The 72,089-nt window shown below is 44.5% G+C and overlaps 1 protein-coding gene, 1 non-coding gene and 2 pseudogenes across 2 annotated transcripts in view; 3 read left to right on the forward strand and 1 right to left on the reverse strand.

The window, feature by feature from the left end:
- Positions 1-20,218: 20,218 nt before the first annotated feature.
- Positions 20,219-20,325, reverse strand: LOC118570133. Its single transcript, XR_004943131.1, has one exon. It is a non-coding gene; the product is annotated as a U6 spliceosomal RNA (small nuclear RNA).
- A 33,462-nt stretch (positions 20,326-53,787) lies between these two features.
- Positions 53,788-54,247, forward strand: LOC118570041 (annotated as a pseudogene).
- Positions 54,248-59,579: 5,332 nt separating this feature from the next.
- Positions 59,580-66,001, forward strand: LOC118569823 (annotated as a pseudogene).
- A 57-nt stretch (positions 66,002-66,058) lies between these two features.
- Positions 66,059-72,089, forward strand: part of Ubr2 (ubiquitin protein ligase E3 component n-recognin 2) — a 73,023-nt gene continuing 66,992 nt past the window's right edge. Inside the window, exon 1 of the mRNA XM_036168073.1 lies at positions 66,059-66,317. Coding sequence (XP_036023966.1) covers positions 66,059-66,317 — 259 coding nt within the window. The remainder of the gene's footprint in view (positions 66,318-72,089) is intronic.

Consider the following 72,089-nt stretch of genomic DNA (forward strand, 5'->3'; position numbering starts at 1 on the left):
TTTTTCTGTAAGCCTTCATTGCTATCTTTTAAAGCCTGTATCAGTCCCAATAATGACTCATCTTTGTTCTTATTATTAAACCAGTGTTTGAACACTGTGCGAATTATTACAATGAATGTCAAAATGGTACAGGCCAGATATGCCTTAGGGAGGTCGTATATTTCCAGGAAAATGTCATTCATCATACAGGCAAAAGGGTTTTTAAATTCTTGTGAGGTAATGTTGTCAGCCATATTATAAGAATTACTCAAAATTTGTTAGTCAGTTTTAAGGTGTAAAATTATCAAGTACTTTTACTTGAAATAAGCTTACCTTTCTGTGGTTTTGGGGGGTGCAGTAGCATTTTTCAGCCAGCAGGAGGCGTTGGTATAGATCCAAAGCAGGGCCTGCTGGTGACCTTGGCTGGTGGCAGCTGAAGGCAGGAGCCAAGATGGCAGGGAGCCGGCACTCAGGGAGGAGGGGGAACGCCTCAGTCACAGCGGTTTTCCTGGTCTGGGGGCTAAGCTAGGGAACTGAGACCGGACTAGCTGATCCCTTTTTCGGGAATGGAACTGTGTAGGCGTCCCCTGGTTAAATGGAACTTTGCAGGAGGGTTTAGGTACCCGTCAGACGGGGTGGAGGCTGAGGGAGGGAGCCACCTAGGCCTTTGGAATTTGCCCCACATGAGCGCCAGATATTGGTGTAATTATTAAGGCCACTCCACATAGTTAAAAGGGAGGTTTATTTTGTGGGGTAACTTACAAATGAAGGGATAGGTTGCAGGGTCTGGGAAAGGTATGGCGCAGTCCGGCAGTGTTCTCTGGAGAACTCTGCTCGGTCTACCTCCTGTGTCCAGCGAGCGTCCCAGAACCAAGAGAGACCTCTCCTCTTGATCCTGGGTCTTCTGCTTCCTCCCTCAGCCCTGCCTTGTGGGCGTGACCATTACCAAAGCCTCAGTGGGGGTTGCAACTTCCAGGCCAAGCTGGGATGGCTACCCACTACATCAGGGGGCAGAGCTAGCTACTGGCTGACCAAAATTAGCCATAGAGGTTTTGGAGGACCCGGGACATAGAGAGAGACATGGGAAATAGTAGGGAGGGGCTTAGACATCTTCCTGGGCCTTTGGAAAGGAAGGAGATAGAGAGGAGGTCACTGGATGCTTCTCCCATGCTTCTCTGATCCATCAGGTTTTACCCTGATATCTGACTCCCTAGTTTTATTAATACTAGAACAATTAAGGCAAATGCACTATCTGGTTTCTAACTTGGGGCATGAGATCATGTGGCAGCCGCTCACCTCCAGCTTTGCAGCAGCCAAATCGCCCTCTGTAGCTGGCTCTGTCATTAAGGTGGCCCCAAGCCCTTGCTTCCCATCATGCAGGGTTTCTCCTGCATGTCCCCCTGGGTCAGCCTTTCAGGGGACTCCCTTCTTCTCCCCGAGGGTTGTGGGTTTTCCTTGGATTCCCTCCCAGATCACTGCAGCACCAGCCTGGCTGCCTCAACACTGGCTTGCAGCCAATCGGCCTTCTATGACTGCCACTGCCACACACCCTCCCAGTTACACAGGAGCAGCTGCAGGTACCCTCAGCCTGGCCCATGCCATGCAGCTTCAGCCCACTGTGACCCCAGCACCTGCCACACTAGCCTAGCTGCCTGGGCAACCGCCATGCCCCCCATTCCGCAGCCGAGGACTGTTAGTATTTAAGTGGCGCTAGGAACACGTCCCGAACATGACAAGACCACAGAAGAGTTTTATTAAAGAGGATAGAGGTGACAGGCCTGCGAGAAACAAAATTAAGCAGAGTACTGAAACATCACAGCCACCTTTAACATGTCTCCAACCAGACAGACCAGATAGATCTACCTCAGATAAATGTCAACTCCAAAAACAATATAATAATGAGTCTTTTCTCTAAGCTTTTTATGTCACCAGTGTCTTGTCAGATAGAAGGTTCCCAGCCACACCATGGAGGACGGACAGCTGCAGGATCTCATCCTAGGACCAGCCACACCTTGGAGGATGAACACAGCTACAGGATTTCATCCCAGAACTTCAGGAGACAGCTTCCCCATCTCCCCCAAAAACCAATCAACATCCACCATTCAGCCTAAAGCAGTCTTTGAGAGAAACGGCGTCCCATACCCATCTATCCACATTTTTTTTTCTTTTTTAAAACGTATGAGTCAGGAATGATAGAGATTACATGTCCACACAGTTGGGCTTGCCCAGCGGACCGCCTAACTATTTCCGGTGTAGAATAGCCATCTCCAGGTCAGACATCTCGTGGGACCGGGACTCTGTGGCCTTACATGGTTGCGTAAAGCGCGCGCGCAGCCATGTAATCTACGCGCATGTGTGGAGTACCCACAGGAGTTCCTGTACGCATGTGCGGCCCAACCTTTAAAAAGCCAGTGACATCTTGCATGAGTCTCTCAGTCTCTCTCTGTCTCCCCCTCTCCTTATCTCCTCACCCACGTGTGTGTTTCTCGCAGGCCTGTCACCTCTATCCTCTTTAATAAAACTCTTCTGTGGTCTTGTCGTGTTCGGGACGTGTTCCTAGCACCTCTTAAATACTAACAAGGACTGTCCTCAGCACTGCCCTCAGCACTGCATCACTGCCCTCAGCACTGCCCTCAGCACTATCTTCAGCACTGTCCTCTGCACTGCCCTCAGCACTGCATCACTGCCCTCAGCACTGCCCTCAGCACTGCCCTCAGCACTGTCCTCAGCACTATCTTCAGCACTGTCCTCAGCACTGCCCTCAGCACTGCATCACTGCCCTCAGCACTGTCCTCAGCACTATCTTCAGCACTGTCCTCTGCACTGCCCTCAGCACTGTCCTCAGCACTGCCCTCAGCACTGCCCCCAGCACTGCCCTCAGCACTGCCCTCAGCACTGCCCTCAGCACTGCATCACTGCCCTCAGCACTGTCTTCAGAACTGCCCTCAGCACTGCCCTCAGCACTGTCTTCAGCACTGCCCTCAGCACTGTCTTCAGCACTGCCCTCAGCACTGTCCTCAGCACTGTCCTCAGCACTATCTTCAGCACTATCTTCAGCACTGATCTCAGCACTGTCCTCTGCACTGTCGTCTACACTGTCCTCAGCACTGCCCTCAGCACTGTCCTCAGCACTGCCCTCAGCACTGTCCTCAGCACTGTCCTCTGCACTGTCCTCAACACTGTCCTCAGCACTGTCTTCAGCACTGCCCTCAGCACTGTCTTCAGCACTGCCCTCTGCACTGCCCTCAGCACTGTCCTCAGCACTGCCCTCAGCACTGTCCTCTACACTGTCCTCAGCACTGCCCTCAGCACTATCTTCAGCACTGTCCTCAGCACTGTCCTCAGCACTGCCCTCAGCACTGTCTTCAGCACTGCCCTCAGCTCTGCCCTCAGCACTGCTCCCAGCACTGTCCTCAGCACTGTCCTCAGCACTATCCTCAGCACTGCCCCCAGCACTGTCCTCTACACTGTCCTCAGCACTGCCCTCAGCACTATCTTCAGCACTGTCCTCAGCACTGTCCTCAGCACTGTCCTCAGCACTGTCCTCAGCACTGCCCTCAGCACTGTCCTCAGCACTATCTTCAGCACTGCCCTCAGCACTGTCCTCTGCACTGTCCTCAGCACTGCCCCAGCCCTTCCGTCAGCACTGCCATCAGCACTGCCATCACAGCCGGATATCCTGGCACAGCTTCTCACTTTCACTACTGTCATCAGCAGATCTGGTGAGACACCTGGGAATTCTTAGGAGAGGAATTAGTTTTTGTTTGTTCATTTGTTTTTTGTTCTTTTATTTTCTCCCACATTCAGAATGGGAAACAAATGCCAGGTGGTGGCGGCGCACACATTTAATCCCAGCACTCAGGAGGCAGAGGCAGGTGGATCTCTGTGAGTTCGAGGCCAGCCTGGGCTACAGAGCGAGATCCAGGACAGGCACAAAGCTACAGAGAAACCCTGTCTTGATAAAAAAAAAAGGGGGGGGGGATTATGATGCAAGGAAATAGGTCTCTGTATGATTCCACAGTAGATGGTTTGAAAACAGAAAAATTAAATGAAGGGATAATCAACTTAGCTGGGATTGACATAATGTCATTTATAATTATTATCAGTTTGGTAATTCATGTTTTATCCCTAAAAAAGTGATTTGATATCCTTACCAAATATAAAAAATTGATAAAATATAATCCTTAGAAAAATCTACTAATGACACTAAGAAAAATATTCACACACAGAAAGAGGAGTTTAGAGCAGAACCTACTGCACCATTGCATTATTAAACTGAAGAGGAGAAGCCTAAGGTTGTTAGAAAACAAACCTTAATTTATCCAGTTACCATTCAAGAATGACCTCCAGATGATAGGTTCCCCAAGGCTATACAGAAGTTACCTGGGATTCTGTAGAAGTGTTAGATTTGAAGAGATTTAAGGAAGCAGTCATTTCATATCGTATGCATTCAGCTTTTGTGAAGCAGATGTTGAATTCATGGGCAACTCAGAACAGAATTATTCCATATTCTAGAAACATTTATCTACAACAGTATTGGAAGCTGACCCTCAGTCACAATGGAAAACATGGTGGAGAGAGAAAGCTAAGGTCATAGAACAACAAAGTAGTGCAGGAGGTATTGAAATTTCCCAAGACTAGCTCCTTGGTGAAGGCCAGTATGCTGATTTGCAAAGACAGTTTAGATTTGATGGTCACATCTTGGTTCTGTCATACAGCAGCTTTGAATTCTTGGGACAGGGTTGAAGAATCGGAAAAGAGGACTGAGTCATTTACTAAAGTTATCCAAGGCCCAAAAGAATCCTTCACTGATTTTTTTTGTATAAAGATTGACTTCAGCTGTAAAGAGCATAATATCAGACCCAGTAGCTAGACAAATATCAACTGAATCTTTGTTTTTTGAAAATGCTAATTCAGAATGCAAAAGGCAATTAGGCCTTTATAGGCAAGATCAGCACCCATAGATGAATGGATTAGAAATACAACTGATATTGCATCTCACACTTATGATGATACTTGGATTAGAAAAATGATTCCTAAAAAATTTAAGAAAAATAAAAAAGTCCAATTTGTGACTTTTCTTTTTTTTATTATTAAGAAGGGTTTTGTTTTGTTTTGGGTTTTTTTTGGTTTTTGTTTTTCAAGACAGGGTTTTCTGTTATAATAGCCCTGGCTGTCCTGGAATTGACTCTGTAGATCAGGCTGGCCCTGAACTCACAGAAATCTGCCTGCCTCTGCCTTCTGAGTTCTGAGACTGAAGGTGTGTGCCTCTATGCCCAGCTAAATGTCAGATGTTTTAATTGTGGTAAACAAAATCATCTGAAAAGGGATTGTAAGTGAAGTGTTTTTGTTTTTGTTTTTTAGAGGTAATCCAAATAGAAGGCCCCAGCCTTTTGGACTATTCAGAAGGTGTGGCAAAGTCCTACATTGGACTAATGAATGCAGATCAACATGGGACAGGCAAGGTAACCCTTTACCATTGACAAATTCTTAAGGGGACCTCTCACAGGCCCCAATGTCAAATCTGGTTCAATCACTCCCTGTCAGCATTGGGCAAACTCCTCCATAGAGCAATTTAAAGACTTAATGATTGTTGTTAATAACCATACTGCTATGGGTGATAGAACAGCTTTAGTAGATAAACCAATTTTTCCAGGAGAGACCATAAAACAAATATTTTCAAAAATTCTATAAATGATCAAAAACCAAAGCTAAAAATATGAATACATGGTATTGTAATTGAAGGTTTACTAGACATAAGCACAGATGTAACAATTTCACCAAAATCTTGGCATCCAGATTGGCCTCTTCAGTAGGTAAATATTCACCTTCTAGGGATTAGAACTTTATCTAGGTAAAACCAAGTATGAGGTGGGTTGAACATTTAGAGCCAGCAGGACAGGGAGCAAAAACAAAGCTATATGTAGTTAACATAGCAATGGATTTATCAGGAGGTAATCTGTTAAAGCAATAGAAAATACAGATAAACACTCCTCCAAACTCAGCAACAAACCATAAATAAAGAATGCTTTTGAGAGAAATATTAAAAGGTGTTATGAAGAACAGTCATTGGGGCTAGAGAGATGGCTCAGCAGTTAAGAGCATCTGGCTGCTCTTTCAGAGGTCCTGAGTTCAATTCCTGGTAACCACATGGTGGATCACAACCATCTGTAATGAGATCTGGCACCCTCTTCTGGCCTGCAGGGATACATGCAGACAGAACACTGTATACGTAATAAATTAAATCTTTAAAAATAATAATAATAAAAAAAGAATAGTCACTGACTGTTCAGGTTGTACATAAGCAAGACACAACAGCTCATGATCTTTCAAAGGTACCAACAGCCCTACCTTTAACTGACAAACCTGTCGGGGGAACAATGGCCTTTGACATCAGAAAAATTACAGGTCTTAGAACACTTGGTACAGAAGCAGCTAAATGCTCAATATATTGAAGAATCACCAGTCCTTGGATTCTCCTATATTTGTCATTAAAAAGAAATCTGGAAAATGGAGAATGGTAACAGATCTAAGAGCTATTAATAAGGTGATGCAACCAATGGGCTCTTTATAGACTGGAATTCTCTTGCTTTTCCTATTACCTAAAGGATGGTCTACTATAGTGATTGATTTAAGACTGTTTCTTCAGTATATGTTTACAAGAACAGGACAGAGAAAAATTTGACTTCACAGTGCCTACTTATAATAATTCCCAGCCTGTAAAAAGGTATCAGTGGAAAATCCTTCCACAGGAAATGTTTAAAAGTCCTACTTTGTGTTAGTATTTCGTACAATAACCATTGGAAATAATTTGTAAACAGTTTCCTCAATCTATAACATACCATTGTATGGATGATATCTTACCAGCTAATTTAGACTCAAATACCTTAGAAAAAACATTTCATGAGGTAAAGAGAATTTTGCCTTGTTAGGGATTATAAATTGCTCCTGAAAAAATACAAAGAGACGATTCTATTAATTTATTCTAGGATATAAAATAGGTTTACAGAAAAATTCAACCACAGAAAGTACAAATCAAGAGAGATCAATTACTAACACTTAATGATTTTCAAAAATTGCTGTGAGATATTAACTGGCTAAGGCCCACAATCAAATTAACAACTCAAGAACTAAGTAATTTATTTCAAGCCTAACAAGGTGATAAGGACTTAATAATCCAAGAAAACTATCAGTTTAGGCTGAGAGAGAATTGGCTTTGGTAGAAAAGAAATTACAGGATGCATGTGTGAATTAGTTGGATCCAAAGCTTGATATTATTCTGGTTATTTTACCTTCTATACATTATCCTACAGAAATTCTTATGCAGAGAGAAGATAATATCTTAGAATGGATAATTTAACCACACAAACAGTAAAAATTTAAAGACCTATGTAGAAAAAGTTTCTGTTGTAGAATATTATTTTAAGGTGTGTTACTTTTGTTTATGTTGCATTTGTTTAAGTCTGTGAAGCTGTGTTACTGTGACTGTCTAAAACACATGGTAGTCTAATAAAGAACTTAATGGTCAATATCAAGGCAGAACAAAGGATAGGCAGGGCTGTCAGGCAGAGAGAATATATAGAAGGAGAAATCTGAGAGAGGAAAGAAGAAATAGCCAGAGGATGAGGACTCCAGGGGCCAGCCACCCAGCTACACAGCAGGCCACAGAGTAAGAGTAAGATTTACAGAAGAAAGAGAATGGGAAAAGCCCAGAGGCAAAGGGTAGACAGGATAATTAAAGTTATGGAAAGCTGGCAAGAAACAAGCCAAGCTAAGGCCGGGCAATCATAAGTAAGAATAAGCCTCCATGTGTGATTTATTTGGGAGCTTGGTGACAGAACCCCAAAAGAGCAAAAACAACCAACAACAGGTTTCTGAATTAATTCTGAAAGGAAAATTGAGACTTTATCAACTAATAGTAATAGACTCAACAGAAATTGTGGTACCTTTTACAAATGCTGAAATTGCCTCATTGTGGGCAGAAAATGAACATTGGAAAAGAGCTTGCAGTCATTTCTTGGGAGAGAGCAGCAAGAAATATCCAAAAAGTAAGAGATTTTAGTTTATAAAAAGAACTTATTGGATCCTTCTTCCCATTGTATGAAGAACACCAATATCTGGAACCCTTCCATTATTTTTAAATTTAACTTCTTTATTGATTCTATGGGAATTTCACATCATGCACCCTAATTCTGCTCACCTTCCAATCCCTTTATATCCTCCCCTCACCCTGCAGTGTCCCCACACACAAGGAGAAAAACAAAACAACAACAACAGAAAAATATCTTTGCTTCTCCTTCTTTCCTGCCTCTCTGACATCTCTTCATTCATCCTAGTGGCACTGGGGGCCTCTGTGTGTCATATAGTTTACCCCTTGTCCCATCAACTTTACTGGCAAATGTTCATTGCAATGAGTCACTGGTCTGGTTCAAGGCCTCTGGTTCCTGGCTCACTATCCTCACCAGATCCTCACTAGAGCTCTTCGGGTATATGCTGCAGCTTCCCCGGTCTTGGAGATGCTTCAGGTGTTGTTCCACAGAACCAGTCCCTTCAGGCACTCCATCAGGTCCTAGATGGGATAGATGCTAGGATGGACCAACCAAAGTCCCAGCTGTGGGCCTGGGTGGTACATGAGCTGATCAGTACTGACCACTAGGGCCACCGGGGCCACCTGCCTCAGGTGAGGGGATGGAGTCAGCTCCCCTATGTCCATGCTCTCAGGGTCAGTTAACACTCACCTGTGGTGAGGGGTGGGGGCATCTCTCCCAAAGGATATATGAATGATAGGGTAAAGGGTAGTTTTAAAATGTTTTAATAACATAAGGCTTTTCATAACAGTGAGACATGTCTGCTCCTGGCAGCACCAATTTACTTCAAAAGAGGATGATGGGCATCGAAGAACCTCTATATGGAGTTTGCTTTCATTTGTGGCAAAAGTTAGCCACTGGGCAAGAAAATGTCCTTGCCTCGATTGCTGACAGTGTGCTGTCCAAATTGGACAAGCAGGGCACAAAAGGAGGTAATTGCCAAACTTTGACAAGACAAGACAGGACAGTCCTAAAAAATTCCTGCTTCACAAAAAGTCTGTCAGATATTCTAGGCCCATAGGCCAAAGATGGATGCCCCAGTGTTGCAGAGAAACTTTGGGTGACTGTGCAGGCTGCCAGCTGTTTCTGTCATTTCTATAGTTTGGAAGTTGCTTGCTCTGCTCTTCCTGTTTACTCAGGTAATATTATACCCTTCTTGCATCTCTGATGGGGTTAAAGATTAGATAGTCATATTCACAGTTTTCCATAGTTATGGTAAAAAGTAACTCAGGTACAAAATTTTGGACTCACCAAGATACAGTAGATAATGGAGTATTTTCTTTGAATTTGCCAAATACTAATGGACTGGTTATTGTGAATGTATTTCTTACTTGATAGTTGTTCTTATTGTATATAGTTTTACTATGTTAGAGTTAAAACCTTTCCTTTTTATTTAGACAAAGGGGGGCGTGTTGTGGGAGAATTGTTTGTATTGCCACTCCACTATGCCAGTAAAGTTTACCTTGAATCAGAGGGTAGAGCTAGCTACTAGCTGACCAAAATTAGCCATTGAGGTTTTGGAGGGCCCATGACATACATAGAAACATGGGAAGTAGTAGGAAGGGGCTTAGACATATGTGCAGGCCATTTGGACCAAGGAGAGAGAGAGAGAGAGAGAGAGAGAGAGAGAGAGAGAGACAGAGAGAGAGAGGAGAGAGAGAGAGGTCACTGGCCGCTTCTCCAATGCTTCTATGATCGATCAGGTTTTCACCCCACTATCTGGCTCTCGAGTTTTATTAACACTAGAACATGTAAGATAAACGCATTAGGTACATCTATGTGTCTCCTTGTGAAAGGCCATCAGACTGTTTCTGAAGCACCACTCTCCATTCCCATTGGCGGTCTGTGAGCATTCCTATCTGCACAACCTTGCCTATGCTTTTTACTTGTCTTTTGAATTATGCCCATCTTAAGTGGGCGTAAAGTGCTGTGCTATTGTGGTCCGAATACTGCTTCCATAAGGCTTATTACTGGTCAGGTGTTCTGTGAGATAAATGCATTTTTTTTTTTTTTTTGGAGCTGAGGATAGAACCCAGGGCCTTGTGCTTGCTAGGCAAGCACTCTACCACTGAGCTAAATCCCCAACCCCTAAGTGCATATTTTTAATCGCTTCATTCTAATATTTCATTTTAACTCATGGAAATAATTGGACTTCCTATGTGAAGTGTTTGATTAGCCATACTATATAACAAACCACCTCACTACTCAGGAATGTAAAACAACACTATTTCATTACCTCAGGGGTTCTACAGGCTGACTGTTGGGTGGTTCTTCTGCTGGGTGTGCACTGAATATGGCCGCAGTCACCTGGGAGCCTATTGCATGAAACACCCTAGACGACAGCCCTGTTGGTACACTGCCAGCAATATAGGTAAGGCCAGACAGCCCTGTTGGTACACTGCCAGCAATATAGGTAAGGCCAGACAGCCCTGTTGGTACACTGCCAGCAATATAGGTAAGGCCAGACAGCCTTGTTGGTACACTGGTACACTGCCAGCAATATAGGTAAGGTCAGACAGCCCTGTTGGTACACTGCCAGCAATATAGGTAAGGTCAGACAGCCCTGTTGGTACACTGCCAGCAATATAGGCAAGGCCGCACTCAGATGAGACACTTGAGTATCCAGGACTCTCTGTACAGCCTCAGCCCTTCTCCCTCTCCCCCAAAATCTGGTCTTTGCAACAGCCCACCTGGACTTCACATAGCGGCAAATAGCTCTCAAAAATGTAGGAGTCAGGAGGCAGAGGCAGGTGGGTCTCTGAATTCAAAGCCACCTTGGCCTACAGAGCCGGTTCCAGGACAGCCAAGGCTACACAGAGAAACCTTGCCCCAAAAAATAAACATCAACAAGAAAAAGCAAAAGTGGAGAATGTTCTAAGGCTACCCATCACTTCTACCTGTTTTCTTCATTGAAAGGGATCAAGAGTAGTCTAGATCTATGTGGGGTGGGACTACACAAGAATAATGGAAATCAATGATCACAGAGAAAATAATTTACTCAGGAAATAGTAATGGATTTTCTGACTACATTATGGTTTAATGCTTTCAAGGTTTAAGACATCAGCTATCATAGAGAATTTTTTGAGAAGCTGGAAAGAACTTGATCTCTCACACACAAAAACTGCTTTACAAAAATAAATTTGGGCCAGTTGGTGGTGGCACATGCCTTTAATCCCAGCACTTAGGAGGCACAGCCGGTCAGATCTCTGAATTCAAGACCAGCCAGGTCTACAGAGTGAGATCCAGGACAGGCACCAAAACTACACAGAGAAACCCTGTCTCAAAACACCAGAAAAAAAATCTTTTAACTAACTAACTAAATGAATAACTAAATTTCCTGCATGTTCCAAATTTGTTGATCTCTAAGGCGTAAAGGAGGTGTAGGCTCAAGGGGTTCATAGACTCCCTGGAGCCCTTTTAAGAATGTTACAAACTGACTCTAAATACAATATACCAAAAGGAAGCCCACATACATACAAGATCACTCCTAGAGAAAACCTGCAGCTCGAAAGGCAACAATGTACCAAACTCTAACTCTAGACAGAATACACCCACAGGAAGCCCAAACAGGGCCTCCCAGTGAAAGCCTGGCTGAGAGGAAGGCAGCAAGCACTTTGTCTCCAGATAGCTTCAGTTAATCTCTCAAGTATGAATCCTCCCTCCCTCCTTCTCTCTCACTCCCTCTCTCTCTGCAAGTGTTACTGGGGATAGCAGACCTGCAGTACTCCTGCCTCAGCCTCCCAAGTCCTAGGATCATAGGCCCCCAACTCCAGGCCCAGCTGTAGAAGTGCCCTTTCTGAGATGGATCTAGGGCTAAAGAAATTTTCCTTATTCTGTGGGTTTTAAAAAGCCTGAAGCTGGATGTTGAAGGGATGAGTATCAACTTAGGACCAAGTTCTCAGCACAAAAGAGATCCATTTGCCCTGGAGGGACAGAGGTCAGGGAATAAGAGACAAAGACAGGAGGGAGAGGATGAGGGAGAAGGGGAAGGGAAAAGGGGGTAGGGAAGGGATATTTGTCTGGGGGGTTGGGGGACAATGACAAAAAGACTACCTCTGGATGGAGAGGAGACAGACAGGGCACATAGGCAACTGGTGATTTTAAAGGTGAAATCGGAAACCCTGTGTTAGGATGAGGTGTTAATCAGGCATGTTAATTAGGTGAGCCAAAGGGGGCTTCTGATTGCTGGACTTCAATACTTGGGTAGCTGGACCTTGGAGGTCAACCTCAGGATGAGGATGTGGGCAAATAAGAGAATAGACCTTGGGGGCTGGGTTTAGGAATGTAACCTAATGGTTTTCAGCAAGACAGAGGGAATGGAGGAGAAGGGCAAGGCCTGCCATAGCCACATGCTCGAGTGTGTTTGGGTGGGAGCCCCACCTCAGCCCCTGGCACCCTGGCATCCCTATACCCAAAGAGTCTGGAATGATCTGGTGGAAGATCCACCTCAACTCCCCTCCCCATCTCTTTCCCCAAACCCGCCCCTTCAAAGCCTGCCAAACACAGCTCCTCCCCCAGAGCGGCTCAAGACCACTCCCTCAGGGTATATAAGCTGCATCCCAGAAAACAGACATGTGGTTCTTCCTGTCTCTCAGCCCCGTCTCCACTTTGAGGGGCCAGGAATCACCCAGAAATGCTTTACTCATTAAACCTGGGCTTTTCCAGTTCAGTCTGATTTGGTTTGGTGTGTTGACGGAGAGGCCTATCAGGGTGGAAAAGACTTATCAGAGTGTCCCTTCACACCCCAATCCTGTTCATTTACCAGTCCCTCCATATCTACCCCTCACCACCATTGTGTCCCCCGAAAAGAAAATTTTAAAAAGAATTAATTAAAAACAAATCACTTCGTTCCTCCATCTTTCCTGCCTCTCCATCACCTCATCGTTTGTGTTAGTGGCACTGGGAGCTGTGGTGCATCACACAGTCTACCCTTTAGTCCACTCAACTTTACTTGCCAATGTTCATTGCAATGAGTTGTTGGTTCAAGGCCTCTGGCTTCTGGTACACCATCAATACTGGCCCCTCACCAAAACTCTCTGATACCCTGCTGTTGTCCTGAGTCATGGAGATCCTGAAGCTACGGTTCTAGAGAACCATTCCCTTCAAGCACTCTGGCAGGTCATAGATGGGTAGATGTTGGGTGGGCCAACTCAAAGCCCTGGATGTGGGTCTGTCTGGATGGTAGCTGATTTGGTCAGTCTAGGACTGCTGGAACCACCACCACCCACCCCACCCCCAGTGAGGGGCAGAGCCAGGTCTTCCGCTACAGTGACCGGCAAGGGGCAGGGTCAGCTCTTCCAAGGCCAGTGAAGGGTGGTGCTATCTCAGTACAGCCCTCGGATTTCTGTGGTAACACGGGCCACAGAGATCAACACAGGCCCCAGCTGCAGCAGGACCACCAACCCTCACATGGCCCTTGGCAGCAGCTTGGGTCCAGATGTCACCATGGCCCCGGTAACACCCAGATCATATGGCTATAGTGGCAGAATGGCCCTTGGGCACCAACCTGGTCTCAGGTGGCTGACCAAACCCTGGCATCCACATGGCCCTCAGTAGTAACGGGAGCCATGGACATCAACTCAGACCCTGGCTGTTGTAGGACCACAGACCCAGACATGGCTCTTGGCAGCAGCTCAGGTCCAGATGACATCATGGCCACTCAGATCAGCCTGGCCCCAGTGGCAGCATGGCTCTTGACACGAACATGGACTCAGGTAGTTGTCCAGACCCTGGGCATCCACTCAGCCTTCAGTGGTAACTGAAGACATGGATGTCAACACAGACCCTGGCTGGTGTAGGGCCACAGACCCAGAAGTGACCCTTGGCAACAGCCAGGGGCCAGATGTCACCATCGCCCTGGGTGGCAAGCAGGCCGCCCACATCAGCCTGTTCCTCACTGCCTTTGTTTCTTCAGTTTTGCCTCTTTCCACAGCGCAGGAAACATTCTGCCTCTCCTTCTCTCCCATTTCTCCACTGGAACACAAATTGCTAAACAGTCTTATTAATAAAAAACACCTGGATATTGGGGTGAAAGCTGAAAGATCAGAGAAGCAGAGCAAGCCACAGTCAACTTCACCTCGCCAACTCCTGGGCTGATGCTGTTTCCTCAGCCTGAAAGCCTCTGAGTCCTCACCTGAATGGGACTCACTGAACTGCTGCAGCCACTAGCTCACCTCCATAAAACCTTCAATCTAAAGAGAGTGAGGTCCTGTTTCCTCACACCTTATATACCTTCCTGGGATTAAAGGTGTGTGTGTCCTTCCCAAACAAAGACATGAGATCTCAAGTGCTGGTATTAAAGACGTGTGCCACCATGCCTGGCTCTGTTCCCAGTGTGGCCTTGAACTCACAGAGATCCAGCTCTGTCTTCCGAGTGATAGGATTAAGGGTGTGTGCCACCACTGCCTGACCTCTATGTCTAATCTAGTGGCTGGCTCTGTCCTCTGATGCCCAGGTAAGTTTTATTGGGTAAAACAGTACATCACCACACTCCACCATATACTTGCTCATCATAATGGCACCTGCCTGCCTGGTACTGCACGGTGCCACGTGGGCCTGTGGTTTCTTCCTCCCATCTGGGCAGTGCGGACACAAGCAGGACTGTGCATGTTCCCCCTGCCTAGGCCATCCCTATTTTATTTTTAACCAGAAAATTTCAGAGATCTTCACTCACTATTCTCCTACGTAAAGACTAAGGCTATATCGTGTAGAGTAAGGGGACAGAGGCTTGAGAGATGTCTCAGTGGCTAACAGCACTTGTTACTCTTCACGAGGACCTGGGTTTGGTTCCCAGCAGCTCACAACTGCTTGCTACTCCAGCTCCAGCAGATTCGATGATGCTCTCTTCTGACTTCCCTGGACACCCACACACTGTGCCTGGACAACATAGTCTCTCTCTCTCTCTCCCTCTCTCTTACACACACACACACACACACACTCTCACACATACATACACACACACACTCACATACATACACACTCATACACACACACACACACACACACACACACACACACACACACACACTTTGGTTTTCAATGTCTTTCTTAACCTACCCCCAAGTATGAACTGAGCTTACCAAGCCTGAGTTTGGCCCAGGAGTGATTGGAAAAGCTGAGTCACCACTGGGAAAGAGGCCAGTCCTATAGCAGATGAGGAGAAACCCCAGGCTAACCCATCCCAGGACTGGAGCACCTCCATGAGGCTGATCCCCTCCCACGGTGGGTCAGTAAGTTCCCTTCATGGCTGAAGAGACATTAATGACATTTGTTAAACATGTTGTTGCTGGATGTTGATTTTATCAAGAAGCCACCAGAGCATCTGCTGTTCCGGATGATGTGCCCTTGCCCCTCACCTGCTCACTTGCAGCTCCTCCTAGGTTATTTTAAGCCAGAGTTCAATTTTTAAGAAATTGGTAATGAATCCTGTTTAATCTCTTAATCCTCTTGCCTAATTCTCTTTTACATTAAGGGATTAAATCCTGAAGAGGAGCCGTGGCCAAACAGTGACTCACTCTTCCTTCCACAGTCTGTCCCCAAAGGCAGATAGAAGAGGAGGGTTAGGGTGGGACACATGGCTCCGTTGGACGTCACTGGACTCTGGGCCCATTTATTCAAACTTCCCTTTCATGGCACAAAAGAATTAGTCTTTAAGGGTGTTCATCTTGTTGCTATTGTATCTACCATAGAATATTCTATCATGAGGCTGATCTTGCTAGCTCGTGGTCATTCATACACAGTCTGCCCTGAGCTGCTTGGCTCACTGTGGGATGGGCCACACTGAGTCATCTGAAATCTGGCCCGGTCCCCTGAGAGCCCATTCATTTGCCTGGTGACGGATCAGACCAGGATTAGTGATGAAGAAGCTTCTGGGGCCGTGGAGAAGGGCTGGACAGGTGTGCTGATGTACTCTGGTGCACAAAGCAGCTTGAAGCTGGGAAGAATGAAGAAGCCAAGTCTCCGACTGGCAGAATAGAGCCTGGGGGAGTCCATTCACTCTACAGAACCTGGAAACGGCCATGTTCACAGACTTCTACCCACCTCAATCTTGGCCTCACTCACTGCTTCCTGTTTCAGCCTGAGCTGGAGAAGTGTGTAGTGATAGAGCCACAGGGCTTGAGGAGTCCCTGCTTGGGGATCTGCAGCTCTACTGTGTCTGACTAGGGCCTGGGAAGTATGCCTTCCATCTTACTCCTTACAAACAGCAGCCTTGTGGGCAGGACAGTAAAACAGAGCTCAACATGCCATAATTGAATGGTGTCAGATACAGCTTTCTCCCCGGGCGGCCTAGCAATACAGAGTAACACCCATGCCCTGGGACACCCTCCTTTGAGGCAGGGCATTGAAAGCAGGTTTGGAACAGTAAGGGTTGGATGCTCTACCATGTAAACACACACTTAAACTTGCATTTCACTGGACTGGCCTTCCTCACAATGGGATAGTTGACCTCGGACAATAGCACTATCCAGTCGGACTAGAGGCTCTATACTTCAAACTTAGAATTTGCCTGTTTCTGCTGAGAATTCCAGCTACCACCTTGGAATTTTGTATTGAAAGTACCCACGTCAACCATCAAACATGAGCCATATGCCTCATCTGGTTCAGAGCTGTGTCCCTTCCACTATGAGAAAGCAAGGGTTTTAACCATAGAGTGATGAGTAAATGCTGTGTCCTCTCAAGGATAAAAGAAGGTAAAGAAAAGTAGAAGGTGCCTAAGGAATTCAGAGGAGCAGGTGACAGGGTGTGGGAGTTCGAGCCTGTATATCTGTGTCCCCTCTTCCCTCCAACTCCTAATACACTCATCTGACTTTCCTACACCCTCCAACTGAGCTTTGTAATGCAGCCAACATTTTAATCTCCAAAAAAACATGGGGGGGGGGGCAGAAGAAGAGGAGGAGAGGAGAAACTCCTTCAGCTGAGGAGCAATTTCAGAAGACCCAAATTCAGTTCCCAGCACCCATGTTGGTGTCATGAGCCCCCCAGAGATCACCAGGAGTCCGAGTTCATATGCAAATGCAAAGAGCATTTATTGAAAGCTTAAGCTTGGGCTTCCTGTCCATTCGACAGAGCGGTTGGATCAGGGAGAGCACTGAGCTTAGTTATGGCAGTGTTTTTAAGAAGGATGGGGGGGGGGGTAAGGGAATTCTGGATTCAGATGGAGGTTGAGCTCCTGATTTGGCAGGGGTGAGGTAACAGAAGTCTTGTCAAACAGGGATTGGTACTGGCGTTGCCGCAAGGAGACTGGCAACTCATATACAAGTGATGTGAGCTATCCTCTATGTTCTAGAGCATCTAGAGCATCTAGTACTTGTTTGTCTCAATGCTGATTGGTTCCCTGAAGGGTGCAGTTTGTGGCTTTTCCTGGTCCCAGCTGTTAGCCTGCTGCTGCACTGACGTTAGGTCAGGCCTCTTTGTCGGAAGGCTCACCTGTAGCCCTCCCTCTAGAGAATCTGATACCTCTATGGACACCCCCATGTACATTTGCATGAACACCCATAGACACACACACTAAAAATAAAATAAATCTTTTTTTAAAAAAGAGTAGAAAATCCTCAGCCAGGTGTGGTGACTCGTGCACTTAGAAGGTGGAGCTGAGGCAGGAGGATCAGGAGTTTAAGGTTATGCTTGGCTGCATGGCAAGTTCAAGGCCAACCTGGAATACATGAGACCGTGTTTCAAGAACCAAAACAGCAAAACAAAAGGGGGATGGGGGGCAGAAATTTTCTTTAAAAAATCTTAAGTTCTCAAATTGGGCAAGTTCAGTCAAGAAGGGCCAATTTTTGCCAGGCAGTGGTGGTGCACACATTGGGAAGCAGAGGGAGGCAGATCTCTTGAGTTGGAGGCCAGCCTGGTCTACAGAGTTTCAGGACAGCCAGGGCAACAAAGAGAAGAAAGAAAGAAAAAAAGAAAGAAAGGAAGGAAGGAAGGAAGGAAGGAAGGAAGGAAGGAAGGAAGGCCCCTTTTCTCTTACAAAGCGACTTGAGATCTTCAGAGCAGGGTTAGGCAGTGTTCCCTGAGGATGCCCCTCTCCCCTCCTCCTTAGCCTTTTCTGACAGGCTGGGGACTGACAAGGGGTGTGTGTGTGTGTATACACTGAGCTAGCTAGCCCACTCCTCCCTCCCCCCTCCCAGACCAGTCTCAAGCAGATTCCTGGCACCAAATGAACTACTACTTTGATGTCAGACCCCAAGAGTGGGGCTAGTGGAACCAGAGTGAAGGACAGTCCATGACTAATTTGGATGCTCTCCTAAGTGAGTCACCTAAAGGACCATTCGACTCCATGCAGGAGTCTAAACTAGAGGTGTGTGGGGTGGGTTGTGGGCACCCAGAGGGGTGCCATAAGGAAAGGAGGGGCTCCAAGGGACAGAGACTTGACACAGGCCGCAAAGAACAAAACATCCAACTACAGGAGCTTAGGTTGTAGGATATTTTCTGTCTCACAGATAAGAACCGTGGAGGCAGAAGACTCAGGACTGACTGAGCTGGATGTAATTCATGTATGCATGCATATAAAAGTGTGTGTACAGGACCAGAGAGATGGCTCAGCAGTTAAGAGAACTGGCCGTTCTTCCAGAGGACCCGGGTTCAATTCCCAGCAGCCACATGGCAGCTCACAACTGTCTGTAACTCCAAGATCTGACACCTTCACACAGACTTACATGCAGGCAAAACACCAATGCACATAGAACAAAAATAAATTATTTTTAAAAAAGAAGAAGAAAATGTACAAGTGTGCAAGTATGCAGGAAGGCTCATTCCTTATGAACTGCCCACCTCAGTGTGGTGTTGTTGTGTGTGTGTGTTTAAAGATTTATTTTTGTCTTTATTTATGTCTCTGTATGTACGCATCTCAAGTACAAAAACAACAGAAAGAAAGAGAGATGGGTGAAGGAAAGGAAGGCCCTCTGGGAGGGCAGCAGGTGCCCGCTATGCCTCCAACCTTTTGACTTTGTTTTGTGAGGCAAGGTCTCACTGGCCTGGAACTTGTCACGTAGACTAGACTGGTTGGTTGGGCCAGCAAGCCCCAGGAATCCACCTGCTTCCACCTACCAATGCCTGCTACCATGCCTGGCTTCATTATCACTTGGGTTCTGGGCTTGAACTCAAGTCCCCACGCTTGCATGACACACACTTTACCAGCTGAGCCTTTATCTTCTTATTTTAAATGCCCCCTGGGGTGAGTTTGTTTGTTTGTTTCTATTCTTTTCTCATGTATTTCTTCTTCCCTTCTGAAGTTTTCTCTCCTTCCCCTCCTTCCAGTCCCTCCTGCACCTCATCTTGCCTCTCCCCGGATCCACTCTTCCTCTGTTTCCCTTCAGAAAAGAGCAGGCCTCTTATGGAAATCAACCAAATACAGAATAACAAGTTGCAATAAGATTTGGCACAAGCCCTCACATCAAGGCTGGATAAGGCAACCCAGGAGGAGGAAAAGGGACCCAAGAGCAGGCAAGAGTCAGTGATACCCCCACTCTCACTGTTAGTGTCCCACAAGACACCAAGCTACACAACCATAACATCTATGTAGAGAAACTAGCTCAGGCTCCTTGATTGATTGCCTCAGTCTCTGTGAGCACCTATGGCCCTGCTTAGTTGATTCTGTGAGCCATGTTCATGTGGTGTCCTTGACCTCTCCGGTCCCTACAACCACTCCTCCCCCTCCTCCATGGGGTTCCCCTAGCTTGGCCTAATGTTTGGCTGTGGGTCTCTGCATCTTTTTCCATTGGTTGCTGGATGAGGCCTCTCTGATGATGATTGGGCTAGATGCCAATCTATGATTATACCAGAGTTATCATTAGAAATCACTTCATTGTTTTGTTTTGCTTTTTGTTTTTTTGGCAGTTGTGTTTGGTTCTATCCTAGGTCTCTGGGCTGTCCAGCCTCTGGTTCCTGGTCCTCCAGGCAGCGTCAGGCATGGGCTCCCTCTCATGGTGTGGGCCTCAGGTCGGACCAGTCAATGGTTGGCCACTCCCACAGGTTCTGCTCCACCATTACCCCAGCACATCTTGCAGGCAGGGCAAATTATAGGTCGATGGTTTTGTGGCTGGGTTGGTGTCCCAGTCCATCCACTGGAAGCCTTGCCTGCTTCCAGAAGACAGATAGATGGTTCAGGCTGTGTATCCTCAGTTACTAGGAGTCTTCACTAGGGTCACCCTCATAGCATGGAACAACTCACAAATTTGTGTGGCATCCCTGTGCAGGGTTCATGCTAATCTTCTCTGCATAATTTCAATTTTAGTACATGTGCTGCCAAAGTGGGCACCCAAGGTGAGTTTAATGCAAACATTTTATTGTTCCATCTGGCATTTGTGATCCAACGGTTCTGTAATTTTCTGGTATATAAAATATACCTCAAGGTTTCTAAAACCTAAAATCTAACACATTCATGCCAAATCTGTTTATTTATTAGGCTCTTGTAAACCAATACATTTCAGTTCTGCAGTTTTGCCCCGTGACTGTGGGCAGACCTTCAGCGCCGCTTCCAAGTCCAGAAGTGACACCTCGCCATTACCATTAACAAAAGCAGCAAGACTGGTCAGCTTCCCCTGTCTTTGACTCTAAATCAGCTTGCAGTCCTTAGAGATGCTTCTATCTATCTGGTCCCGTGAGTGCCATGCAGGTGTGTTGAAGATGCAGCCGGCAGCCAAGGAGGCTGGGCAGCTCAGAGAGGCAAAGAGGAGCAAACGGACCTCTTGGTGCTGTTCGGTATTCAACCTGAGAGGTCAGATGGGGCGATCCCTCCTAAAGCAAACCACAGGAAGGAAAACACCCCATGATTTTACCTCTGGGCCACAGCAAAAATGTTTTGGGTTGGGGGGGGTATTTATTTTTATTTTATTGGCTTTTTGAGATTAGGTCTCTCTGTGCAGCCCTGGCTGTCCTAGAACTCGCTCTGTAGACCAGGCTGGCCTCGAACTTGAAGAGATCTGCCTGTCTCTGCCTCCCAGGGGCTGGGATTAAAGACATGCGCCACCATGCCGAGTTTAAAGAGCATTTTGCTCAATTTCTTTGCAGCCTTTCTATATTGTACATTGTATTTTTAAATTATATTACAGTTTTTACCTGTTCCATGCCTGCTTTCATTGAATAGTTTGTTATAAATATTTTAATTTTTTGTTTGTTTGTTTGTTTTGTTTTGTTTTCTTTTTTGAGGTAAGGTCTCAAGTAGCCAGAGCTGGCTTCAAACTCATTTTGTACCTGAGGATAACTCTGACTCCTATGATTCCGGCCATTGCTCTCCCAAGGGCTGAAATTTCAGGTGTAATTAACAGGATGCCCAACCTGGGGGTGCATGCTTTTAATCCCATCACTTGGGAGGCAGAGGCAGGCGGATCTTTATGAGTTCACTGCCAGCCTGGTCTACATAGTGAGTTCTAGGCCAGCCAGTGTGGTGACACCCTGTCTCATCAAAACAACAAACAAAAACATTTATGTGATATTTTTTATGTACCAGTCACTACCCAAACCCAAAAGTACTAACTCATGACCTTGTACCAGTTTCTCTGTCTCTAGAGGCCCCTCTTCCCACCCTGCCCTGATGTGTGACCCCCAGGCCAAGCTCTCCAAACTGCTTGGAGGAGCCGGCTCGTAGCCTCTGCCGACCTCAAGTTTGTCCAAGACGTTCTAGAAGGAATATTGTTCCAGCTCTGCCTTTCCCTCTCTCCCTGCACGAGGATTTGCTGCTAGAGTTCGTGGAATGTAAATATCTTCCATATTTATTTATTTTAGGTTCAGCCACGTGATCTGCTTTAGCCAGGGCAACATTTGTGGTCCTGGCATGAGCGCAGACCTGGACTGGACCGGACTGGCCAGTCTGGTTTGGCCTCTGGCCCCTGTTTCCACTGGGACAGGCCCAGGAGGCGGATCTGAGCCAGCTCCAAAGCGAGGCAGAACCCTGTCAACCCTGGAATAAGAAAACAAAGGTAAGCAGCTGGAGCCATGAGTTCAGGCTGCCCGACCAGTGCGGCCATGGCCATCTGAGAACAGACGTCTGAGAAGGAGGCTGAGGCAGAAGGCAGGGCTCGCCTCCCCTTCTCTCCCTGTTCCCCTCCCCTCTCCTCCCCTCCCTTCTTCTGCCCTCCCTGCCCTCTCCCTTTTCTTCTACCCCTTCTCCTTTTTCCCTCCCTCTCCTTTCTCTCTCCTCCCCCTCCTCCCTTCCCTCTCCTGCTTTCCTCTGTCTACCCATTTCCTGTGTGCTCCCTCACACTGTCCCTGGTGCCCTTCCGCCACGGGACAGGCTAGCCTTGCCCCAGCCTTACCCTCAGCTCTGCAAAGAGTCCTGTATTAACACCACCCCCCAACACATACACACCCAGTTGGAAGAGTTTATTTATATCCTGTCTAGACTCTGAAGAGACAGCACCGTGGTTAAGAGCACGGTTGCTGCTTTTCCAGAGGGCCAGGGTTCAATTCCTAGCACCCATATGGGGGCTCACAACTGTCTTGTAACTCCAGTTCCAAGAATCCAATGCCCTCTTCTGACCTCCTTGGGCACCAGGACAGGCGCATGGTACACTTACATCATGCAGGCAAAGCACCTATACACATTTAAAAGTATAATAAATAAATCATTGTCTTAAATCCTCATAACTGTTCTGTGGGTGGATACCATTGTCCTTATCACTAATGAGGAAAGTGAGATTCAGGACCATAAACCTGACAGGGTCACACACAATGGAGCTCTGTGGCTGTCACTGGGCTCTGCTGATGTGGCTCTCTCTAAAGCATGGTTTATTTACCAGTGCCTTTGCTGGTGGTGTTTAGATGATTTTTCTGTTTTTGTTATCATGCAGTTTCCTTTGCTTGCTTTTCTTTTCTCTTAAGGACACTGCAGGAGCGAGCCTGCTTTGGATGCTGGTTCATATATAGGGTGCAGACATTTTCTAAAAATACAAAGTATGAACTTTCTTTTTTTTTTTTTTTAAGATTTCTGTATTTTATATGTATGAATGTTTGCCTGTGTGTATGTAGTCATCATGTGTGTTCAGTGCCTGCAGAGGCCAGAAGAGGGTGTGTTTCCACCGGTACTGGAGTTAGAAATGACCATGAGCCTCTTGACTAGCTGGGAACTGAACTCTGGTCCCCTGGAAGAGCAGCAAATGCTCTTAACATCTGAGACATCGATCCCACTAGCACCTGCTATGCTTTTCAAGACAGTGTCTCATGTAGCCCAGGCTAGCCTTGAATGCCCTATGAAGTTCAAAGATGACCTTGAACTTCTGATCCTCCTGCCTCTGCCTTCCTTGTGCTGGAATTATAGGTGTGTAATAGCATGCTGGGAAACTCTTTCTTTCTTTTCCTTTCTTCCTTACCTTTTTTTTAAGTCACTATGTAGCTGGGCATGGTGCTGTATGCCTTTAATACCAACCCTCAGGAGGTAGAGGCAGGTGGATCTCTGAGTTCAAGGCTAACCTGGTCTACATAGCAAGTTCCAGGACAGCCAGGGCTCCACAGAGAAACCCTGTCTTGAAAAAAAATAAATAAACAAACAGTCAGTGCGTGTGTATACTGTGTGTGTGTGCCAGCTCCTGTGTATATATGTGGAGGTCAGAGGTCAATGGCAAATGTTTTTCTATATTGACTGCTTTAGCTTTGAGACAGCGTCTCTCACTGAGTCCCTGGGATCCACTTAGATCCGTGTCCCGCCCCCTGTTACAAATGTTCCTCCAGCTTTTACGTGTGCTAGGGTCCAAACCCAGGTCCTCACAGTTGCACTGCACAGCAGGCTCTTGACTAATGGAGGCATCTCCCAGCTCTGTCTTTCTTCTGAAAACACTGCATTTGAGCCTATTAAGACAGGCTATTCTCATTTATTTAGCTGGTTCTCTGGAGCTAAATGTTCAGTCACTTCATTTATTTCTTCCTTTTAACTACAACAGCTAAAACGCCTCTGGACATAATTAGAGGAGGAAAGACATTTGCACAGATCTCTGATTGTTCCCCTAAAGCACATTTCTATATCACTTCAGCATAATTTACTGGATCAATAACTACTCACATTGATAGGGTCCGTGTTTCCAATGACAGCCAGGCTTACTCCTGCTACTCCCACCAGTACAGGGCATTGGATTGCTTACATTAAACTTAAAGGGGAGGAGCCTGGAGAGAGCTCAGCAACGAAGAGTACCAACTCCTCCTCCAGAGAGCCTGGGTTCATTCCCAACACCTGTATGGTAGCTCACAATCCTGCATAACTCCAGCTGCAGAAAAGCTGATGCCATCTTCTGGCCTCCTTGAGTACTGCACACACATGGTGCATACACACACACACACACACACACACACACACACACACACACCAAGCAAAACATCCATATACATAAATTAAAATAAAAACAATTTTAAAGGAGCAGAGCTTTTTTATTAATTTACTTCTATTTGCCCACTCAAAACAAAGAATTTTTCACAATTTTGCTGTCATTTGTACTTCTATGGCTTGTCCCAATGTCTTTTTGGTCATGACCTATATATAAGGCTTCCTCTAAATGTCTATCATGTAAGCAGCAAAGGTTTTCCCCATGTCTCATTTTAATTGTACTTTTTACAAATGGATTTTTAGTAGTTAAAGTTAACCTGTTTTTACCCCTATGCTCTCTACCTTTTGTGTTATATTTAGAAAGATGCTTTTCACAAGAATATCACATAAATACCTACAGGCCTGTTGGCCCACACATGAGTCATGAAAGGGGATATTAAGCTAATTTGTTTTCTAGTTTCAACTTCGTCGTGGGTTTTTGGTTTGTTTTTTTTTTTTTATGTTTTTCTTTTTTCCAGGGTGGATGTGTGAATTCAGCTTTCTGAGTATTGAAGTAGCAAGAACCATGTTTGCACCTCAAAAACTTCCAAGGCAGTGATTGGGAAGGTTGGGGTTTCTTTGTGACTCTGCTGACCCTTTGCACTGAGAGTTACATATAACTAGTCACTGAGTACATCTACAGACTCACCTCCAACAGAGGGCCAAATGTTCAGACACGTGGGCCTATGGTATGAGTGTGCGGGAGGTTAAGGTTCCTCCACCAAGGGCTCCAACAGAGGGTCAAGAGTTCAGATACATGGGCCTATGGTGTGTGATGGTGGGGGCCGGCAGAGGCCTGCAGGGGTGGGGGGCTCTCACTCAAACTACCAGAGGCTTACGCTGTGCTACCCAAGCTGTAGTCTCAAATTTCTGGGCTCAAAGGGATCCTCTCGTCTCAGCCTCCTAAGCAGCTGGGTGACAGGAACATGCCACCAAGCCCAGCTGTCCTACTATCTTGCCAAAACTAAGTATTTTTTTCTGGCTGTGGGACTTTCAGACTAAAATGGGAGATATCCAGGGCCAACTGGGACAAAGGATTCACCATGGCCTTCAGGCTCCCTTACTGTGTGGGTGACAAGCACAGTTTACACAAGGATTCTGGTCTGATGATGGAGTCACACCTGGAGCACTGGTGAGGGGATATGTGTGCTGAACTGTCCTCGAGGGTCCCCAGTGTGCTAGGATCACAAAGAGAGGTTGGTTTGGGCACTAGGGAGTTAGTTCCACCAGCGAAGTGTTTGCTGTGCAAGCGTGAAGACCTGAGTTTGGACGCTCAGTACACACATAAAGAGCAAGACGTTGTTTATAACCACAGTCTCTCAGGGGTAGGGCAGAGACAGGAGGATCCTTGGGGTTCTCTAGCCAGCCAGTCAAACCAGGTGAGCTCCAAGTTCAGTGAAGGATCCTGTCTGAAACTGTAAGAAGGTAGGAGGCTGATGGGATGGCTTGGTCTATAAAGGTGCTTGCTACAACTCTGATCACCTGAGTTGGATCCCTGAAACCCACTGGTGGAAGGAGACACTGACTCCCACAAATCCTCTCAAGTGCTGTGGCTTGTGGGGCCTGCAAACACTCATGCACATATGCACCTGCACGTGTGCGCACACACACAATGAACTCCACACGCACACACAATGAACTCCACACGCACACACAGTGCACACATGAGTATCTGTCCACACACATAAGAACACATGCACAAAGAAAAATGTTGCTCGAACAGAACTGAAGAGTGGCAGTACTTGAGCCAGACTGGAGAACTGGAAGGACTAGTATGGAATGGGATTCCAGATCTGAGGAACCAGAGAGGTACGACAGGAAGAGAAGACAGCACCCACCCGGCTCTCAGCCTGCTATAGCGGAGTCCAGGTACCACAGAGGGAAGGGTGCTTGGCAACCAGTCAGAATGTATGTAGAGCATCTCCTTAGAGTGTCAGCTCTGAAGTTTCCAAGAGTGATTGATTATCAAAGGGAGAAAGCACTTGGAGGCTCTCTCCTTAAGCTTCGGTGAGGGCCACCAAGAGGGTTCTGTGGCTAGGCACTTGCCACCAAGCCTGACACTGAGTTCAATGCTTAGCACCCACATGGTGGAAGGAGAGAACCGACTCCTACAGGTTGTCCTCTGACCTCCACATTCTCTCACTCAAAATAAACAAATAGAATTTTAAAAAATTAAGACCCTCACAAAACAAGGTGACAACAAGGTGACCTGCGTGTGGCCCCCTTCCTTAAGCTGCCTGGCCAGTGCTAAATTTAGTGACAGGACAGTCTAGAGAAGCAGCTCCCACTGATTTCTGCCTCTTCCTCTGGCTGGGCATTGTTCTTTCATTTCCTGAAATATCTTAGTTTGCATTTCTTAAAAAAAAAATAAAGAACTACTACCCCAAACATACACTGGGATAAAATTAGATCACGAAGAAAAACTCCTGCAATAGCTCTCAATGTAACTGACCGTTGACATTTCTGTGTCTTCTCCCACTCACGGGGACCCACCAACTTTTCCTGTCTGGAAATTGAACTGTGCATGCTTTGTTTTGGAGGTGGAGTGAGTTCTGAGGGTTTCACTATGCAGCCCAAACCAGCCTGACATGGAACCTGGGATCTTCCTACCTCAGCCCCCCGTGTGCTGGGATTTCAGGTGTATGCCACCACACCCAACTCCAAATGTATTCTCTGGATGATGTGTTTTGTTTATTTTATTTTTGTTTTGTTTTGTCTTGAAACAGGATCTTAAAGCAATACATTTTGGCCTCAAACTCACTATGCAGCCAAAGTTATCCTTGAACTCCTTCATCCTCTGGTCTCCATCTCTCAAGCTAGGGTTCCAAACATGTGACATCACGCCTGGCTTGCTGAATGTGTTTTCTAATTGAGCCAGTCAGTCAGCCAGTCAAAATTGGTTGGTTGGTTGGTTGGTTGGTTGGTTGGTTGGTTGGTTGGTTGGTTGGTTGGTTGGTTGGTTGGTTGGTTGGTTGGTTGGTTGGTTGGTTGGTTGGTTGGTTGGTTGGTTGGTTGGTTGGTTGGTTGGTTGGTTGGTTGGTTGGTTGGTTGGTTGGTTGGTTGGTTGGTTGGTTGGTTGGTTGGTTGGTTGGTTGGTGGTTATATAATTCGTTGAAACACAGTCTCTCACAGCCCTGCCTGTTCTCAAACTTGCTCAGGAGCTAAGGATGACCTTGAACTCCTGATCTTCCTGCATCCACCTCACACCCTGCCTTAGTATTTTTTTTAACTTAACATTTGGTGAAAAATTTTCCACCTCAAAAAATAGTATCTGTATCAGCAGATGTAGTCGTTACAGTCTGTGGTGATCAGTATTCCATGTCAGCTTGTCAGAGCCTAGTCTTTCCTGAGAGATAGAGCTCTGGGCATGCCTGTCAAGGATCTGAAGTGTGAGCCTAATGAGTCTTATCAATAAAAACCAAGGGTCAAATATCAGAGTAATAACCTTGAAAGATCAAAGAAGCAGAGCAGCAGCCACAAGAGACTTTTCACCTCTATGAATCCTCAGATGGAAAGGGCCAGAGATCCTGTCTCTACTGCCTTATATTCCTGTCTCCTCTTCCTGAGTGCTGGGATTAAAGGTGTCAGCTTCCCACATGCTGGGATTAAAGGCTTGTGCCACCACTGCCTGGCCTCTATGGTTAACTAGTGGCTAGCTCTGCCCTCAGATCCGCAAGCTTTATTTGTCAGAACACAAACAAAATCACACATTTCCTCCTTTTTGTCTATATAAAAAGCAAAGTTTTTAACTAACATAGAAAAACTATATACAATAAGTATGATAACTATATAAAAATATATACAGACAATAATTACATTAACAACATCTAGTCCATAAGCATTTGACAAATTCAGAGAAATTACTCCATTATCTATCCTATCTTGGTGAGTCCAAAGTGTTGTACCTAATTCACTTTCTATCCTAACTTGTGTTACCAACCCAAAATTATTCTTTTATGTCTGTCAACCTTATACACTTTACACCTCTTTAGTGAGTTTCTTTTCTGAATGTAGTAACAAGGAAAACTATGACTATAACTAGTCTTCAACTCCATCAGAGACCTGAGAAGGAAATAATATTACCTGAATAAACAGGGTGTATAGAGTAAACAACTTCCAAAAATAAGAAATGACAGAAACAGCTGCCTAACCGGACAGTCACCCAAGGTTCCTCTGCAATGTTGGAGCATCCATCTTTAGCCTACAGGCCTAGCATATCTGACAGACTTTTCTGTGAAGCAGGATTTTTGAACGACTGTCCCATCTTATCTTGGCAAAATTTGGCAGTCACTTTCTTTTATGTCCTGCTTGTCCCATTTGGATAGCATACTGTCAGTAGTCAAGGCAAGGGCACTTTCTTTCCCAGTAGCTAACCTTTGCCACAAAGAAAAGTGAACTTTTTTAGTGCTGCTAGGAGCATACATGTCTCATTGTCATAAAATAAAATAAAATAAAATAAAATAAAATAAAATAAAAAACTGTGTTATTAAAACATTTTTAAATGCCATATTCTGTAGATCTCTGAAGTGTTTGAAGACCACTTGCCTATCTAAAATATATCTCTGTTTGACCTTGAAAACATACTTAACCTGACTACAAGTTTGATTTTAATAGATGATTAATTACTAACCTGCGTTTCTTTATTATCCTAAATGGTTTATAATAATAACTTTCAGTGACTAAAAATTTACATTACATTGTTAAATCAGCTGTATAGGTACAATACCTTAAACAAGAGTAGTAACATATGTACAGTAGGTTGTTACAAAAAAAATTGTATCAGTGTATAAAAATCCATATCAGTGTAAAAATTTTAAAAGTAGTAGTTACTATTTTAGTTTAAAAGTAGATTCAATAATCTGCCTTTTTATCCTATCATTTCTGTAACATATTTATAGTATAACAAAAATAACCTCAAATTTGTATCAATATACAAAAATCCAAACCAATGTAATTATTTAAAACTAGCAGTTGCTTTTTAAAAGCAAATTCAATAATCTACCCTTTTACCCTATCTCTATATCTCCCCTTTTTCTTTTTAGAATGAGATCCCTGAATCTAATTTCCTTTGTTCACCTTTTTTCCTGACCATTACCAATAACAATTTGTAACCAACCCCCTAAACAATGTCAAATATCCATAATCCACTGAACAACCAAAAACCAACCACCCCACCTCTTGGGAATATGGGCATCGTGTTCTTAAAATTACTTCCTGCTGTCTGGTGGTGAAGGCATCTTTAGGGGACCCTGAAAGAATTAGGATAATTGTCAAATCCTGGGAGAGGTAGCTGTATTATTTATTGTCCAGTCTCTGTGTAATGGGAAAGTGCAGGGCTTGTATCAAGTCCTGGCTAGAGTAGTCTGTGAGGCTGAATCATTTCAGCCAGCCATCTCGGTACTGTCCTGAGCAGTTTGTAGTCCAAAGTTGATCTTTAGATGCTGTTTGTCAGCTTAGTGGCATTACTATAGTCCAGGTGGAATCATTACTGTGGGGCCCCATCATCTTTTTGGAGACTTCAGAGATCACTGTTAGGGAAGTTTATTGTTCAATATAGAAATTTAAACATCATTAATATCAAAACAAAGAGTTTAAATTTTAAGATAGTACTATACCTAAAGAAATGTTTTAAAAAGTCAAAATAAATTTGAGGGGTAAGAGATTTGTGACAATAATAGTCCCTCAATTTTGGCTTTCTTCTGTCCCATACCAGGTGGCTCTTCTGATATGACCAGAGACTCTGAATTTTCTTTTAATAACATGCTTGTGTTTAGAGAAGGAGAGAGCCATGCTCCAACTCCAAAGACAGTTTTAATTTTTTTTTTTTTTTAGGTATGAGTGTTCTATCTGCATCTGATATTCCTGCAGTCCAGAAGAGGGCGCCAGACCTCATTACAGATGGTTGTGAGCCACCATGTGGTTGCTGGGAATCGAACTCAGGACCTGTGGAAGAGCAGCCAATGCTCTTAACCACTGAGCCATCTCTCCAGCCCGCCAGTTTAAATTTTTAATTAAACTTGGACTACAAAAAGACCATTGCATTATGTGTCTGTAGAGAACAGAGAAACAAACATTTAGGAAGATTTATGAAATTTTATCCTGTTGGAAATGTGATATATCAATAGGACAATTTACTCTTTTTCTTGGGACATTTTCTCTGGATGACTCATCCTTTTTCTTCAGATGTCTCATTCATCCAGTGGTCTTCAGATTCTTTAGCCCAGCCCTTTAAAAATTCCCAATTGTCTCACCAAATCTGCTTCTGCTGATGGTGAAGATGACGGTGAGGAGTGAGGCTGACTGCTGCTGTGTAGAAGAGTAGAAGCCTGAGTGGGTGTCAAGGCAGCTATCTTGTGTGGCAGCAGCCCAAGGAGAGTGTCCAGAGAAAGTCCACAACCCACTGGGAGAGGGAGCCAGCTGTCTGAAAAATGCACACAGGGGATCGTGGGGAAGAAGCACATGCAGCAGAAGCTGACTGAAGGCAGAGCTGGCCAGCAGTGAGGGGCTAACTCTGGTGGCACCTGTGGAGTTTGCAGCAGAGAGGCTACAACAGAAAAATCCCAAAGTCATTCAGAGGACTTGGGGGAAAAAAAGAAAGTAAAACTTGGCTGTCCAGGCAGTGACTCTGGAGGGAGCCCCCATGTGAAGCTTGGGCGTGTGCAGGTTGCTGCAAAGCCACAGACAAGTAAGTGGCTTTTTCATGAATTTGTGCCGCACATGGAGCGCCAGATCAAGTGTGATCCTAATTAGTCTTATTAATAAAAACCAAGAGCCAAATATCAGGGTGATAACCTGAAAGATCAAAGAAGCAGAGCTATTAAGACCAATCCATGTGAGTCTATTTAATAGGTAATTGTGGTTATTAAGACATAAACTGAGGAAATACACTCACAAATACAGAATGGAGTAGACAGCTGAAGTAGTCCTCTGATCTGACCGGGAGTGAATCCTCCTTGCTGGCAGCAGGGAGAGGGGGATGTGACCCCTCTCCCTTTCCTTATAAGAGGTCCTATACAATGGCAAGAAGCACCATCTCCTTCTGGCCCAATAGCCCAAGATCATGGGTGGAACAAATACCTGTACACAGAGCAGCAGCCACTAGAGACTTCTTACCTCTATAAACCCTCAGACAGAAAGGGGCCAAGACCCTGTCTTCACCTCCCAAGTGCTGGGATTAAAGGCTCTACCCTCTGCTCTCCAGACCAACTTTGTCAGAACACAAAATATCTCACAACAAGGATCTTCTTGATTGTGTTAATCAATGTGAAAAGACACTTCTTAATTATAGGTGGGACTATTCCCTGGACAGTGGATCCTGGAATGCACACATGGGAGACAGTGAGCTGAGTGGTGGCCTGCACCTTGAACTGTGAGCCAGAATAAGTCCTTTCTCCCTGAAGTTGCTTTTGTCAGAATATTTTATTACAACAACAGGAAAAGAGGCTAAGATACACATTGTTTCATTTATTTGACAGTCTACCAAAAGGGGGCATTGCAATTGCTCTAAGTTCCATTAGGTTCTGAATTATGTAGTTGCCTTATCCCTTCCCTCAGTAACTATAACTGAAAGGACTTGTGGGTAAGTTTATTTTTTAAAGACTTGTTATTTTGTTTAACGTGTATGTCAGTGTGAACATTCCTCTGTGTGTGTTCAGTTGGAACTTACAGCACATTCCTGCAAGGTCTAAGAAGTCTAATTCCTGTCTCTCCAAACCCCGCCCACTCTCCGAACAAAGGGAAGACACCAAAAAGCCCAGTTCTACATTCTTGGCAGGTTTGGCAGCTTCCTCCCCTAGAGTTGCCAGCAGCCCAAGTTCCCGAATAAAGTGGTCAGCTTTGGACTGTATTTAGGCACAAACTCAGCTTGTGGCAGACAATCACCACCCCTCACCTACAACCTATATAGTCTTCCTGCTTTAGATGGGGTGCATGACTTCTCTTGCCTTGATCTCTGGGACTGGAGAACCTGTCTGGGAGTTGCTCAAATAAACCTGTTGTTCTGCTTTTCCAATTCAACTTGGTCCAGCTTTACTGCATCAGCAGAGAAACCTATTATTGGGGGACAGAAAACCTATCAGTGTGTTCAGGTGACCAAAGAGGCCAGAGGAGGGCATCAGGTTCCTTGGAGCTGGAATTACAATGTGTGGGCTGCCATATGTGGGTGCTGGTAACCAAACTCTGGTCCTCTGCATGAGCAGCAAGTGCTCTTAACTTATGAGCTTCTCCCCTAAGTTTATTTTTAGGTGACACATTTGGAGATTAAAAGGAAGGTCCAAAAGCCTGATGAGATGGTACATGCCTTTAATCCCAGCACTCAGGAGGCAGAGGCAGATGAATCCCTGTGAGTTCAGGGCCAGCCAAACCTACAGAATGAGTTCCAGGACAGCCAAATCTAACAGTGAGGCCCTCTCTTGGGGGGGGGGGGGATGCCCTGGAGTCCGGTTGCCTGGTCAAATCCTTTCTTTTCCAGTTCTTTTCTTTGCTATCTCCAACCTTCCATTTCCATCTGAAGACAGGAATGACAGTGACATCTCCTGGGTCAGATTGCTACAGGACTCTATTTGCATACCCAAAGGGTTTAACACAGCTTCTGACTTAGAACAGCCATTCCAGGAATTCATAGCTTTCTCCAAAATGATTGGGCCAATTTTCATTCATTTGGGGGTAAAAATCAAGTCCCCTGGGGGAATCTCATAGGATTTAAATATCTCCTACATAAAAGTATTGAAAATGGTAAAGCATGCTGGTCCTTTGCCCACTAGGCTAACAGGTATAATTTACAAACACTATGAGCAATTTCTCCTGGGGACTTTTTCTCCCAAGCTGTTTCCATCCTCCTAGTGGCCAAGGAGCTGATTGACGGTTTTTAACCCTATGAGAGAACTGATTTCATTAGCCTTGGCCAGGAAGTCTAACACTGTTAGAAAACAAACTTTGTCCTTTCACAAAAGGGAAACTGAGTGCTCACTCATTCTCTTGCTTCTGTGTGTGTAGGGGGGATGGTTTTTGAGACAGAGTCTCATAAAACTGAAGCAGAATACATAACTAAGGATGACCTTGAACCTCTCATCAACCTCGGTTACAACTAAACCTTGGAGCGTGGCAGTCAGGGCTTCTGTAAAGATCCAGATTGAACTGGACAGACAAACAACTAACCATGGAGATTTTTCAAAGTCCTCAGGAGAGTACAGGGGTCAGTAGAAGCCGAGGCCCACTAGGCTACAGGAACAGGCAAACATACTCTCAAACTTGGCTTTGTGTTTTGCAGCAGGATCTTGCTATGTAGCCTGGATGGCCTGGTACTTAGCATATATCCCAGTGTAGCCTCAAACTCAAAGCAATCCTCCTGCCTTAGTGTCCCTAGTGCTGGAATTAAAGGCTTGAGCCACCATGCCTTGATTTTCATTTCATCTTAAGTCCTTCTCTGTGTGACCCTTAACTGATAACTCAGGAAAACCTTTTCTCCTACTTCCTCCTCTGCTCTCAGAAGACCTGCATTTGATTCACAGAACCCACTGGCATTTTTTAGAGTTCCTTATTGTCTTAATTAGGTTTCTATTGCTGGGAAGAGACACCATGATCACAGCAACTCTTATAAAGGGAAACATTTAATTGGGATAGCTTATAGTTTCAGAGATTCAGTCCATTATCCTCATAGCATCATGGCAGCACGCAGGCAGACATGGTGCTGGAGAAGGAGCTAAGAGATCTACATCTTGATCCACAGGCAATCGGAAGTGACCTGTGACACTGGTGTAGCTTGAGCATAGGAGATCTCACGTCACCCCACAGTGACACACTTCCTCCAACAAGGCCACACCTCCTTAATAGTGCTACTCCCTCTGGGGGGGCATTTGCTTTCAAATAACCACTCGTATTATGTTTTGTTTTATATTATGTCTGCATGTATGTACGTGCACCATGAGCAGGCCTGGTGTCTGCAGAGGTCAAAAGAATATGCTGGATCTCCTAGAACTGGAGTTATGGATGGTTGTGAGCTACCTCGTGGATGCTGGGAATCATCGAAGCCAGGTCCTCTGCAAGAACAAGTGCTCTTAACCTCTGAGCCAGTTCTCCAGCCCCTCAGACCCACATTTTCAAAAAGATGGTCATAGGGCTTTCTAAAATATCTCTGCAACCAACAAGACCATTACAGAAAACCATAATTGATCAAAATGCAGAGAACAAGTGATTGTGGGGAGCTCATTCCCAGCGGAGACATCTACACAACTCCTGTGCCTAAGACTCAGGGGAGCAGCATGAAAGGGGAGCAGAAAGACTCTCAGAGAACAGGAAGGCTGCTGTGAGATCGTGTCTCCTGGAAATGTCAGAGAAGCTACATCCGACAAAGGCTCACTAGCATGGCCACCTGAACAAGGAGGACTCCAATAGAGATGCTAACATGGAAAGGTGAGCTTCACCAGGCCTTAACCCCGAGCCAAAAACAGTAGGCAACTAAAGAGTACCGAGAGCTGGAGAAACAGACTTCCCTAGGGAGGAGACCCTGGTTGGTTATCACACACCAAGTGGTCAGCCCTGAAATCCTAAAACCTCATAAATACAAGTAACGTGGTGTGTGTGTGTGTGTGTGTGTGTGTGAACACCTAAGAAAAAGAGATCATGAGTTTGAGGAGCGGCAAGGTGGGTTCATGAGAGGGATTGGGAGAGGGAAAGGGGAGGGGGAAATGATGCAATTATATTTTAATTTAAAAACATTTTAAGCCTGGCAGTGGTGGCGCGCGCCTTTAATCCCAGCACTCAGGAGGCAGAGGCAGGCAGATCTCTGAGAGTTCAAAGCCAGCCTGGTCTACAGAGTGAGTTCCAGGACAGCCAGGACTGTTATACAGAGAAACCCTGTCTAGAAAAAAACAAACAAACAAAAAATTTAAGGTGAGTTGAGCCTCAGAAAGGACCCTGGAGACTGTCGTCTGGACAACACACACACACACACACACACACACACACACACACACACACACACACACACTGGGAAATACAGGAAAATAATCAGAAGAGGTGGTGCACACCTGTAATCCTAGCACTAGGGAGTAGAGGCAGGAGAATGAAATGTTCAGTATCATCCTCAGATGCATAGCCTGTTGGAGGCCAGTCTGGGCTATGTGAGATCCTGTCTGAAAAACACCAAGTATATAAACAATAATTAAATAAACAAACAATGAAATCTGTGTGAGAGAGAGACAGAGGGGGAAATGTAGGGAAACAAGACACAGGAAAGAGGACAGTCATGTGGAGTTTACCCACAAAGCAGCTGCCCCACCACACACGCGCACACACACACACACACACACACACACACACACACACACACGCGCGCGCACACACACACCCTGTGGCTGTTTGGTATGATCTCCCAGGAGTTTTGGGGTGCAGAGCGCCAGATACCACCTCCTACAGACTGGGGATTAATTGGCCTGATGCACCTGGGCTTGGGGACTTTCTTTTACACTCTCCATCACAATTCACACCCAAGACAAGAACCATGTTCTAGAACCAATGCATCTCCCAGGTCACTGTGCACACCAACCCCATAAAGACCCCAGTTCAGGGAGGCTGGAGTGGGGTCCCTGATTCCATGCCTCTGTCAAGCTCCAGGGTGGTGATGCTGCTGCAGCCCAGTTAGCATGACTTTAAGGTCCCACACTATGGCCCTCAAGATGACTCAGTGTTACCAAGCCTGGTGATGGGTTTGGTCCCTGAGGCCCACATGGTGGGAAAAGAGAACCAACTCCTTCATGGTGTCTTCTTGTGTTCACAGCAGCACCATGACACATGTATGCCACACACACATACACACAGACACTAAATAAATGTTTTTCTTAAAGTCCTCATGCCCTTAGCGTTATGGAAAGGTTATTATATACATTTCCTACCACAATCCTGTTTATATTTTTCAGTTCAATGACCCACCATGACGTCTTTTCCATATTAAAAAAGATGGTCACTGTAAAAGATGCTCACTACAAAAGAATTTTGGTTTGGCCACATGAAATTTAATTTTAACTTTCCCAGTTTTTGTGCGTTTTATTTGATGTGTGTGGGTGTTTCCCCTGCATGTGTGTTTATGCACCACTTGTCTGCTCAGTGCCAGAGGAGACCAGAAGAGTGTGTTGAATCCCGTGGAACTGGAGTCACAGATGGTGACTGTCAAGTGGACGCTGAGAACTGAACCTTCTGGAAGAAATTGAAGCCCTACATAGATCAAGGATGGGCTCCCCAAGATATTTCTGCCGTGTTCCCTCCGACCTCCAGAACCACTGCTTTAAGAAGTCCCCACTTGAGGTTGGGGACTAGATCTAAGCATAGCAAGAGAGGAAAAAAAAATAAAAGCTTGGCAAGGTGGTGCACACCTGTAATCCTGGGCTGAGGCTGGAGGATCAGACATTCAAGGTTTTGGAAAAGAATAATCTCCGTGTCTCACAAAGAAACACATGAAAAGGGGAAGTAATTCAGCAAGGTAATTACTTTTTGCAAAGAGGTTGCCTTGGAACCCACCTGAGCTAACCAGCAGCATCCTTGGCCAAAATGGCTTCTGTCTTCCATCACTGAGACAGGTGGGAAACCCGTCTCATCCCATTGCTGGGAGCTCTGCTTCTCACGCCAATGTGATTGACTTATTGGTGCAAAGGGGAAGTGGGGGGAGGTGTTCAGGAAATATGGGCCCTGTCGATCTAACCAACTACCTTTGATAGAAAAAAAAAGTTTCTAACAAAGGCCAGCCTGGGCTACATGGAGACTGTCTCAACAAAACCAAAAAAGAAAAGGGGAAAAATAAGAAGAGCAGGTTAGACCTAATTCCACCAATCACACACAGGAAGTTATTAGTCTGTTATCATTTTACAGATAAGTGAATCCCAGAGGTCTGTGACTGTAAAACAGTGGTTCTCAACCTGTGGGTGACAACCCCCATAGGGTCACATATCAGATATTTACATTCTGATTCATAACAGTAGCAAAATTACAGTTATGGAGGAGCAATGAAATAATTTTATGGTTGGGCTCACCGTGACATGAGGAATTGTATTGAAGAGTCACAGCATCAGGAAGGTTGAGATCCACTGCTGTAAGTTTCCCCTTGAGAACCTGCTAATCTCCTGGCTTGGGGTCACTAAGAATCCAATTAAGACTTTTATCTATGTGTGCCTATATTTGTGTGTTACTGTGTTTATATGTGCCATGGCATGTGATCACCTTCTTCCTGGTGACAGTCTCTTCTCCAGGGTATACATGAGACTAGCCAGCCTGGGAGCTTCTGGGCATTCTCCTGTCTCCGTTTTGCACTTCACTATGGTCGTGCTGGCCATGTCTAGCTTTACATGGTTGGTTTTTTGTTTTTGTTTGTTTGTTTGTTTTTGATTGGAACTTAGGTCTTCAAAAAAAAATGAGGGACACACCCATCAGTATAAGATGGTATATAAAGCAACAATAACAGTAGGCTGTTTGTAGAAAATTGTTAGAGGCTAGACCCTGTCAGAGACCTTTTACCCAATGTGTCCTTGATTTTTTCACATTGACCTTATAAGGTAGATATTGATAGCTGGGGCCATGGGTAGCCAGATTTTTCTTTGGGCTGCCAGCTCACAAACAACATGGAGACTTCTTATTAATTATAAAAGCTCAGCCTTGGCTTAGGCTTGTTTCTAACTGGCTCTTATAACTTAAATTAACTTATTTCTATTCATTTATTTTCTGCCTCGTGGCTTTATTACCTCAGCTCTATAGTGCCCATCCTGCTTGCTCTGTGTCTCCTGGAGTCTCCTCCTTCTTCCCAGCATCCTCTCTGCCAGGAAATCCTGCCTAAGCTATTGAAGTTCAGCTTTTTATTAAACCAATCAGAGTGACACATCTTTACACAGTGTAAAGAAATATTAAACAACTAAGCCCATTTAAAATATGAACATGTGGCAATACACATCTTTAATTTTAGCACTCAGGAGGCAGAGGCAGAGGCAGGCCAGTCTCTGGGAGTTCGAGGCCAACCTGGTCCTATATAGTGAGTTCCAGGACAGCCAGGGCTACACAGAGAAACCCTGTCTCAAAAAACAAACAAACAAAAATATGAACATGTCTTCAAAACCCCCTCATTACATAGATCTTGTAGGGGCCCAAATTACTCAAGGTCAGAGAATCTGAGTTTGCTTTACCCAGCAGGGCTGCATAATGGGATGATTTGGCCAGGGGCGTGGTTACCAGGTGTTTTGAAGGGTCTATACTTGGCTGTATGGTGTACTTTGATCTTGAAAGGGGGAGGTTTTTGCCTCACATTATACAAGAAGTCCTTTGGCATAAACCTTGAAGTGACCCAGGGCCCTCCCGAAGCTATTCTGTGTCTCTGTCTTTCTTATCATCTCTTTCTACCTTTCTATCATTTCCTCATTCCTCTCTCTCCTCCCCTCAAGACCCCTTCCACAGGTTGGAGCTGAACTCCGGCAGACTTCTCCGAGATCTATAACCTGGAGAATGATGGTGGAGTTTAGCTTCAGGAGGCATCAACTTCCACAAGCACACGAGCCAGAAGAGGAGTCCCATTTATACCAAACTCTTTCTAGACCCTTTTCCTTCATGGTTTCTTCCAGCAGTAGACTGACTATGAGACACCATTAGATGCTGGGTTAGACAGCTAGGTCAGGCCCCTACAATATGTTAGACATCTCCACAGAGAAAGGGCAGGTCATCAAACTTGCACAATGCTTTGCTGTTTCTCAGTGAGTGGCAACCACAGACCTTGGCCAGTGGTACACAGCAGACTCCCATCATTCCTTGGGGAAAACATCAACAAAATTAGAGAGACCCGGTGCTACAAGAGCAGTTCCAGGGCCTTGGATAAAGGAGTGGCAGGAACTTCATTGATTTCATCCTGTTTTCTCAGCCTTGTCTGGAGGTGGACTGGAGGAAAACGTGGTCTTATCCAAACAACACAATTCACTTCCTCCTCCTCCTTTTCCTTTTCCTTCTCCTCCTTTTCCGGCTCCCCAAGGCTTCTAGAAAGTCAGTTTTGCAACTTTCTTTCAATAATTCTTCCTTGGGCACCTGCTGGGCAGCGGCTTTCAACGCTGCCATCAGGTGGGTTTGCTGGCGGGGAGCGGTCCCCCTTCCTGCTGAGACTGGATGTGGTGGAGGGCACTAGACTTATTAGATCCCTTGCCAAATATCAACGATGTCAATCTTTTCAAAACATAACAGAGAAAGCAAGCTTTCTGAATTTTTTTTTTAACAAAGCCACTATTACATTGATGCCCAAATCTGAAAGCTACTACATCAAAAAGAAAACTGCAGATCCAGAAATAGTGGTGGTGCATGCCTTTAGCCCCAGCACCTGGGAGGCTGAGGCAGGTGGATCTCTATGAGTTCAAGGTCAGCCTGGTTTACACAGTGAGTTACAGGACAGCCAGAGCCACACACATAATGAGACCTGTCTTGGAAAAAACAACCTAAAAAGCAAACTACATATGAATTTCATTCCTGAAGATGGAATTTTTAAAAAAACATAGGGAAGGGGCCGTGGATGTTTGTAGAGTTCTTGCTTGGCATGCACAAAGCCTTGGGTTCTATCACTGAGCAGACTGACTAGATGGCTCAGTGGGTAATTACCGGCACTTGGAGCCAGCCTGACGACCCGATTGATCCCCAGGACACACACGGCAGGAGAAGGGAAGTGACTCCTGCCAATTCTCCTTAGACTTCCACTAGTGCGCACACACACACACACACACACACACACACACACACACGTAAACCTAACAACTGTGAAATACTGGAAGCTAGTTTTTAAAAACCCTTTTAAAAGTTCTTTGGGTAAATTCAGCATTCCTTTGCAAGAAGAATCTCTGAAGGGGACGGATGCTTCCTTCCCATAGTGGTGTGGGCAACTGAACCAGCCTCAGACTTACTAGCGAACAGCTAACAACGTTGGGGAAAGACAAAGAGACCCACATCACCAGCTCTCCTCCATGGTGTACAAAGGTACCAGACAGTAATTTCAGAAAGAACAGATGCAGGAAGTAGAAAAGCATCTAAGTTAGCAAGAGGTCCTGGGTTTTTTTGTTTTTGTTTTTTGGTTATTATTATTATTATTATTATTATTATTATTATTGGTCATTACTTTCATCAGATTGGCCTGTAGGCAACTCTGTGGGACATTTTCTTGATTAATGATTGATCTGGGAAGGCCCAGACCATACAGTTCAGTGGCAAAGCATTGGCATAGCATACATGAGGCCCTGCACCCAACCCCGGTTCTACAACAGGACAAACCAAAAGGAAGGAAGTTTCTATATTTGAAGTGTATTACTGTGAAAGTCTGGCCATGTAAGAATAAGGAAATGTGAGGCCTGAGAGACAGCTCAGATAGTAAAGTGTCTGTCACACAACACAATGGCTGAGTTTGGAACCCAGGCAGGGCAGCATGCCTCTCTAACTCCAAGACAAGGTGTGGGTGGAGACTGGAGCATGCCCAGAGCTTGGCTAATGGGCTCCAGGTTCCATGAGAGAGCCTGTCTCAAAAGCAGAAGGTAGAGAGCTGGAGAGAGAGTTAGGAACTCTTGTTGTTTCTCCAGAAGAACCAGGTTCGATTCCCAGCATGCACATCAGGTGGCATCCAACAGCCTGCAACTCTAATTCAGTGTGTGTACACATTAAATAAATAAATGAATCTTACTGAAAAGAAAGCATATTTTAAATAAATAAATGAAGTGGAATGTGACCCAATAAAGCACCCAAAGTCAGCTTCTGTCTTTCACAAACACATATGTGCATGTGTTCCTACACACACGTGTGCACACACCCACAGGAACATGTATATACAAAAAACATGTATATACAACACACACAGTAAGAAAGTGTACCACACTGTCCATAACAAAATGAACACACAAAATTAATATCTGTCTTATAAGTAAATGACTTGGAACTGAAAAAAATAGAATCCTAAGATAGCAGCAAGAAAAGTTAAGAATCAAATCAAATTTTAAAAAACTATTTTTAAAAATAGGCCAGTGAGATGGTTCAGCTCAGTAATGGTGCTTTCTGTGTGAGCCCCTGACCTGAGTTCAAATCCCAGAAGCCACATAAAGTTAAAGGAGAGAATCAGCTCCACAAAGTTATCCTCAGGCCTCCCCACGTGGGCGTGGCGGGCAGACAGACAGACAGACACACACACACACACACACACACACACACACACACACACACACACCAAATACACAGAATAATAATTTCAATTTGTACTAGCAAACCCCCTTAGACCAGTTACCGGTGAAGTGACGGGGTTGAAAATAAAGAGAATGGGTAGAAATACTGTTTATGAAGCAGGCAGAAGGCTAGGCGTGCTGGCATCTGTAAAGCCCAGAGTTCAGTCCTCAGCACAAAACAACAAAACCTGCAAGTCTTTGAATCACCACCTTCCCCCACACCCCTCAGCCTCACCCCAGTAAAGGAGCTGAAGTTCGTCTCTGTGACTGGTGAGTAGCAGCTGGGAAGGTGTCTGGGCATGAGTCACACTGCAGGGCAGGGTCGCTAAGTGAACAGCTGCAGCAGGAGCTCTCCAGGGAGGCCAGGCCGAGGCCGGGCCTCATGCCTCCTCCACCCCGGAGCAGCACACTAGGGAGCTAACCTTTAAAATGTAGACACCAGGGGAAGCAGGGAGAATCTGGTCAAAATACATTGAATGAGATTCTCAAAGAATAAATGAAACATCTCTAAAAAGATGCAGGCATCAAGACAACTATCCAGTCAGAACACCCTACTAATCCTCCCCAAGATACCAGGCTTCAACCAATGCCCGCTGGGCATCAGGAGAAAACTTTTAACATGACATGTGAAAATCGGAATGTGCCAACAGGAGGAAATAAAAACGTGAAGGAAGTGAATACTGTGAGGAGAAAAAAAAAGAACACTAGAGGAGATTAAACAAAAACAATCATTGAGATTCTCCAGAGAAAAAGGAGAATATGATCTATCCCCCACCCGTGTGTGTGTGTGTGTGTGTGTGTGTGTGTGTGTGTGTGTGTGCGCGCGCGCGCAGAAGTTGTTTCTTTCCTTCTATGATGTTGGTCTCAGGGATTGAACCTGGGTCGTCAGGCTTGACAACCTTTACCAGCTTAGTCATCTTGCTGCCCCTAGGTAGGGGTGGGAGAGTGTAGAATTATCATAAGGCATTGACTTGTGCAGTTTTGGAAGCTGGGAAGTCTCCAGAAGGCCAGTGTCACAGCTTGGAGCTGTTAAGACAGCAAATGCTTTCTTGCTCAGACATTTTGTCTGTCAGGCATGCAATGGGTTCAAAGTGCCCTGCCTACACCAGGCCAGGCAAACTGCATTATATTAGCCCCACCTTGTCTGCAGGAGACCCCAATATATGCCCTAGATAGTGCCACACGCTATATGTTACACTTTTCTCTATCCATGCACATTAACTATAATGCTTAATTTACAAATTAGGCTTATCATAACATTGACAACCAATATTAAAAATGGAGGCTGGAGAGATGGCTCAGCAGCAGTTATGAGCTCTTACAGAGGACCTGGGTTCAGTTCCCAGCATACACATGACAGCTCATAACCACCTCTAACTCCAGTTCCAGGGGACCTGATGCCTTCTTTTGGATTCCAAGGACCTCTGAGGGCATCAGACACACATTCATACATGTAGGCAAACACCCACACACATAAAATAAAAAGAAAGAAATATTAAAAAGAAAGAAGGCCACTGGGCAGTGGTAGCACACACCTTTAATCCCAGCACTCAAGAGGCAGAGGCAAGCGGATCTCTGTGTGTTTGAGGCCAGCCTGGGCTACCAAGTTAGTTCCAGGAAAGGCACAAAGCTACACAGAGAAACCCTGTCTTGAAAAATGTTTTAAAAAAATAAAAAAAAGAAAGAAAGAAAAACAAAACCAAGACCCAGACAGGTTAGGTAACTCTTCCAAAGTCACTTAGCTACAAATGTAGAAACCACACACACACTTATATATGTGTATGAATGGTATATGGAAAGACATGCTCCAAACCCTTCATAGTGGCTATGTAAAATAATAATGAAGGTCCAAACAGTGGTTCTCAACCTTCCCAATGCTGCGACTCTTTAATACAGTTCGTTATGTTGTAGTGACCCTCTACCATAAAATTATTTCACTGCTACTTCATAACTTTAATTTTGCTACTGTTATGAATCATAATGTAAATATCTGATATGCAACTCCTATGAAAGGGTCATCTGGGCCCATGGGGATCTCGACCCACAGGTTGAGAACTGCTGGTCTAAAGTCTTTTAGACTGAGTCTTCTCTTCCAGTTCAGATTACCAGATGAATATAGGACACTTGCTTAAATGTGAACTGACTGGCCTCAGCTCATAGAGATCTGCCTTCCTCCTGAGTACTGGGGTTGAAAGTGTCACACCCTGCAAGTTTGAATTTCAACAGAAGAAACTGATTTTTTTTTAAAAGATTTGTTTATTTATTATGTATATAGTGTTCTGTCTACATGCATGTTTGCAGGCCAGAAGAGGGCACCAGATCTCATTACAGATGATTGTGAACCACCATGTGGTTGCTGGGAATTGAACTCAGGACCTCTGGAAGAATAGCCAGTGCTCTTAACCGCTGAGCCAGCTCTCCAGCCCAAAACTGATTTTTAGTATTTACTGAACATTTAAAATTTTTTAAAAGTAAGGCTGGGCACAGTGGTACACACCTTTAATCCCAGCACTTGGGGGGCAAAGCATACAAATTCCAGGCTAGCCTGATCTACATAAGTAGTTCCAGTCCAGTCAAAGCTACACAGTGAGACCCTGTCTCAAACAAACAAAATGAGACGTAGGAGTTTGGTGTCTGAAATTCACATTTAATTGAATGTGTATATTTGTATTTGCTAAATCAGACAGCCTTGTTTTAGTCCACCCTCCGCTGGCAAGGCCAGCAACTCCTTGGTCCCACCACATTGAAATACCGATTTTCCAGGAATTCTGCCACCATCTGATAAGACCACTGCCTGATTCAGACATTCAAGTCACTCCACACAGTGGTGACATATTAACTAGGAGTAATTCAACAGCTATGCCTAAACCTCCGTCTTTGGTTTCTTTTTATATTTTATTTTATTTTATTTTATTGACTGAAAAAGAAGCTCTATCAACTGGAAGAAAACTCAGTTGTGAACAAACTTCAGTTAATCTCAGGCTGGTCCTCCGAAGAATTCAACCTGCACCGGGCAGGGTTTTCTCTCTCAAGCCGGTACCACTAAAAAGCAGGCATGGATCTCACCGGCACCCTGGCTGCTGGCGTGGCAGCGCGGCGGCGTCCCAGTCTACCTAGGAGGGGAAAGACGGTTTCTGGCGTTCTGCCCTGAGGATGTCATTTTGAATGTCACTTCCTAGCTGCTTATGAAACCTAAAATAACAAAGCGACACAGAGTACTTCTGGGCCCCCAGCTGTGCCACCGGGTCACAGTTAAACAAACGCAAGCTTCATTGTTAAAGAGAACGCAGGCAGAAGAAAGCAGAGTCGGTCCTGCAGGGAGGCCAGTCCTGGACGGGAGCGCCCCCTGCAGGCCCCCAGCAGTATCGCGGGGGAAGCTTGTCTCCAAGGTCATTTGAAACATTGTCCTGGCTAGCAGTCAGTCGGCCTGGAGGGCTACTTTGAGAGAAGGATAATGGTGTCATTCCACTGAGCAGAATCAAAGGCAGAGGACCCAGTGATTTGAACTCGGGCTCTACAGAGGAAACAGGACCCCGGGCCCGGTTGATGGTCAGTCCGCTGGGCTGGCGGCTGGCATTTTGCCTGCATAGAGTAAAATTCTGTGGATGGAATAGATGAACGGTTCTGACAGATTCAAGTATGAATGGGGTGAAACCCTAAAGTCTGGGCTAGGAGTTCCACAGTACAAAGGTGTACTTGTTCTGCAGGATGAGGCAGGCAGGTGGACGTGAACAGTGAGAGGAGGGAAGATGTTGCCTTGGCACAACTCCAAAGTGCTTCTTTAACATCCACAGGCTACTTATGTGGTGCCAGCGATGGATCCCAGGACCCTGTGCCGTGAGGCAAGGCTGGCTATCAACTGACCTACATCTCTGCTGGGTCCCACACACCACTTCCTTTTTAAATATTTATTTATTGCATGTTTGCAAATGAGTGAGCACAGGTGCTCCCAGGCCACAGGGCATGTAGAGGTCAAAGGACAGCTCTCAGATCTCTCCAGCCACCTTGCAGGATGCAGGGATAAACTCAGGTCATCAGGCACGTAAGAAAGTACATGCTGAGTCAGGCCTGCTGGCCCTCCACATTCTCAACGGCACTGTGGGTTTAGGCTTTCCCTATGCTTGTATCTGCGGGTAATCATTTCACTGGTTGCTAACAGGTAGATTATATTTTGATACTGTCCAATTTCATATCTACAATGACTCAAGAACAGATTTATAAGCAGGTGGTGGTGGCATGCGCCTTTAATCCCAGCACTCGGGAGGCAGAGGCAGGTGGATCTTGGTGAGTTGGAGGCCAGCCTGGGCTATGAGCGAGTTCCAGGACAGCCTGGTCTATGAGCGAGTTCCAGGACAGCTAGAGCAGTTATATATGTCACTGTGATTAGTTTAGTAAAGAAGCTGACTGGCCAATAGCTGGACAGGATGAGGTCAGGCAGGAGAACCAGACTAAGGACACTGGGAAGAAGAAGGGTGGAGTCAGAGGAGTCTCCAGCCAGACGTGGAGAGGACACAGGAGGTGCAGGATGAAAGAGAAGTAACAGGCAGAGTGTAGGTTAATAGACACGGGTTATTTAAGTTGTAAGAGCTAGTTAGGAACAAGCCTGAGCTGTTGGCCAAGCATCTATAGTTAACATTAAGTCTTTGTGCATTTATTTTGGAGTTGATGGTCCCAGCAAAAACTCTGCCTACAAATAGATTTATAACCTAATGGGGTTTTTTTATTTGTTTGTTTTGGTTTTTCGAGACAAGGTTTCTCTGTGTAGCTTTGCGCCTTTCCTGGATCTCGCTCGGTAGACCAGGCTGGCCTCGAACTCACAAAGATCCGCCTGCCTCTGCCTCCCAAGTGCTGGGATTACAGGCATGAGCCACCACCGCCCGGCAAACCTAACGTTTTTAAGGGCCCTTTCAGGGCTGGGGCAACAGCTCATTGGGTAAAGCACCTGCCAGTCAAAAGTAGGGATCTGAGTTTGAATCTCAAGAATGCCTATAAAAGCTGGGCACAGCAGAATATATGTGCAATCACAACTCTCCTACAGAAAGGTGAGCAGGGGAGCAGAGAATTGCTAGTACCTTGTGGGACAGATGGCATATCCACTGTCTGACTTGTTTGATCCAACCTCAAACAAGGTGACAGGGAAGTGGAGGCAAGCTTCCTCACCCATGCTCACACACAATTAAAGTAAAAACTGCCCTTCAAATGTCTTGGTTGCCTACCAAATGAAAGAGAAGAATTTGCTGGGTGGTGACACACACCTTTAATCCCAGCACTCAGGAGGCAGAGGCAGGCAGATCTCTGAGAGTTTGAGGCCAGCCTGGTCTACAGAGGGAGTTCCAGGACAGCCAGGACTGTTACACAAAGAAACTCTATCTCAAAAAAGAGAGAGAGAAAGAGAGAGAAGAATTTATCCCTCATCTTGAAGCTGAGAATTCTCTCCAACTCAGGAATAATGAAGCTTAAAATTCTCTAACAATCCATTTGCATCATAAGACAGCTATCCTCCGGCTCCCAACACCCAAGGTTGGCCTCAGACACCTGCTCTTCCTGCTTCCACCTCCAAATGCTAGAATTACATGTGTGCACCACCACACCCAGCAGAAGTCACATGCTTGTAAGAGAGGTTCCCATAGGGGGTGAGATTGCTCAATAGGTAGGGATGCTTTATGCCAAGTCCAACAATGGAGTTTGGTCCTTGGGACCCACATGGTGGAAGGAGAGAACTGACCCCCACAAGTTATCCTCTGACCTCCATGTGCTTGTGGTGACGTAATACTCTCTCACCCATAGATAGATGATAGATAGGTAGATAGACAGACAGATAGACAGATAGATCATTTAAAATGTAATGTAAAAATATCAAATTGTTCCTCATCACATAACTCCACAGCAGCACAGAGCACAGATAATGGGGACAGGTTAAAGTGTCACAAATAAGTGAGCTAAACCCTGGGTATATATGGACTACCACCTACAAAGTGACCTATCAATACAGGTAAGAAATTTTCAACCCTGCTTTGATAAACAGAGTTGGGGCAAGGAATAAGAAGAGAATTATAAATGGGCAAAAGGGCAGGTGAACACGAGTCTAACGACAGAACCCCATCCATGCACTTAATTTGTTTAACTCATTTTTTATTTATTTGTGTATAATATGTCTGTGTGTATGTATACCATGTGTACAGGGGCCTGTAGAAACCAGAAAAGGACGTCAGATCCCTGGGAACTGAAGTTATAGGCAGTTGTGGATGCTGGGAACCCAACTCTAGCATTAGGCAACAGCAACAAACCCTAGGTTATCTCTTCAGCCACTGGAGTGTATTTACTCCACCCATGACCTTGGACTATAGGGCCTGAAGGAAGTGGTACTTCTTGCCATTGTAAAATACATGGTCTTCTAGAAATAGAATAATACCAGATGACTGGACTCGGTTAATCTCAGCTGTGTTAGAATATATCTAGAAATTACAATGGAAAAGCTGGGTGAGAGAAGAAGCTAAGGCCATTGAGCAGCAAGGTAAAATTAGAGGTTTTGAGATCTCCCAAGATCAAATTCTTAGTGGGGGCACTTTCGCTGATATAAATGTACAAACTACTGTGGATGCGCATACATTATCCCTATGCCATACAGCAGCTTTAAATGCTTGGGGGAAAATTCCAGAAGCAGAGAAACCAACTGAGCTATATACAAAGGTTTTCTAAGGCTCAGAAGAACCATTTACTGATTTTTTTTACAAAGACTGACCAAGGCTATAAACAAGACAATATCAGACCCACAATTAAGACAAATATTAACTTAGTCTTTGGCTTTTGATAATGCTAATACAGAATGCAAAAGAATACTACACCCTTAAAGTTCAGGTCAGCATCATTGGAGGAATGGCTTCAACATATAAATGATGTTGATTCTCTTAACTATGGTAATGAGGCTTGGATAGAAGAGGCTATTTCTAAAGGTGGAAGGAGGCATCAAGGTAACAGGGTGCTCCTAAAAGCAATGTTTCTTCTAGAAATAACCCAAACAGAAGACCCTAACCATCTGGATTATGCAGATGTGGCAAAGGCTGACATTGGACCAATGAATGCAGATCAATAAGAGACATATGAGGCAATGCTTTATCAGCAGAAAATGCCTTGGGGGGGGCCTCTTGCAGGCCCCCAAATTGGATGTGGTCCAAACATTTCCAATCACTGTAGAGGAAATTCGTCCCCAGGACAATTAAATAACCTAGTGCCTAATGTAAATAAAGGTACTGCACTATATGATAAAGCAGCTTTGATAGAGGGATCAAAAATTAAAAAAAATCACCATAAAACAAATATTTTGGCAGACTCCCGTAAATGAACAAAGACCAAAGCTTAGAGTGTGAATTAACAGCATTGTCCTGGAAGGACTGGTGGACACAGGTGCGGATGTGGCTATAATTACACCAAGATCATGGCATCTGAATGGCTTCTTCAAGAGGTAGGTGTCCAATTGCTAGTAATTGGAACCCTACCTCAGGTAAAACAGAGTTTGAGGTGGGTTGAATGCATAGGGCCAGAAGGACAGAGAGGAAGGCTGAAGTCATATGTGGTAAATGTAGCAGTGAACCTTTGGGGCTGAGATCTGTTACAGCAGTGGAATACCCAGATTAAAATTCCTCCAATATCAAAAGTGAAATATAGACCAGTTCATATTTCTGGGAATAATATAAGATACTATAAAAACAGCCGCCAACCATTCAGGCTGTACATAAACAGAGCACAACTGCTGTTAAACTCTCAGGACTACCAACAGCCCTACCTTTAAAATGGCTAATAGATAAGCCTTTCTGGGTTGGACAGTGGCCTATGACACAAGAGAAACTACAAGCTTTAGAACAGCTGGTTCAGGAGCAGTTAAATGCTCAACACATAGAAGAACTTACCAGCCTTTGGAATTCTCCTGTATTTGTTATTAAAAAGAAATCGGGTAAATGGAGAATGCTGACAGATCTGAGAGCCATAAATAAAGTAATTCAGCCTATGAGCTTCCTACAGGATAGAAGACCCTTGCCTTCTCTGTTACCTAAAGAATGGCCGGAGGCTGGGGATTTAGCTCAGTGGTAGAGTGCTTGCCTAGCAAGCTCAAGGCCCTGGGTTCGGTCCTCAGCTCAAAAGAGAGAGAGAGAGAGAGAGAGAGAGAGAGAGAGAGAGAGAGAGAGAGAGAATGGCCTATTATAGTTATTGACCTAAAAGACTGTTTCTTTACCATACCTCCACAAAAAAAGGATAAAGAAAAAGTTGCCTTTGTAGTACCTACTTATAATAAGTCCCTTCAGCCAGTCAAGAGATATCAATGGAAGGTCCTCCCACAGGAAATGTTAAATAGTCCCATCCTATGCCAATATTTTATGCAAAAACTGTTGGAAATAATTTATGCAAAATTTCCACAGTCTATAATCTACCATTATATGGATGTTATCTTATTAGTTGATCCAAAGTTAGGCACATTAGAAAATATGTAACAGAAAGTTTTTGCTTCACTGGGGATTACAAATTGCTTCTGAAAAAATACAAAAAGGAAATTCTATTAATTACTTAGGATATAAGATAGATCTACAAAAAATTAGATCCCAAAAGGTACAACTCAGGAGAGATTTATTGTGGACTCTTAATGATCTTCAAAAATTGTTAGGAAGCATTTCCAACTTACAGACCATCATTGGAATACCTAAAGATGGACTAGCAAATTTGGCCAATACTCTAAAAGGGGACAAGGACTTAAATAATCCAAGAGAATGATCAGCTGACGCTGAGAAGGAATTGGCTCTAGTAGAAAAGACAATAGGAGAGGCACATGTGGATCCTGTGAATCCAGAACTTAACTGTGTTCTGGTCATATTACCTCCAGACATGCCCCACAGGGATTTTGATGCAGGGGGAAGATATTATATTGGAATGGATATTTCTACCACGTAAACCGAGTAAGAAGTTAAAGACTTATGTTGAAAAGATCTCTGATTTTATTCTAAAAAGAAAATTAAGACTTTGTCAGTTGGCAGGAATGGACCCAGCCAAAATTGTAGTACCTTTAACTAATGAGGAAATTTCCTCTTTATAGAAAGATAATGAATACTGGCAAAGAGCCTACAGTAACTTTTTAGGAGAAATTAACAATTGTTATCCCCAAAGTAACAGAATAGAATTTATAAAAAGAACTGAATTGGTCCTTCCTCACATTGTATTTCAAAAACCAATTTCTGGAGTCCCCACATTCTATACTAATGAAAATAAATCAGGAAAGGCAGGATATAAATAAGGAGATTTAAGTAAAGTGGTTCAAAGCCCCTACAATTCTGTTCAAGAGGTAGAACTGTATGACATTCTTATGGTACTGATGGGCTTCACAGAACCTCTCAATATAGTTACTGACTCTCAATATGCAGAGAGTTATTTTACATATTGAAACTGCTGAATTTTGAAACTGCTGAATTTATTCCTGATAACACAGAATTAACTTCACTATTTATACAACTACAGGAAATCATCAGAAATAGGGAACGTTTTATACATACATATATATATATATATCACATATCAGATCCCATATGGGTCTCCCAGATCTTCCAGCACAAGTTAATGATGAGATTGATCAGTTATTAATAGTTAATGTGTTAGAAGCCTCAGAATTTCATAAGAAACACCATGTAAATAGCAAAGGTTTGAAAAAGGACTTTTCCATCACTTAGCAACAAGCCAAGGAAATTGTAAAAAATGTCCTATTTGTGCCTTCTATAACCAAGCTCCATTACCTGCATGAAGCAATCCTAAAAGTATACAAAGAAATGAAATTTGGCAGATGGATATGTTTCATTTTGCAGAATTTGGAAGATTAAAGTATGTACACCATACTATTGACACCTATTCAGGATTTCAGTGGGACTGACTCTGTGATTACATACCTATTAGAAGTTATGGCCATCATGGGAATACCTGTACAAGTTAACACTGATAATGCTCCAGTATATGTCTCAAATAAAATGAGATCGTTTTTTGCTTATTACAATATAAAGCATGTTACAGGTATACCACATAATCCCACAGGCCAAGCAGTCATAGAAAGATCCAGTCAAACTTTAAAGGATATGCTAAATAAACAGAAAGAGGTAACAATAACTCTTAGAAACAGGTTACATAATGCTTTATTAACCTCGAATTTCTCAGTGTTGATGAGAAAGGAACAAGAGCTGCATAGAGACATTGGAAAACAGAAAAAACTCCTGAGCTAAATCAACCTATTTACTTCAAAGATGTGTTGACCTCAGAATAGAAACCAGGATACACCCAATGATGGGGAAGGAGTTTTGCTTCTGTTTCTGCAGGAGAAGAAAAGCTATGGATACAAACAAAATTAATAAAAATTCACTTCAAACAGGATAAACCCCTTGATGAGGAGGAGTAATAAATAGTTCATCCACCAATGTGACATCTCTACAAGTTGTAAGAGAAACTTAACAAACAAGGGTCAGGGCAGGGTTCTGTTTTTTGTCTTTATGTGATAATAGAAATATCCATCCTCAAGAAATCAAGGGAAGAACCTATTGGTACCAATATACTCCATAGGGTAGAATCTCACTGCCTGACATGAATATTTCTTTTAGTCTAGAACAGTTGTGGTCCTGATTCTATTATAAATCAAGCTGGCTTGGGAGTTGGAATGTGGCTCTCTCCTTTTCTAAACCCAAGCATACTGCTAAAAGAAAAAGTAGGAGATTCTGTCTCATATCGGGAGAACCAGTTAATGTGAGACAGAAGAAAACCAATAATCTGGGGACCATTGTTGTCCTTGCTTATTTTTGATTTCTGGAAACCATTCCTCAAATCACCCTAAAACCAGACTCCAAACTTTCTATTTTGATATAAATAATGTTCAAGTTTTCCACAGTGAAAAATAAGTCCTTTTTTTTGGGGGGGGGGGAGCTGAGGATCGAACCCAGGGCCTTGTGCTTGCTAGGCAAGCGCTCCACCACTGAGCTAAATCCCCAGCCCCAACAAGTCCTTCCAATAGCAATCTTTGAAGTCTCTGTAAAGAAGATGGGGCCCCACAACAGTGACTCTACTCAGTCCAGAAAGATGCCATTGTACCTAAGAATAATATTCAATGATCAGCCTTGGATTGATAATTCTTGATGATAGCTCTAAGATGAGACAGCCCATCATACTTCACTGCTAGCCAGAATCTCAGACAACCTTACCCATTACTCTGAGATTGGCTGAGAACTCTACAGTTAGTCCTGTCGAGACCTAACTAAGCTTTCCTACAGGACCCCACAGAGACACCATTACCCCTAAGTAGCAGGAAGCAATTCTAAGAAAATGGTGCTCCTTTCCCAAAGGTTCATTTTTCTAAGGGTTATGGATGGGTGGTTATAGGGTTGGGGGTGGAACAATAAAATTTAGGCTCAGTATTCGCCTTTAGAAAAGAAAAAGGGGAATGGATAGGTATAGTATATTAAGGTGGATTATTGTATCTACTAGTAAACTGTTTTAGCAAACTATCAGCCTTGGATAATTTGCACTGATATGGATTCTTGTATATTTGATACAAATGTAAGCTATTATATTCCTATTTAAGGTAATTTGTATATTGATACAAATATAAAACTATATTTGTTGTATTGTACATATATTTCTACTCCTGTTTGAAATATTTTGTATATTGATACAAATGTAAAATTATATTTTACTGTATGTATTTATAACTATAGAAATGACAAGTATGGGTGACTATAATTCTGTAAGTCTTATCTACCTAAATAACCTAAGGACTAAGGCTACACATTAACAAGGTAAACACTCTATAAGCAGATGTACCATATAAGGACAATGACCTCAAAATTGTGACAATACACAATGTATCTTAAACAGAGGTAGAAATGCATAGTGCAATACGCAATATGACAGTATTCTTAATATGAATCAATATACAAAATATCCTAAACAGAAGTAGGACATACCTCTGTTTCCTTGAACTCACAGAGATCCGCCTGCCTCTGCCTCCTGAGTGTTGGGATTAAAGGTGTACGCCACCACCAACCAGCCCCCTTTTGGGTTTTATAAAATGCTGCAATCAACATAAGGATAACTCACTGGATAATCTGGAACAAAAATGTCCAGTTTCACAGTTCACTGGAGAGATTAAATAAAAATGGAAACTCCTGCCTCTTCCACAGGAGGCCTACACACCACCGATTGTGCCGCCACCATGTCTCTAGTGATCCCTGAGAAGTTCCAGCACGTTTTGCGAGTACTTAACACCAACATCGATGGGTGGCGGAAAATAGCCTTTGCCATCACTGCCATTAAGGGTGTGAAGCGGAGATATGCTCATGTGGTGTTGAGGAAAGCAGACATTGACCTCACCAAGAGGACTGGAGAACTCACAGAGAATGAGGTGGAACGTGTGATCACCATCATGCAGAATCCACGACAGTACAAGATCCCAGACTGGCTCTTGAACAGACAGAAGGACGTGAAGGACCGGAAGTACAGCCAGGTTCTGGCCAATGGTCTAGACAACAAGCTATGTGAGGCCTGGAGCATCTGAAGAAGATTAGAGCCCATGGGGGCTGCGCCACTTTTGGGGCCTTCGTGTCCCAGGTCAGCACACCAAGACCACTGGCCGCCGGAGCTGTACTGTGGGTGTTTCCAAGAAGAAATGAGTCCCTGGGCCTTTGCTGTTAATAAATGGTTTATAGGCCTGTGGGGGAAAAATGGAAACTCCTTTAAAATAAGCAGATAAAGCCAGGCAGTGGTGGCGCACACTTTTAATCCAAGCACTCCAGAGGCAGAGACAGGCAGATCTCTGTGAGTTCGAGGCCAGCCTGGTCTACAGAGCAAAATCCAGGAAAGGCGCCAAAACTACACAGAGAAACCCTGTCTCAAAAAACAAAAACAAACAAACAAAAAAAAAGCAGATAAAAGCAAACAGCTTATGTGGTAATCAAATCATGAAAGAGGGAAGGGACAAAGAGGGGTTCGGTTATTTTTTTTTTTTAACCGAATGGTTAGGAATGGTTGCTCTGCTCTTATCTCCCTCCCTCTCCTCAACTCCTTCCCCTCCCCCTCCTCTGACCCCACCCCCTCCATTTCCTTCCCCTCTCTTCCCCTCCCCTTTTTCCTTCTTTTTTCCCCCTTCCCTTCTCCTTACCTCCCCCTGTCTCTGGCAGGGTCTCATGTAGCCCAGGCTAACCTCAAAGTCACTATGTAGCCAAGGATGACCATGAACTCCTGATCCTCCTGCCTGGCATGTACCACCACATCTGGCTTCATCCTGAGGCTTTAATGATGGCTTGAGCTGGTCAAAGCCCAGCCTTCCACAGTGAGGTACTATTCCCTCCAGTGGGCGGCAGCAGAGCATAGACAAAGGGGCCTTCATGTCTCAGCTGTGGCAGACTGAACACACAAGATTCAGGAAGAATGTGTACACACACACATATATATGAATGTATATGTGTGTGTATATGAGGGGGAGAGTCACATTCAGTTCAGACCTAAACTCTAAGTAATTAATGGATTGAATTAAATGTCAGTTGTAACTGATAAAGGAAAATGTTGGGTTTTCTAAATTAATCATTTAATATTTCCCAAACCTTGAAGACACATTTTCAGGTAGAAATGGTCCACTCAGTAGAGGGTTGAGGAGATAGCTCAGTGGATAAAATGCCTGCTTTGCAAATGTGAGGATCAGAATTTGGATCCCCAGGCTGCCTGTAATCCAGCACTGCTGATTTTGGGATAATGGAATCCACAGCCCAAAGTGCCTAGTGAAATTTAGTGGAATCTGAGAGTCCCCAGTTCCACTAGTGAGCCTGCCTCGGTAAATAGATTGGAGAAGGTGTTATGTGATATTTTGTTTGTGTTCTGACAAAGCTTGCCTGGAGATCAGAGGGCTGAGCTAGCCACTAGTTAACCATAGAGGCCAGGCAGTGATGGCACACACCTTTAATCCCTGCACTTGGGAGGAGGAAGCAGGAAGATCAGGAGTTCAAGGTCACCCTGGGCTACACCAGATTGAACCAGTGTAAAAGAGAAAGAGAGCCAGGCAGTGGAGGCACACACCTTTAATCCCAGCACTTGGGAGGTGGAGATAGGAATATAAGGTGGGTGGAGACAGGATCTCAGCCCCTGTTCAGTCTGATGATTTGTAGAGACAGGATGCTTTATTGGGTCTGAGATTTTATAGAGGTAAGAAGTCTCTGGTGGCTGGCTTCTCTGATTTTTCAGCTTTCAACCTTGATATCTGACTCCGGGTTTTTATTGTTAAGACTAATTAGGATCATGCTTCAAAAAGGATCAAGGAAGACACTTGAGGTCAACCTCTGGCCTCCCCACACACGCACACTCACACCCAGCACTTAAACACATGTACTTAGGCCACACACACATCCATGCACAAAGAAAGACTGAGAGGAAGCGGGGAAGGAAGTTCTACTCTTCCAGCACCAAGGTACAGAAATTAACCCTTACTAAACCACATCATTGTAAAAACCCAGAATTGTAAGGAGGAAAAGAAGAACCTGTAAGTTTCCTGACATAGAAAACCAGGTCAGCAACAAAATATCAGACATCAAAATAGCTGTGAATTTCTTGATAGTTGTACCAGAAGCTATGCGGACTCTGGAATGCTTTCTCACACAGCCTGCCTTGGGAACTACTGCAATACATGCTTTAACAAAATTAGGGTGGATCCAAGAGTGAGCACAATATTGGAGACAGGTAACTGATAAATAGCTCCAACACAAGAGGGAATTTCTTTTTATTTTATTGTTTAAAAAAATGATGAGTGTTCTGCCGGCATGTGTGCCTGTGCATCATGTGCTTCCGGGCCAGAAGAGGGGCTAATCCCCAGACTGGAGTTACAAGTGGTTTTTGAGCCACCGTGTGGGTGCTGGGACTCAAACCCAGGACCTTTCTTAAGAGCATTCCAGAGTAATCTCTTGCTTTTATATTTTACTATACTGAAAATGAATTTGGTGATTATCTGAAAAATAAATTTTATTCAATTTATGCTTATCACATAAAACACCAGAAAGAGCTGATGAATTCCACAATCAAAATAAATACATAGAGCCAGGCATAGTGGTGCATGCCTTTGATCCCAGCACTCGGGAGGCAGAGGCAGGCAGATCTCTGAGTTTGAGGGCACCTTGGTCTACAAAACAAGTTTAAAGACAGTCAGTGTTACACAGAGAAACCCTGTCTTGGAAAAAAAAAAAAAAGGTAGGTAACTACATTATGGTGTGTTCTGTTATAGAATACTATGCAACTATAAAGAGCATTGTTAGTTTAAAAAAAAATCAACGTGGGTTTCTGGTTTACTGACTTATGTTTGATTTTCATTTACTTATTTTGAGGCAGGGTCTTGTATATCCCAGGCTGGCTTCAAACTCACTATGTACCTGAGAATGACCTTGAATTTCTGATCTGTTTGTCTCTATGTCCAAGTGCACCATCATGCCCAGTTTGAGGCACTGGGATCTCCTGCTGGCTGAGCCATATTCCTCATCTGAGCTGAGTTTTTCTACTTGAGGCTGTGATTTCAGGATTCTGATTGGTAAATTGGCTACTTTTCATCCATCTGCTTTCCACCTCCCAAAATGTAGACCTCTTGCCCCTCCCTCGCCCCTGTCATGAGGCATTCAATTCACCATATAATTGACAGTTAAAGCTTAGGGTTAAATGCTTATATGGAAACTGGAGACAAGACCTTGGGTCAAAGAAGCCCTGAGACTGAAGCTGAGCTTCCACACAAGGCTCAGGTAGCAGAGGAGTGAGGCCACACTGGAGAAAAGTGTTCACTGACAGCAGAAAGGCTTTGCCTTGACTCTGAACATGAAGGGGTCCCTTACAGATTTCTTCCTGGGACTGGAGAGATGTGTTGTGGGATATTTGTACACTGTGTGAAATATATCGCTGTGATTGGTTTAATAAAGAGCTGAGCAGCCAATAGCTAGAATGACTATAGGTGGGACTTCCAGGGACAGAGAGGACTCTGGGAAGAAGGACGGAGTCACCAGCCAGATGGAGAGGAAACAGGGAGTGCAAGATGAAAGAGAGGTAACACCACATGGCAGAATGCAGATTAATGTAAGTGAGTTAAGTTATAAGAGCAAGTTAGGAACAGGCCTAAGCTACAGGCCAAGCTTACATAATTAATAAGAATTAATAAGTCTCTGTTTCATTATTTGGAGCTGACAGCAGAAAAGGAAGTTCTTCTATAGAGATATCTCCATAATTGAGAGTAATTCCAGCTCTTTTAGAGGATCCAGGTTCAAGAACCCCTATCAGGTGGCTCATAACCCAGGGGGTCCAAGGGTACCCACACACGTGTCATATATACACAGAGACCTGTGTATATGCACATAAATAAAATAATTTAGAAAAATATTAAAAGAAATAGAGAAGAGCAATGCTGTTCAATTAAATTAATACTGTGAGGGAAACACAAACCAAGAAACTGACATCAAAATTGGTTTAGATTATATGGTTCTCTGAGGGTGCCAAGGTAGATACTCAACCCACAATTTGTCCAGACTGTCTGTCCTTGAAGAGTAAAGAGAAAACTAATCTGAAGGTACATGCTATGAAAACAGGTTTCCAAACATTGCCAAACTAAATACACTTCTTAGAAAGGAAACATGGAATCATTGAAAGTAAAAACTCAAAATACAGCTCAGTTTTGGGTCAGGCAGACCTGAAGAGAGAATGTACTATCTAGAAGATCCTTCCAAGGCTCAGTGGGTAAAGTTGCCAAGCAAACCCAGTGTGAAAGGTTTCTGTACCCTGATATTAAGTCTCTTCACTGATGTACTAATCCAAGTCAAACTGAGTTAATAAGACCCAGGTTTAATCTGAGCAAAGCAATTCCTGGCTAACTCTCGGGAAAAGGAAGCGGAACAGAAATCACATGAGAGGTCTATGGACAGGGCCTTAAATACCCCGGAGGCACAGTCTTGAGGAGCTGGGGGCGGGGGAGAGCCACCGCCGGAGGGCTTTCTTGGGGGGGGGAGTATTGGTGAAATTATTAAGGCCACTCCACATAGTTAAAAGGGAGGTTTATGTTGTGGGGTAACTTACAAATGAAGGGGTAGGTTGCAGGGTCTGGCAAAGGTATGACGCAGTCGAGCGGTGTTCTCTGGAGAACTCTGCTCAGTCTACCTCCAGCGTCCAGGGTCCTGGAACCAAGAGAGACCTCTCTTCTCCATCCTGGGTCTTCAGCTTCCTCTCTCAGCCCCGCCTTGTGGGCGTGACCATTACCAAATCTTCAATGGGGGTTGGAACTTCCAGGCCAAGGCTGGGATGGCTATCCACTACAGGGGGTGTTGAAGAGGGCAGCTCCAGGGAAGGAGCTGCCTCTTGGCTGGCTTTCTGAGGACAGGGTTTGGAATGGGAGGAGTGGGGCCAAGTTCCCAGCCAAACATCTGGCCGGGCTTTGGAATGGGGTCCAAGCTGGAGATTCCCAACATCCCAATCTTTTTGGGTATATATGGGTGCTGGTTCAAGTCTGACTACTTCCTCCTGGCAAAGGACAACATGATGATGGGGGAGTAGGGAGTCAGTGGGCTCACACTCAGCAGGAGATTTGGGTGAAGAAACATATGGGTAACTGCCATCTTGGAGACCTTAGGAATCTGTTTCTTGAGGAAGCAAAGAAGGCAAGTTGCCAGGAGAAAAATAGATGATTAACATCTGCCCCATGAACAGGGCTAGTCGTGGGAAGAGTGAAGACGGCCAGAAAGAATGGACCAGAGATGTGCCCTGGTTGTACAGAAGAGGCAAGGGTGAATGAACCAGACCCAAGAACAGATATGCCCTTGAGTCTGGAGAGGTGATACCAGTATTGATGTCCTAGGAGCTTGGATGTGAGGGTGGCACACCAAAGTGGGGGATGATGTGTTCCAGGAGTACCTGAGCCATCACACCTGTTGTTTTTCTGGAGGTGGTGAGTGCCTTCATTTATCCTATAAAAGGGGCAATAAGAGTTAAGAGATAATGAAGCTTTTTATGAGTGATCATGTGGGTGAGGTCAACCTGCCAGTATTTGCCCGGTTGGTGTCCTCAAAGCTGGTGCAGGGGCTGATGTATCTGGAGGGCCCCCTGCAGGTTAGCCTTGGCACAAGTCTGGCAGGCAGGGTGGACCTATCTAGGGACTGATCTGGTTGTTAAGGAAGGCCATGTTTGTAGCTTACAAAACCAGCAGCCAGAAAATGCACCAGTAACTGCTGCTTTGCCCTCTGATGTTATGGGAGCAATAACAAGGACTACTGTATCAGCTGGTCCTTCCCTGCCTGTGCATAAAGAAAAGCAGCACAAACCAATACAGGATGATCTAGACATAGCTGACAGCAGCCTGGGAAAACACTCCCCCCCGGGTGCTGAAGCTCTGCCTAACCCTAGTGACAGCACCACCATGAGTGGACCCATGTTACAGATTGAGAGTGTCTGTTGTCTTGCAGAGATGATGTGTCTTACAGTTCCAAGATAGCAGAGATAGTCAACGCTGTACAAAATGAGCCCCCAGAAACCTTCACCTCCTCAGCAGGTAATCAGTAGTCAACAAGAAGAACAGGAGATGACACCATTGAAAATAAAGACTGGTTTTCAGAAAGGTAAGTGTGTGCAGTGTACAGATGTTCCTCGTGAAGTCACTGAGCAGCAGAGCAGTCTGTAGAGCCAGCATCGAGTTGGAGCAAACAGAGACATTCTAGAGGGAAGCAGTAAGGAGAACACTGGTGGGAAAGAAACAACTAAGAACGTGTGTTCACCAGTTGCTATTCAGCAGGAAACTGATATGGTCAGCAAGAAGTCAGGCCACAGTCTTCCTGCAGCAAATGAGATTAATGATGGAAGTGTGACCAGCTGTCAGAACTTCTAAAAGAGTTCCCTTATGGCACTGAAACTATTGCCAGGCATGAAGTTTCTGTGGGCCAACAAAAGACTCACGGAATCTCCAAAAATCAAACTGAGAGTAAGACTGGTAATGTGTCTGGGGATAGCACAGACCAAATAAAAATTACAGAATTAAACTCAGACCAACTCAAAGAATTCATTCCTGAAGAGGAGCAGCCCTGAGACTTAGACAGATTGGCAGAATCCAAGAATAGAAAACTCATTGCCGAAGTAAAGAGCCCAGGTGATTCACAGGTCCTCAGAGAAGAAAGTCATGACCCTGGAATGCTGGGTCTGGAGAAAGACAAAATCCATCACTGTGTCCTGGGTTGGCTCTCAGTGGCACATGAAGGCGTGCCAGTGTCATGGCAGCTCACAGAAGAGAAAGACCAATGCTCCTTGGAGATGGACAGTGCAAACAAGGAGAGCAGTCCTGCAAAAGTGGAATCACTATTTTTGAAATTAATCCTATTTCTAATAAGCCCCAAAGCCCTCTGATCCAAGCAGCTGAGAGTCCATTTTTCCAAAATACATGGTGAAAAGGTAAAAACATCTAAAAGATAGCATTTTTCCAATTAATTGTTACAAGAGAGAGAAATCTAAAGCAAAACAGGATAGCTCACTGAAAATGGAGCAAAAAAATAAAAAATTAAAAAATGTTTCATCTAAATGTGACAAACGAAATCCCTTAAAAAGCAATAAAATAGCAACCCCTGAAAAATGTCATGTGATAACTTCCAACTCTGATTAAAACATGCCAGCATTTTCTAAACAAGCTTCTCAGGAAAGCCTTCAGAAAAAAAATACACATTCCCAAGACTCACGTCCAGGAAAAGCATATGCAGGACTTTTGCCAAATAAAGACCCATGCAGAAGGAATAGCTTTTTGATATAGTCAACATCACCAGGAGAGCAAAAATTAAAACTCAAAGCCCGTAGCTCCAGACTTAAATATTTTGGAAAAAAGAAAAAAAAAAAAAAGGTGTGGAAATATAAGGGAAATATGTCAAACAAGATAAGAACAAGCTGGGCGGTGGTCGCACACTTGGCCTTTAATCCCAGCACTCAGGAGACAGAGGCAGGCAGATCTTTGTGAGTTTGAGGCCAGCCTGGTCTACCGAGCAAGATTCAGGAAAGGCGCAAAGCTACACAGAGAAACCCTGTCTCGAAAAAACCAAAAAATAAAAAATGAAAATTAAAAAATTAAAAGATCATAACAAAAGTGCTGGAGATGCACTAAAATCGTGCAGTCCTCTGACAGCACCAAATGGAAGAGCCAGGGTTAAAGACAAGCCGGTGCCAAGTTCCGAGTCCTCGGACTCAAAGGGCAGCTCCCTTAGGAGAGCCAGAGTTAAAACCATGCAGGAATATTCACAACGGCAGAAAGACAAGCATACTGACCTCAACCTGATGCTTCAAACCCACATAAAGGTGAAAGAAGGGGGGCTGGATAGGTGGATGGCTCAGAGGTCAACACTGCCTGCCGCTCTTGCAGGGGACCAGAGCTTAATTCTCAGAACCCACACTGGTTAGCTCACAATCATCTGTATATATATTTCAGTTTTACATTTGTTTATTTATTTATGTTTGTGTGCCACCACGCACATATAAATGTCAAAGGGAAGCTTGTGGATGTTGGTTCTCTCTTTCCACCATGTGAGACTAGAGAATTGAACTCAGGTTGTCAGGCTTGGAGGCAAGTGTTTTTACCCTCTGACCCCACAACCTTATTATGACATATTCATACATATATATCATTGTACTCTACTCATATAGCTCCCCTGTTTGGGGATATTTGCTCACACTGTGAACCCCAAGTTAGCATTTGCATTAATTAAATAAAATTCCCTTTGGATCAGGAGGCTGAGTTAGCAACTAGTTTACTGAAGTAATCCTAGAGCATCAGAGGGCATCTGGGAGAAATAGAGAGATGCACCGGAAGGTGGAGAGGAGGAGGGATTTGGAGTGGAAAGGCTTTTTTGTTTGGCAGAGTGGAAGGACGCTCTGTTTGGGAGACGCCAGCAAGGAGAGGTTAGCCAGGTGCTACTCAACCTCTCTGAGCTAGCAGGTTTTCACCCCAGCCTTTGAATCTCGAGTTTTATTTATAAATAGAACAGTAGAGGCTTAGTTAACGCTACCTTTAATGGCAGCAACAGAGCCTGTGCCTGTGGAAACAGCATTCCCGCCAGGCTGCGGCCTGAGTGGCCAGGCTGCTGCCAGAGAAGCAGGCCAGGAACTGGAAGTCACAATTGCTGGCTGACATGGCAGCAGATTAGGACACAGTCACTGTGCGGAGGTTAAGACCACATTTTGCCACTACTGTTTCTCCTCTGTTCCCCAAACACTCTCCCTCTACCCCAGCTTCTTTCACGTAGTGCACGTGTGTGCATAGTGAAAATTTTTAAAAATTTTTTATAGGGTTTCTGTTTTTGTTTTTGTTTTTAACTCTTTACTCTTTGGCTCTTTGGTGGCCCACCACCCAGCTCCCAAATAAATCACATGGACACATTCTGTCTTATGAATGCCTGGTCTTAGCTTGGCATATTTCTAGCCAGATTTTCTTAAATTAAATTGCCCTATCTTTTGCCTCTGGGCTTTTACCTTTCTCTGTTTCTGTCCTACCTTTCTTCTTTCTCCATGGCCGGCTGTGTAGCTGGGTGGCTGGCCCCTGATGTCCTCCTCCCCTTTTCTTTCTCTTTGACCATCTTTTTCTCCTTCTATATATTCTCTCTGCCTGCCAACCCTGCCTGTCCTTCCTTCTGCCTTGCTATTGGCCATTCAGCTCTTTATTAGACCATCAGGTGTTTTAGACAGGCAAAGTAACACAGCTTCACAGAGTTAAACAAATGCAACATAAAAGAATGTAACACGTCTTTGCATCATTAAACAAATGTTCTACAGCATAAACAAATGTAACACATCTTAAAATAATATTCTACAACAGGTTTCACTATGTAACCCTGGCTGTCTTGGAACTGTATATATAGATTGTCCTTGAACACACAGGAATCCCCCTGCCTCTGCCCACAGAGTACCGGGATTAAAAGTGTGTGCCATCAAGCCTGGAAATATGTTCTCACCTTTTTAAGAGTTTGAACAATATTATAACAGGTGGCAAAACCAGAAACAAAACGAAACTATAAATATGTCCTAACCTTGGTCCGGCTCAGAACTGTTCTATATGTAAATTAAGCCTTCCTCTGGAATAAATTAGCATGCCTAATAAGTGTGCAAACAACTCTGGAGCTTCTGTAATACCCTGGCTCCATTCTTTTCTCAAGCTTTATTTATTTTATGTGTACAACTGTTTCGTCTGCTTAGTATGTACATGTAACATATGTGTGCCTGGTGCCTTGGGAGGGAAGAAGAAGGCATCAGATGCCCTGGGACTGGAGCTATGGATGTTGATGCTGGGAATCAAACCTGGGCACTCTCCAACAGCAACAAATACTCTTAACCACTGAGTTATCTTACCAGTCCCTCATGGTTTCTTTTATTAACAACTTATAACTTCCTGATGTGTGTGCAAATGTGTACTCATGCCATGTAAGAAGGTCAGAGGGCAGACACAGAGTTATTTCTCCTTTCACACAGTCTCTGATGGGGACACTCCAGTTGTCACGTTTGTATGGCAAGCTCTACCCACTAAGGTGCCTCACAAGCCCAGTAGTAATGTTTTTGTTTTAGCTAGAAAAACAAACCCAGGACCTAGTACATAGTAGGCAAGAGCCACCTCCTGCCCAAGATCAGATTTTTTTTTATATGTGTGAAAAGGTTTTTCTCTATTTAAAAAGTAATATTTTGGGGCTGTGGACTTAGGTGCTTGTAGAGGGGCCTAAAAATCGGAATAACTTGGGGCTAGCCTTCCTCCTCTTCGCGGAGGGTTATGAATTCAAGGCAGACTTCCAAAGAGTGAATGCTGTCTTGGTTATTCTTCCGTGGCTGTGGTAAGATATCATGACCAAGGCAACTTATGGTTTATTGCAGTTTATTGCAGCTCATGGTTTCAGAAGGTGAGACCGCCCTCTACTTACACCTAACCCTCACGTCAGGACTCCAGCTAGTGAATTTGCAGGGTGGGGTGAGGGGATGGGAAGAGATAAGGTCATTGGACCTCTTTGTCCCTCTCCCCAGTGTGGCTATATCGAAAATTCTCCAGTCTCCACTTTTTCCTTATTGCGTATCTCTTTAACTGTCCTATTGAGGACAGATGCCCAAGCCTACCTTGTTAGGGCCGCCAGGCTCCAAGACCTGACCATAACAACTCCAATAACAAAAAGACCAGCCTCTTCCTACAGGGCAACTGGAGTCTGGTCATCTGTGAGAGCCTGAACTTCTCCACGAAGATAATTCAAAAGGTATTCAAATGCATGTCACAAATTCCAGTCAGTATACACAAGCCTCTGAGCAATCTGCTTTTACAGAAAAACGACGGCTGAATCCTCTGGTTCAGTCAATATAATCTTAAAGCAACGCAGCTGAAAAATACCCAGTACCTCTTCTGCCTTGTGGACTGCCACTGGACCCTAAACTTTTTTTTCCCCCTCAGGCTTTGAAAACCTTCAAAAGCAAAGGCAGTCCCAGCTGGTCTCCTTGGCTCTCCCTCCGCGCAGCCGCAGGACGCAGGCGGGGTGGACGCGGAAGTAAGCGCGCGCTTCCAGGACTGTTCTACTCCCGGAACCCCGAGAGTGGGTCCTTAAGTGGGCTCGTTAGACTACTTTTCTTTTGCATCAAGACTTAAAACAAAATAAAATAAAATCTCCATCAGGGGTCATAAACTAAATTGCTTGCTAAGTTTATAAAAAATTTCTTAAAACTTTTCCAAACCTCGGTCCTAAATACACCTCGCTGACTGGTGCAAGGATGACAAGGCATTGGAACCTCAAGGATAGAACGCGAGGTTCATTCATTCTTTTGACAATTGAGGGCTTGTCAGACACCAGACTTTTGACAGACAGCTGAGTGTCTATCACGCCAGGAACTGTTCTTGGTGCTGGGGAGATCAAAAAATGACAAGAATAAATAGAATTAAGAGACTAAAACGACACTTGACACGTTATTTCGCTCTTTTGGCATCAAACTCCCTCTCATGGATTCTAAGCTGTCGTTTTTTTCCAGGCTTCCGCCAGGGGATGGACTACAACTCCCATGATGCTCGCGAGCGGCACCTTTTTAGAGGCTTCACTCAGCTCCCTGGCTGCGGAGGGAACGACTACAGTACCCAGAATGCTCTGCTCCCCCGCCTGGGTGTTTTTGCCCCTCTCTTGGCGTTGAACGCGGTAGTGGCCATCCGGAGTGCCAGGCCTGGGGTTCTCGGTGTCCTTCCTCGGGTCACGGGCGAGGCGGCGACTTGACTTCTGGGCGCTGAGCCCGGGCGCGCGCGCAAGTGGCCGCCGTCCTCGCTGCAGGTTCGCGTCCCGCTTTGCTCCTTGCGCGGCTCAGCTCGCGGCCGCCGGGACGGCCCGGGACTGACGGCCCCGGAACAGAGGCGACCGTCGCGGCTGCGGGAGCAGAAGCGAAGCTGAGGCCCCGGGGAGAGGCGACAGCGGCGAGAGCGCCCGGGGAGGGGAGAAGGAGAGAAGATGGCGTCGGAGCTGGAGTCCGAGGTGCAGGCCATCGACCGCAGTTTGCTGGAATGTTCTGCCGAGGAGATCGCAGGGGTGAGTGCGGGAGCCCGGGAGGGCTGTGTCCGGCCCTCGCAGGCCGCGCCCCGGGGGAGGAACAGAGTCCTGGAAATCCCGGAGCGCGCCGCTGACTTCGGTAACAGCCGCGCTGGCCCTGTCCAGTGCGGAAAGGACCCCGGAGGCCATCGAGCCTGCTCCGCGCCTTCTGTGCTCAGAGGTCCCCAGGCCCCCTGTCCCTGCGCTTTCATGACCCGTCCTCACCTTCCTCGTCCATGAAGTCTGCCACGCTTGGGCCTTTGCCCTTTATGCCGGCTGCGTTGTCGTACAGTCGCCCTGCTTCGTCTTCTGGTCCCTTTTCTTGGGATAAGCAGAGCAGTGTCTGCGCTGAGGAGTGTTGTCCTCACCAACTTTGTTGCTGGGACCGCCGGCGGCACCCAGGCTGCAACTCGGACAGCCCCGCATTCCCCTCAGTGCCTTTTTAAAAAGCCATCTTGCACTTGTTTATTTAGTTAGATGGCAATCTCGGTGCCTGGGTGCTAGGTAGTGTCTTGACACGTTTGCTGAGCGTGGAGGCTGGGAGATTTTAAAAACACATAATTTTTCTAGAAGTTGGGAAAAGTTGGACGGAGAACAAACGTTATATAACTTTGAGAAAGCAGCTTTGGTTAACAGATGCAAGCTCATTAATGATAGAGTTGATCACAGTGTATCAACAGCCCTTAGGCCCTAAACCTAAGCCATTCAGTCAGTAAGGACTAAAAATGTAATATGAACAGTGCTGATATAAGTAGCAAAATTATAAAAACAACTTCAACAAACTCAGTGTCGTCTTCTGCCAGTGAGGGCAGGGGACACCTATCAGAACAGATTGTCCACAGTGGCTGTGAATGGTTCGAACATTGGAGCCCAGTCTCTAAGGCCGCCAGTTGAAAAAGCTCCTAGAAAATAAAATGACTGACTCTTCAGCACACCAGCACACTGCATGTTGCCGGCAATAGTTTGGGTATGAGGCTGGTGAGTGTTTGAGGTGAATTGGTACGACTAAGGAAGTTCAGGTGGGAGTAAGTGAGGGAGAGGGTAAAGGTGATAAGTTAAAAAAATACATTGTTGCCTAACGAGTCTAAGTTTTTATTTGTTTGGTTTTTTTGAGACTAAGGTGTTGAGCCTGTTTTCATGTACTTTGTGTGAAATTGCACAACCCAAGGATTTCAGCCCCCATCTGCCTTTGATTTATCAAAGAGATTTGGAAAAGGAGATGAAAGCCTGTCCTAAGAAAACAGGAAAATAAGTAACAACAGTAACTTGGTATCCTTTTCTAATTGTTGTCAAATCTGTTCCTGTCAAAGTAGTGGGGTTTTGGTTTGTTTGTGCTTTTTCTCTCCAGTGAATATTTTGCATCTGTGGGCTAGTGAGGCTAGCTGTGTTACCCCATTCTAATATTGATGAGAGAGAGTACTCTCAGTTTGTTGAGGTTCCTGAGGAAGCCATTCACAAAACCAGTGTCGGAGGCTGCTGCTCCCAGAGCTCTCAAGTGGTGAAATTTGCAAGAAGATGGAGTGAGGGAAAATAAGGGAAATGCAGCAAAACCTCTTAAAAAAAAAAAAAAAAAAAGATTTATTTCTAATTATGTGTATTTGTGTATGTCTGTGTCGGGTATGTGTACATGAGTGTACTGCACCCTGGCTGCAGGCATCAGATCCCCAGTGTGGGTGCTGGTTGAAGTGTACTATGTGCTCTTAACTGCTAAGCTATCTTCAGCCCAACAGACTCTTATTAACTTGTGCCTATTTGAATTTGTGAAGATCTCCCTCTGAGCTCACGTTACTTTTTGCTCAGTTGACTTTTAAGTGGCTTTCTTATGTAGATTTAGCAAATGAAACTTTAGGAAATGTAGTCTGAAGGCAGAGAAGTCCTGTAAATAGAGTAGATGGACATTAGAATTGATGCCATACTCCCCAGCTGTATAATCTTACCTAGCATTAATTACATCTAGAGAGGTTTACTGGGTGTATTTAATTAGGATGCCAAGTACTTTAACATTGTTCTTTCAGCCTTAGGCTCCAGCTGAAAATTAACAGGACATTTTCTCTTAGGATAAAAGTAAATTTTAGTCATGCCTTTAGTTCCAGCACTTATGAGGCAGAGGCAGGCAGATACAGTTTGAGGCCAGCCAGGGCTATGTAATAAGAGCCCATCTCAAAAAAAAATTTTGTTTTAGTTTTAGAGATTAAACAGAGAAAGTAGTTATTAGAATTTAGACTTCCATAATTGGTAATTTTCTAATACCAATTCCATTTTAACTTAGTAAGTACTGATGCCTTTTGTGTCATTATTTTGAAATGGGCTTGCTGTGTGTCCCAGGCTAGCCTTGAATTCAGAATCTTCCTGCCTTAGCCTCCTGAGTGCTGGACTTGCAGACATGTGACACCACACCTGGCCTATGAGTAAGTCGTGAACACTTTATTGACACAATGCATTAGGCAGAGGAAAAGCTTTGCTATTGCATCCATTTCAACTAAGCTGACTCTACACTTGGGATTTTAGAGATCACTGAAGCCAGCTGCAGTCAATCTTCTCTTTCTTGGTAGAATTGATTCAAGTATGTTCTAATGGGTGGTTATCATTTAGGAAGACATGTATTGTTTTTCCCCACACATGAAATAAATCTAAGCTGTGTTGGATAGTGCACATCTATAATCCCAGTACTCAGGAGGCTGAGGCAGCAGGGTCACTTGGGAATACCAATCCAGCCTGTCTCCAAAAAGAAATTTGGAGCTGGGTAGATGGCTCATTCAGTCAAATGCCTCTTCATACAGGCATGAGGACTTGCGTTCTCCCCAGCACCCACATAGAAGGCCAGGCACAGCAGCGTGTGGCTGTGGTACCAGCACTGGGGAGCAGGACATAAATGGATCCCTGGGGCTTGCTAGCAAGCTAGTCTGGCTGAATCAGTAAATCCCAGATTCTGTGAGAGACTTGTTTAAAATAAGGCAGTGAGAAATTGAGGAAGACATCAGATGCTCCTCACCCCTCTCTTTGGGTATCACGTGCACACACAGCAAATGAGAGATTTCAACAGTTTCTTTCATGAACCTGCATTTCTGTGTCTGTGTGTTTGTGTATGTGAAGAGTGAGTCCACTTTCGTGCCAGACACTCTTGAGGAGGTCATAGGACATTACGTGGAGTCTATTCTTCCCTTCCATCTTTATGTGGACTCTGGGGATTAAACACAGGTCACCAGGCTTGCCAGGCAAGTTCCTTTAACCGATGGGCCATCTTGCCAGCACTCATTATAGACAGTGTGTGGAGTTTTGTGGGTGTGTTGATTATTTCTAACTTTAACATTGTGAATAGTCTTAGGGGGGGAGGTACAGCACACACTGTATGGCCCAGGGCTGGAGTGCATTCCTAGAGTTGTGTGACCATGACTTCCCTTTTACAATGTTTTCATCATCCCTCCAAAGGAATATGTCCCTCTCCATTTTCCCCAGATCTCCAAACTAAACAATTGCTAATCTATTTTCTGTTTCCTTAGATTCGTTTATTTTGGACATTTTATATAAATGAGACCGTACCATAGATCTTATGGTTTTTCTTCTTTCTTTTCACAGATGTTCATCAGTGTTGTAGAATGCATTGATACTTCATTCCTTTTCATTACCAAACAATAGCCCCTTGTACAGATGGATATAGCACATGAATGGATATAGTTTTATCCATTCATGAATGGATAGATATTTGGGCTTTGAAGCTTTTTGGATATCCAGAATGAGCTACTGTGAATATTTGTGTAGAGATTTGTGTGTGTGCACTTTGATTTCTCCTGGCCATGTCCCTAGGAGTGGAGCTGGGTCATATGGTAATAACTCTTTTGAGGAACTGCCAGCCTGGATCCAAAGTGGCTGTGGCATTTTATACTCCGTCAGCAGTGCGGGAGGGCGCTCAGTTTTCTGCATCCTTGCCAGCACTTGTCTGTGTTTTAATTATTGCCATTCTGTTAGGTATGAAGGACTTTCTCTTGGATTGCACTTCCGTTTCTTACTTGATCATGATTCTAAACACTTGTATGAGCTTATTGCCCATTTCTGTATCTTTGTACCTTACCATCTTAATGTAGTTTTCCTCCAGTTCCATACTCCATTTTACTAATAGAGATTGCTGTTTTATAGCTAACTCACAATTGTAAAATTGCAGTTTTACTCGGCTGTAGAATACTTAGATGCAGTAGCAAAGAAAGCTAACCTCGAGGGACTCTCTTGCTTTGTGTTTCTATTTTATGTATATTCTCAATCCGAGGCTTAAATTTAAATTTAACATTCAGCAGAAGGAGAGCTGGCAGTGTTGTCATGGCATGTTTGCTTTAGTGGGATGAGGTGACAGTTTCTTTACTTGTAAGGTGGTAAATGCTGGTCTGTGTATATGAAATAAGGACAAACCAAAGTGCAGCCACTTATTGGAAACCCAATAATGTTTCACATAGAAACCTCAGCTGCATTTAGCAGGTGAGAACTGATAGAAAAAGCTGTTGATTTTATTATTTTGAGAAATATGTAAGCAGTCATTGTGAGAGACAATCCTAAGTTTTTCTTGCTTTATATAATGATACATGTTAAGTTTACTCAGACTCAGGTGCCTGTAATAGAGTCCAAATACAAGGTGACTTTTAATTGTTCACACAACAGTAATAAACTTTTGTAGTTGTTTATTTATTTTTGCAATATTGGGTACCTGGGCCTTATGAGTTCTGTACTACTGAACTACACTGCCAGCTCAGTGGTATACTTCTAAACGATGGGGAACATATGCCAGTCTTTTTAGTTAGGTTTTGATAATAAAATGATTTTTAAAGTTAGATACTTGTCCTACTAATGACATGCTTCATAATAGCCTTGACTTTTTTCTTTCCTTTAAGATTTTTAATTTTAATTATGTGTATGTATGTGTGTTCATGTGTCTGTGCACATGTGTGCAGATGCCCTCAAGAGGCCAGAAGAGGTCATCAGCTCCCTGGATGTAGAACTGCAGGTGGTTGTGAGCTGCCCTGTGAGTGCTGGGCACTGAAGTCGGGTCCCTTCTGCAGCTGAAGCTTCCTCTTTATCAAAGAAACTTTATGAACAGATGTGGGGTGGAGCCACAATAAACACTACATGATTCTTCTAAGAACCATCTTACCTTGATTACAGTTCTGCAAAAGTGAGCTTTTAGGAGAGATGGGAACATAAAATAAGGAAAACTAAATTTTTCTTCATTCTTTTAAAATAGGACCCCATGTGGCTCAAACTGGCTTTCATTCCCTAAATAGCTGAATATGACCTTGACTTTGATATTCCTGCCTCCACATCCCAAGTGCTGAAATTACAGGCATTACATTCCCCCGCCTATTTCACCATTTAAACTTAATCTTTTTTTTAAAATTTATGTTCTCCTTCATTCCTCCCCCTCTTTCCCCCTCCTCTCAGTTTTTTGTTTGTTTTTGTTTTTTTGAGACAGGGTTTTTCAGCCCAGGCTGTTTTGGAACTCGCTTTATAGACCAGGCTGGCCTTGAACTCACAGAGATCACAGAGGCCTGCCTCTGCCTCCCGAGTGCTGGGGTTTTCACTCATTCCCTTATGCTTTCTTTCTTACCATAGTGGAGTTTAGGTGCAGGGTCTTGCTCATGCTACACAAGTGCTCCTCTCCTAAACTATATCTCCAGGCCTTTTTCTTGAAAAAATCTATTTATTCAAGACATTTCTGGCCACGTTTGCCACATGTCTTTAATCACAGCACGTGGTGGAGGCAGGTGGATCTCTGTGAGTTCCTGATCTACATAGGGAGTTCTAGGCTAGCCAGGGCTATAGAGTGATAACCTATTATCCCCTCTCCAATTTGTATTCTATTTTAAAGTGTGTGTGTGTGTGTGTGTGTGTGTGTGTGTGTCTGTAAGAGTATATTTACATGAGTGCAGGTACTAGCAATATCCAAAAGAGAATGTTGGATCCCTTAGAG

The sequence above is a fragment of the Onychomys torridus genome, chromosome 18 (assembly GCF_903995425.1).
Source record: "Onychomys torridus chromosome 18, mOncTor1.1, whole genome shotgun sequence".
Lineage (NCBI taxonomy): Eukaryota > Metazoa > Chordata > Mammalia > Rodentia > Cricetidae > Onychomys > Onychomys torridus.